Consider the following 72,089-nt stretch of genomic DNA (forward strand, 5'->3'; position numbering starts at 1 on the left):
TTGCCTTGCATGCTGAGGTCCTGGGTTTGATTCCTCAGCACCACATAAGCAAAAAGAAAAAAGCCGGAAGTGGCACTGTGGCTCAAGTGGTAGAGCTCTAGCCTTGAGCTGAAGAGCTGAGGGACAGCGCCCAGACCCAGAGTTCAGGCCCCATGACAGGACACCCCCCCCCCAAAAAAAAATGAAGTGTGTACAAACACAAAACAAGGGAATGATAAAGTTTTGAGACAGGAGTGATGGAATACGATGTGTAAAAAGAAGGAAGAAAATTACTACCTTCAAATTCTCCACACACATCCTGACAAAAAATCTCTACCAAAATGCATAGAGAACATCAGATTTACATTTTTAAAAATAGATAGAAGTTACTTGCTAGGGAGAATTCTTATTTATTTTCACTGAGAAAACATTCTTTTCTAAATATACTTTTATTGTTATTATTTAGGTATTGTACAGATGAGCTACCATTTCATAAGTTAGGTAATGGGTACATTACTGTTTTTTAGACAATGTCACCCCTTCCTTCACTTGCCTCCAGTAATTGCATACAAGGCTTTCAATTCAATGTGTCAGTTTATGAGTACACATTATCTTTTAGTGAGTGTGTGAAATACTGTATAGAGGTGTTACAATTACATGGGTAAGATAATAAGTACATTTCTTATCAAGCATTGTTGTCTCCTCCTTTGTTTCCCCTTCCCATCCTTTCCCATCTCCGCCCTCCGCCCCCTCACACACACACCCTCGCCAAAGTTATAAAGTTCATTTTTCAACATAACATCTTGTACATCTCATTGTTGCAATGGGTCCACCTGTATCCCTATTTAAACGATTAGTTTTTTCCCTTCCCCTCCACAAATTATACCGACATCAAATACAGTGAAAGCAGGGGTTATACCGTGGTGGAGGGACATAGAAAACAACAAAGAAATAATCTTATAAATGTGTTAGAAACAATCGCATGAAAGAAAAAACATTTCAATCCTTATCTTGGGGTTCATTCCCCTAACATCAACTTATCTGACCTTTTCTGCTTGTCTCATACATATACTGTTTATTGCAAATAAGAGAAACCATGAAACCTATGTTTCTTTGGGCCTGGCTTACTACACATCATCTTAATTAGCCTCACCCCTTTCAAAATTCTCCCTCATTTAAGGGAGAATTCTTTTGGAACATTACTGCAAAGGTTTGATGAACACTGAGTTGGAGAGCACTAACTACACTATTGCAGTAGAAGCAGGATATACAGCTGGATGATCCCTAGGACTTCTGCTAAGTTACAAGCCTTGGACAATTCACAGGTCCAGACACATTCCAATTGTTGTCCACTTTGTTTGTAAGGGCTTCACTGTTTTCTCTAGAAAGAATGTGTAAATCACTATATTGTGTATTAAATGCACACACCAAGTAATGTTTGTTTTTTTTTTGGGTCCAGTCGTGGGGCCTGAACTCTGGGTCTGGGTGCTGTCCCTCAGCTCTTCAGCTCAAGGCTAGCACTCTACCACTTGAGCCACAGAGCCACTTCCGGCTTTTTTTCTTTTTGCTTATGTGGTTCTGAGGAATCGAACCCAGGGCCTCATGCATGCAAGGCAAGCGCTCTACCACTGAGCCGCCTTCCCAGCCCCCCAAGTAATGTTTTTAAAAGTATATGTTGACAAGAAATGTACTAATTATCTTACTTATGTAACTGTAACTCCTCTGTATATCACCTTGACAATAAAAAGTGTATGTTCAAGCATAATTTTAAGTATTTAAAAAACATTCTCTATTTCCATTTATCAATTTATAATTCATGAAAAATGTACCATGTGCTTATCAGGTATTTATATTATATTATATTTTTAAGTTTTTTATTGTGAAAGTACTGTACAGAGAGGTTATAGTTACATGAGCAAGGTAATGAGTACATTTCTTATCAAGCATTGTTGCCTCCTCCTTTGTTTCTCCTCTACATCCCTTCCCTCCCACCTCCACAACTATACTCCCCCCCCACACTACCTAAATTGTAAAGTTGGTTTTTCAACATATATAATCATTCCTAATTTAAGGTCCAATTTGATTTTATGTACAATTTTCTTTCTTAATATGTGCACATAAACAATCATAAAGACTGGATGTACAAATAAATAATAATTCTATGCAAACTTTTCATATATGTTTCATATTGGAGAAACTTTTCACTCAGATCTAATGTTCACCATATTTGTATAATGTTAACACATAATTTAAAAGCAGGATTTTGAAAACAAAACTTTATTTTTGTGACATACAGCATTAATATAGTTGTTAAAGGAAATGAATAGGGAGCATTAGAGCAATGAGAACAGAAGCAGCAAAGAGACATTGGAAAAGAAGGGGTAATACACATGGCTGAATTAATTACTTTGGGCCTCAATTTTTTTCTCTCCATAGTAAGGATATTAGCAAATTATCTGAAAGATCTCTTTTAAATTCTAAACACATAATTTTCTAAAATTCCTCCTATATTCACCATCAAATGAAATGAGTTTCAAATGTTTTGGGAAGCCACAGGATGCCTTCTAATGAAAGGAAAGATGTAGTTATTATGGCTTTCAGAATATCTGTCAACTCTCAATTACCGAGCCTAAGCATTAGTCATTACATTTATCTCTGGCCTTTCTATTGCCCACTTTTCAGCCATTTCACTGCTCATTATGACCAGAGGGTTTGTGAGGAATAGACCATGTGGGAAATTGAAATCAGCAAATGCTGTTACTGTTTGATTCTTTTGAAATATGAATATGAGATAGATTAAATGAGACCTTTAAATTAACCATGCAGCTAAGGATTCTCTTTCTCATTTCTGCAGATAATTAAGACTTAGCAATTACAACTAGAGTAGCTCAGGGAGACTTTCTTTCTCGATACAAAATAATGTATATAAGAGTCCTGGAAATATAACAATTATAGTTATATTGACCCATTTAGTCATCAGAATCTTGCCTAACAATAACATTAGTACCATTGCCTAAAGAAGGCTATCTATTTGAAAACTGATGGAAATCGAATTCTTAAGGATAGAACGAAATAATTCATTTTAGAGAAAAAAATATCATCTGCATTCAGGTAGTACAAAGTAGAGACGTTACCTGAGTAAATAAGTACATAGTATGTATAATAATTCAATTATCTTAGACAATACAAATAAATGTATTTGAAAACCATAATAACACAAGACAACAGCATTTGCTAATCTTATTTATCAGCTTCAGTGTAAGAAAATATTCTTGCATTTCCCCATTATTGGGAAAAGCAATCTACCATAATGCATAAAACTGTCAAAATAAGGACTTATTTTGGAGTTTCATATCTGTATTCTCTCCTGCTTTTGCTGCAGATTCTAGATATTTTAACTGTATGTAATTCTAATTTTGGTCACCAAAATTCAGCTGAAAATCTTTGTTCTGCATAAATTCTGGGTCACTATAATATAGACAGGAAATTGTCTACAAATGGAAATCTGGTTGATCAATGGGATTATCTCTTAAATACTTCTCTAAAGGACAGGTCCTGCCTGGCAGCGGTGGCTCACGCCTGTAATCCTAGCTACTCAGAAGGCTGAGATCTGAGAATCGAGATTCAAAGCCAGCCTGAGCAGGAAAGTCCATGAGACTCTTATCTCGAATAAACCACCAGGAAACCGGAAGTGGCACTGTAGCCATGCTACAGTGAGCTTTGAGCTTTGAGCTGAGGGACTGCACCCAGGCCCAGAGTTCAAGCCTCATGACTGACAAAAAAAAAAAAAAAAAAAGACTTGTCCTGTTTTTTCTTACCTGCAAGCCATTGTCTTATATATTGCTGTCTCATTTTATAACACTTGTGTTTGGGGAAGCTGCTTAGCACAAATATTTTTAACCAGGAGCAGAAAAGGAAGGCTAATTATCTTGCTGTAATCCATCAGCTTCAGCTGGACTCTATTATAGGCTCCAATATGCTTATAGAGATATTGTACATGACATCATAGAGAATTCACGAATAGTGTTGAAGAAAAGGTTGTCAAAGAGATCCAAAACTGGGGAGCAGTTAAACTCGCAGACAAGTATTGTTCAGAAATAATTGTACTAGAAGAAAGGGACCTCAATATAGAATTAGGCCTATTTCTGATGCAAAAATGACACTTGGAGATTTATTTTAAATGAGAAAGATTGGGTTGTCAGTAGATGGAAATTTACTAAAAGAAGGTACAAAAATTCTTCACTTATTTTTTTTCTAGCCCAATGGATAAAGTCTTGTACTGACATAACAAGATTCTTGTTGAAGGCAAAATCCTGATTTGTATGTTTGTAATCTCAGTACATAGGTGCCTGGGATAAAAGCCTTATAATTTATCTCAGAAAAAAATCAATCAATTAAAACAATAAATAAATACATTTAGTGGATTTTTACTACAACTAGGCCATGCATATTCTGCAAAGACAAAGGAAAGTTGTTAATGTTTGTTCAAGGAGGCCTCTTTGTCAGGGTGCCTACTAAAAAACTATGTTACTGAACTCACCATTAGTCTTACTTTTATTTTGTAATCTATGGAATTTTGTTGATTTTATTGTTGCGTCTGCAATACACAGACAGATATTATAGATATGTAGATAGTATGATAAGATGCATATATACATATCTATTATACTCATGGTCTCATTGTATTATGTTTAATTACAGTATTGAAATCAAGTTTTTTGGCCCAGGACTGAAGCTTAGTACCTGATGGATTTCACTCATTAGCTTGCACTCTACTAAATGAGCCATGCCTCCAACCCCAAGATCAAGCTCTATAGAATTATTTGACAATGTGCAAAATATACCTTTACTTTCCAAATGTAATTAGTATTTATTGGTGCATTGTATATGAAAAAAAACAGAACATAATCTGAATGTCAAAATAGTAATATTCAGTAAGAACTTGATTAAACTTGATTAAATATCACAAACTACATTAACCAACTCCAGTAACTACATTTAAAGATAGCCCATTGTCTAGAAATATTTATGTGTCTGTATTTTTCTGAAGACTCTCTGCTAAGTGTACAGACCTGTCTGTTCCCTTTTGGGAAAGGAATTGGGAAAGGATGCTGGACCACTAGAATCTCTAATTTACCTACTACACTGGCAAGATGGATGCTTGCTAGGAATAAAAGAACATGTAAAAACATAAATCAATCCAAAGCAGTAAGGGCAAGTTTAGGAACTAGCAACTGAAAATAAAATTCTGAAGAAAAGTAAGATCTGGAAAAATCTCCTGAGACACTGTTACAAGGTATAGATTTGCAGTCTGAACCCTTTCTTGAATGCCAGTGGAAGAGCTTTTGGTCAGACAAAGTGCTCCAGGGCCCTGAGCAAGTCAGACAAGTTGAACATACACAGTATTCTTAGGGAAAGGGTGTAATAATTATAAGTACAGATATTGAGGAATGTTTCACTTGTCATTTAACAAGACATTTGAAAGAACAATGCATAGCTGTAAAGTTAAAGTATGGATCTAGTAAGAACTTAAAACAAAATGTTTCAAGGGAATGTGCTAAGTTTTAAGCAAACTTGTTAGAAAAAAAACTATTTAGAAAAAAATACTTGCTGATCATTAACCAGTGGGGTGGGGAAATGAAGAAGAAATCACTCTGGGGCATGATAGCAGAACAGAGAAATGGAACTCTGTTTCATAAAAGGAAAAAGAAACGATTGTGTGTAAGAGGGTTTACAATTTGTAATAATTTATTATATGATATGGGGTTAACAGAAAGGATGTTTGTTTGGTTTTAAATTTTCAAACATCACCTTGACAATAAAATTAAATTTTAAAAATTCAATTAAATAGCTTATCTCATATGTAACCTTTTTCTGTTTTTTTTTTTTAATTAAATAGTTAATGGGTAGGCTTTTCAATTTCCTTTCACTTCGTGGCTCATGTTAAGGTAGATTCTAACTTGACATGTATCTTAACGTCCGTAGCTACCTTCATGATAGTCACCCCGAACTTCTCTAGTTGGTCTTTATCCCAATTCACCACCATAAGCACTTGTCCTCAGCTCCTTCCCCTTATGGGATGATTGAACGTAACTTTCTTGGCCCATTCTTCTTCCTAAAAACCCAAGCCAGGTGCATTTTCATTTACTTGCTATACTTTACTTGGTTTGGTTTTCCCTAAACAGTTTTTGCTTTAGGCATGACTCCACAGACCAGACTGAATCAATGATGCACAGATTAATGTGAGAGAGAACAGGAAAAACAAAACACGAATGGAAAAACCAAACAAATTATCTTGGTCTTCATATGCACATTGCTCTCTCAGAGCACAATGTTTATTTATTCTCTACCCACATTGTTCTCAATACTTCTCTGAAGTACTGAAAAATTTCCTTTCTCAAATCAGAACCATGTAGATCCTTCTCTGGCTGCCAGATCCCCATCCTTTGTGGCTTTCTAAGACCTCCTTCACTAATATAAACACAGGTTTGATTACAAGGGGCAAAAATGCTCATTTCATGTTGTTACTTTGATCATGTAGGGCATCCTAAGGGATTGCAGGAGCTCTCTCAGGAACAGACATTTTATTTTTATATATATAATGTATATATATGTATATAATATTGTATAATATATTATGTATATAATATTTTATATTATATAAATGTATACATATATTAAGTATCCGTGTCATATATCAGTTTATAATATATAACTATTATACAATATATTAGTTTAATTTAGATGTTAACCTTATCAGTCTGTATATTACAAATCACATTGCAATTCAAAGCACAGATTTATTTAAAACAGGACACAGCTTTGACTTAAACTAGCAAAATTTTTCCTTAATACATATATCTGTTAATCCAAAAAAGTAGATCTCTCTTTACTTTTTATTTGACTTTTGGTATTTCTCTAAGAAATATCTGATCTATCTTTTTTTTTCTTCATTTGCATAGTACATAAATAAGATTATGGAGAATTAATCACATACTTCCTTTTATTTTGTCTATCAGTAATCTTAATTTCCTTCTCTTTTAGTTCTCAGGAAAATCCCTAAACTGGACTGGACTTCACTCCACTGACTCTTTTATCCCTCTTTTCTATTATTTATATCCTTAAGAGTTTTTTTATATTTAACAATAATAATTTTTATTAATAACTGTATCCTATCAAAACTGTTCTGTTGGTTCATTAGAATCTTGAACTTTGTCAAGATTATAAAAATATAAATCTATATAAAAATCTATCCCGTTCATTTATTCTCATTTCTTTACAAGGTTGACCTTTCTTCATTTACTTTATTTTATTTTTTGTGGATAGATTGGGATTCCTGACATGTTTATACTTCCCTTTCAGGAAAAATGGATGTTTGTTCATCATTGTAGTTAACATGGAACCTTTTTGTTTTATAGAAATAGTTTAAAACTTTAGTTTTAGGCAAAGAAGAGCAAGGATTATTTTGTCTTTTTTTTCATGTTAGTAATTGGAAAATGTGGTTTTCTGTGAAACACAGAGGCACTGAGGAAGATCCCTCAAAGAGGAGTGCGGGGTCTGAAAGAAGACTGCTGTGGGGGCTTAATGTGAGAAGACTTGCTTGGGGCAACACTCCTCTCTCTTAGCACTACATGTCTGATCTTGCAAAGCCTGTTCCAGAAGTACCTCTTCATCCACACAGCTCTGTGTCTCTGAGGAGATTCAGCAAGAACAGTCAGCAGCTTCCTTCTGGTGTAAAAATACACTCTCTTTCCATTTTCCCTTCTGAAATTTAGCACATACTTGAAATCTCCTGCCTAACTTTATGATAGCCACCCATTTGGTTCCACCAATGCTTGAGATTCCATCTTTGGGGTATTTTCCAATATCCTATTATACACACACACACACACACACACACACCACACACACACACACACACACACACACACACACACACACACACACTCCCTTGTAGTCAACACCCACTGCCTTCAAAACCTTCATTATAGTCTGCATCACCAACTTATAGGCATAGCATATCTAACACACATCAAAAATAAGAAATTGGAGTTATGACAGCACCCTTGAATTTCCTTATTACACTCTGTAGAACAATGGAAGGTCTGCATAGGACTGAGGAGGGGTGGGTAACTGAAGGAAGGGAGGTGGAGAAAATACTATATAAATGCAAAGAGCAACTATTCCTCAAGTTGAAATGTTCTTTTGCATAGCTTGCATAATGGTTTGCAGCTTTCAATAGATATCAGTATACTCAAAAACATAAGAAGAGAGGAAAAGGAAGTAACTTCTTAAAATTTAGCCTCTGATTTTAGTCTCTGGTTTCATGCTCAGGAACATAAAAATAGGGCATGTTGAATTATGCACAAGATAATATATTTGTATTGATCAAATTCAGTTCCATATGGTAGTATATTTAAATTTAATGTGTTGATTAATGTTCTTTCTTCACATTATAATTATCAATTAGAGTTAATTTAAAACTTCACAGTTTTGGCATACTAATTAAAGAGAAAATAGCTACATGCACGGTCTTAGAGACATGAATGTTTTACTTACGTCTGTGGTTGGGTTGAAGTTTCTGACTAATCACCTGTGTTTGATTGTCTCTAGTGGTAGAATTATCTTTTCCTCTTTTACAATAAGATCAGCAAGTGCTTTGTTGTTCAATTATTTTTAAATATCACTTATACCTTAAATGGTGCTTACACCTAGCTTAAAAAAAATCATCTCTTGTTCCTACCTTAGTTAATTTATATTTACTTATTGTCCTATAATACTTGATCTATTTTCTGTAAATGAGCATACCTATACGTAATTGTACAATAAAGAGAAAGTGTACTATAGAATACATAGCTGATACCTCTTTAAAAAAACAAATCTAATAGACAGATGTTAGGATTTATTTGTAATTATTTTTTACTTTAGATTGAGAATGCATATTCAATGGACTATGCTGTTAAGTTCTCTCCTACTCAATCCATCCCTTCCCACAAAATAGTCATTGCAGTCAATGTAAAATACATGGGAGGCATAGTATTTACTGTCAGAGGAAAGAGATACAAATGGGTAGGTACTAAATAAAGACTAGGAAAAACCCTGGCTTTAGACTGAAAGTATACACATGATTATGAATTTATAATTTTATAAAAATAAATGATATGAAACCTATGTCTTTGTGTTCCCAAGATCATTCTGATGAGCCATCTCCTCCAATTAAAATCCTGTAATAAACATAGAAATATTGGTTCTCCCATGAAGACCAAGTCTCAGATGACATAAAACAAGCTAATGCCTGGATCCAGACACTATTGTGTCTAAGCCTGACAGTTTGTTATATTTTGATATAATAGCTAACAGACTAGAGCAATCTTAAATTAGAAACCACAATAATTGTGAGAATGAAATGGATTCAAACAAGTAGACTCTTTCAAAGAGGATTTAAATTGAATTTTAGAGCAAGAAGTGGTTAGCACAGCTAAAGAGATGTACTTTACAAAATGACACATATTTTTGTACATAGTATAATTTGAAATAATTTGTTTAATATTGAGTTTCCAGTGCTTAGACTCATAGGAAAATGATTTAGATCTGTATGAAGACTTACACAACTTTGTCTTATCATTTTTTAATGCTCTACAAAGATAAACTCACAGATTTGCTTTTAATGAGGAAATAAGACATAGGAGAAGCTCTTAAATTTTGAAGATAATAAATGTTACAAGAAGAAACTATAATATCCGAACCTCAGATAACCTTTATTTTTAGTGATGTCTTGCAGGAAGTATAATGGACATACACACTTATCTAGAACAAGAAGAAACAATGAACTAATTGAATTGAACTAATATTCTTACTCTAAAGTAAATCATTTATTTTGTCAAGAAAGACACTTTTCACTACTGACATTGTATGCTATTATATCTCAATACAGTGAATAATATATTAGTCACAAAAGTCATAAAAGTAAAGGCAAAGAGAACTTTTTTACAATTATGAACAGTGTTCTATTGATTTAGATAATGAGGCCATTTAGTAATTCCATTCCATAGCTAAGCATTCAGAACTTCCCTGTTACCATGGTTCTGTGTGAATCAGTGTGTCCTTTATTTAATCGATTATATAAACACATAAAGAAGCTGAAAGTGCAAACTTGAGCAAGAACACAAAGTCACTTCTATCGAACCTGAGGATAGGTTTTACTTTAAAGATAGTTATATTCTTGTACATGAGAAAATACATGAAAATAAGGCACATAAGTAATAAGTACATGAGAAATAAAAAATGGAAGATTGAATTTATTTCCTGTTACTGCTGACACAAGTGAACACATACTTAATGGCTTAAAACAATGAAAATTGCTTTCTTGTTTGGAAATCAGATGACTGATTTTAACTAATGGAGTTATAATCAAGGTATCAGCAGAGCTTTGTTCCTTGTGAAGGCTCAAAGGAAGGATTTGTTTCCTTCCCCTTTTCCAGCTTCTAAGTTCCTCTTGAATTTTATGTAATTTGTTTACCTATACCTCAAATCCAGTTATCTATCTTTAAACCTTTTCCTCCCTACTTCTCTTTTTCTCACTTTATCATTTCTGCCTCCAAGACAATTTTCTAACTGATATTCTTGTGAACTATTGTAAGTTTTCTCATAAATATATAGGGCCAATTCAAATAATACTGAGGAATCTTTCATCATGAAATGTTTAATCCCAACCCATCTACAAAGCCATTTACCATGTACAGAGCAGAGTCATCATTTTCAGAAATGAGTAAGTAAACAACATAGTTTGGCCTTGTGTGTTTGGTACAGGACATTTTAGAAAATGTTTTATTTTACCTTAAACAATGTCAATGTCATATAACAATAACAACAACAAAAAGAATAGCAACTTATTGCAATTAAAGGAGACTGAAAACACACACAAGAAATGAAAGCAGTTCATGATCCTTGTCAAGAAAAAATACCATAAAATGTTAAGATAATTGAAACAAGTTGAATAATTAGGCTTGATTGTATGAATCCCTTGTTTTTTCATTTTTATTTTTTTTGTCACTCATAGGGTCTGAACTCTGAGCCTGGGCACTGTCCCTCAGCTTTTCAGCTGAAGGCTAGTGCTCTACCGCTTGAGACACAGTGCCACTTCAGGCCTTTTCTGCTTATGTGGTACTGAGGAATTGGACCCAAGGGCCTCATACATACAAGGCAAGCACTCGACCACTAAGCCACCTTCACAGCCCCGAATCTCGTTGTTCTGAGAAAAAGAAATTATGGAAATGTTTAGCAGTATATTATTCAGCTTTGTGTCATATAACAATGTGCTTAATGCAGACTACTTATGAAGTGAAGAGAAGTGTGTTTGCCTCATGGTTTTGGGGTTCAAAGTTCAAGATTGTGCTGTTCTATAGGTTTCACCACTAATGAGGGTCACATAACAAGGTAATACTCTGTGGAATAAAAGTTGGAGGACAGTAAGGGCAAACTTGAACTTTTGCATCAATCTATTCACAAAAACTAAAAGGATGTTTTACAAGAACTACTCTCAAGAGCACACCTCCAGTAACCTAAGGACTTCTCACTAAGCCAACCCACTAAAACATAAATCCCTCTACCTCCCAGGAGGGCTATCTGAAGACAAAACTTTTAACATATACAGTTCAGAAACACACAGATATTTTATAGAAACTCAAACTACAAGTCATATGAATCAAGATGCATTATATTCACAAATGGTAACTTCTTTGTACAAATACTTAAATATGTATATCCATATAAAGAGTTGAAAATAAAATTAAAAACTGGGCCAAAAAATACTCCAAAATGTCTAAAGAATAATACTAAATCCACATAAAGACAGAGAAGAGATTAGTCCAAATGCTGACAATTGTTTAATCTATTATCAGATTCTGACTACTTTGTTATACGTTTGAAATTATTTTAAAATACGACTACAGAAAATAACTTCCTAAGTGAGCTATTGTATTATAACCTTTATTATAAACAAATATATTAATAAGGTAACACAGAAATATTCTCTGTGGTAAGTCAACAGGATAATAGAAAACAAGTGGGTCAAGTAAGGAAGAACTAGAATCAAATATTCACCAAATAGATATCTAGAAAGTATGTTTCATTAGAATACAAGAAGTTCTAGCAAATAGGACTCTATAGTTAGTGGTGAATTTGAATTTCTTTCTGATCTACCAAATGTTTCAGAAGAAATTTTATAGTGAGATAACATGATTGAAGTAATAATTAAGCTACCAGAGTACAAGATAAGTTGGGGGGAATTCATTTTGGCAGTTAGGAGAACTTACATTTCAATTTTGCAATGGTAAGAATTAAAACTGGGATATTAGCAGATGGCTTGGAGAGGAAGAGATGTAAAACTGTCGCTAGGAAGTAATCCCTAGAACATGATAGCATGCAGGATATCTAAGGCAAAGAAAAGGCAAGACTAAGAGAAAAAAGATGATTTCATTTGACTTTTTTTCACTTTGTACAACTAAGCATGTAATGTAGCTAATGACAGGAAAATTAGTATGAAGAAGAATTCAAACTCAATAGTTGGCATAATAAGTCTGGATACTGACATAAACAAGAATTTCAGAAGTAGGACCATATATTATTACTACAAAAGGAAGTACAATTATAAATGTACTTATGCACCAGGTGCCAGTGAAGCAAACCTGTAATCCTAGCTAATCCGAAGGTTCAGATCTGAGGACTGGTTTCAAGCCAACCGCAGCAGGAAAGTCCAAGAGAGTCTTATTTCCAATTAACAACCAAAAAACTAGAAGTAGTGCTGTGGCACAAATTGGCAGAGCACTAGCCTTGAGTGAGTTCCCAGATGCTATGACCAACATTAAAAAAAAAAGATTATTTATGAGATATTGCCTTCAACTCTGGTATCCTACAGTAACATAGGACTAAATGATTTGATATAATGGAAACATGGGATATGTAATATGGTAAGTAGAAGAATTTATTTAAACTTACTTTATTTTCATACTTATATAGTACTATGCTGTCAGTTTATGTGATTTCAAATTTCCACTTCCTTTCAAGATAAAAAAGATTTTGTGTGTATGATCTGTTTCTAATTTTATCATAGAGTTTTATTTTAAGGCAATTTAACAGATATGTTTTAGTTAAGACATTGTAATTTTAGAATCTGTGTGAAAATTGCCTTCAAAATCTATAAAGTCATATTCAAAGTTGTCAACAATAATTTCTTCTGGTATTTCTCAGAAAAAAAAAACAGCAGTGGTTCCTATTTTCAAATCTGAAATATAGACTATTATGCCAATGGCTTCTGAAAAATTGATATTTTGTCACTCATTAAATAATCCACAGGATTTTACCTTCCGTGTTACATTCCTGTGCTCTGCGTAACCTCCAGTGGAAACATTTCTTCCTTTCCACATCTTTTCTAGCTATACTTCTCATTAAAGCCAAACTGCTAAATTTTATTGGTACTGTATTTTTGTGACATACTATAAATATAACCCTAGCCATACCAGCAGTATTAATGTGGCACATGCAATATATTAACTATCATATGTAGTCATAAACTGACATGCTAAATTGAAACCCTTTTGAGAAACTACTTATAGATAACTTTTAAAAAGACAAAAATATTACATGTAGTAGGCAGTCATTTAAGAAATATTAATATCCTCTTGTTTCTATAATTTACTAGCACTTTCAGAACACGAAATTTATACTTTAAGAACAAAAATCTAAAACCAAGATGTTGGGCTAGGGAGAGAGAGCACTTCTCTAATATGTTTGAGTCTGTGTTCAATCTTCAGAATGTCCGTAAGAGTAAATACATAAACAAATGAAAAGTGAAGATCAAGGATTAGCAGGCTATATCTTTCTTGGAGCTTACAGAGGGGAATTTTTCGCTTTATTCTTTTCAGTTTCTGGAGGCTCCTGGACAGTCCTCCATTTTGTAGGTTGATAACTTCAATTTTTTTTAAATAAGTTTTTTTATTGTGAAAAAACTGTACAGAGGGGTTACAATCACATGAGCAAGGAAATGAGTACATTTCTTATCAAACATTGTTGCCTCCTCCTTTGTTTTTCCCCTATCATCCCTTCCCTCCCATCTTCACAACTACATTCAACACTTTGACATATCATCTAGTAAATCTCATTGTTGCAATGGGTCAACCTGTATCCCTATTTAAACAAATTTTTCCCCTTTAGCTCCCCAAGTAAAACCAACATCAAATACAGTGAAAACAGGGGTTATACTGTGAGGGAGGGATATACAAAACAAAAAAAAAAATCACATAGTACCTTATAAATATATTAGAAACAATAGCAAGAAAGAAAAAATCACTTGTGTCCTTATCTTGGGGTTCATTTCACTTAACATCATCTTATCTGACCTTTTCTGCTTGTCTCAGTTATATACTAGTTATTGCAAATAAGGGAAACCATGGGACCTATGTTTATTTGGGCCTGGCTTACTTCATTTAATATATTTTTTTCCAAGTCTTTCCATTTCCTAATAAATGGGGCCATATCATTCTTTCTGATGGAGGCATAGAATTCCATTGTGCATATATACCACATTTTCTTGATCCATTCATCTATTGAGGGGCATCTGGGTTGGTTCCATATCTTAGCTATGATAAATAATGCTGCAAGAAACATAGTTGTGCTGGTAGCTTTAGTATGGTCTTGTTTGTGATCAAAAGTGGGATTGCTGGGTCATAGGGGAGCTCTATGTGGAGTCTTTTGAGGAACCTCCATACTACTTTCCAAAGTGGTTGAACAAGTAAACACTCCCACCAACAATGCAGTAAGGTTCCCTTCTATCCACATCCCCTCCAGCATCTGTTGTTATTAGAGTTCTTGATTCTAGCCATTCTATCTGGGTGAGGTGGTATCTCAATGTTGTTTTGATTTGCATTTTTTTTATGGCTAGGGAGGATGAACATTTCTTCATGTGTCTATTGGCCATTTCTCTTCAATTTTTTATTACCAACTCTCTTTTGTATCTAGCTTTCTAACTTTCCTCCCATCAGCATCATGGTATGTCAAAAGGCCCAAACGAACATTCCAGAGTAATGATCTTTCCCATCTTAATAACTTTAACTTAATCAACCACATCATCAAACTTCCTTTTGAGATCTTTGTTTCTGAAGTTCCTCAGATTCTCAGGATTAAAATTAGAACAACTTTGGGAGGGCATTATTCGCTCTACCAGAGAAATTAGAGAGGTCATTTTTTTTCTATTGCTACTCTATTAGGCAGCAGACACCAGAATAAACTCAGAATTTTGTGACTCCAAATGGCAGATGAATAAAACTACATTGCCTTTCCAGATAGCTCTATGACCTCTCCATCTGTTAAATTTCTTTTTTTTTTTTTTTTTTGGGTCTGGTCGTGGGGCCTGAACTCTGGGCCTGGCCGCTGTCCCTCAGCTCTTCATCTCAAGGCTAGCACTCTAACACTTGAGCCACAGCGCGACTTCCGGCTTTTTTTTCTTTTTGTTTATGTGGTGCTGAGGAATCAAACCCAGGGCCTCATGCATGCAAGGCAAGCGCTCTACCACTGAGCCATCTTCCCAGCCCTCTGTTAAATTTCTTGCTTGCATTAACTCCCAAGGTAAATGCCATACTTAACATAATGTGGGCTGTGGAAATACAATTAACATGTGAATGCCTTATTCCTTCATAATAATCTAGGCATATATAATAATTTTTAAATAAATCTTTGTAAGTTTAATTTTTAAATTTGTATTACTAGTAGTTGTACAAAGAGGTTAAATTCCATAAGTCAGGGTTATGCGTACAAAGTTTCTTGTTGAATGTCACTCTTTTCATCCTTCTCCCAATTATTCTCCCTCCCATTCCTACCCTCAAGATTCATAGTTCAATTATTACATAATTAACAAAGAAAAATATGCTGTTTACCCATCCTCCCTCCATTCTTGTGTGCCCCCAGCCCCTTGTTGGTATTCATTCTGAAAAACAAATCAGTAGTTTTTCAGAGAAGTTATACATTTAGATTCTTGACCTAAGTTCATTTAAATTTTTAATATACTAACCAAGTTTTTACCAATTTTTGTTTAAAATATTAATTGTATTTCATAACAAGATTCATTAAGACATTTCTACAGATACATACAATGTATGATGATGATAATGCATCCTTCGATGCTCTTTCTTATCCACCTCTTCCCTCATCTCCCCTTTTCCTTTCACATCTCTAGTCATCCTCTATTTGTTTTTTTAAGTCTTTATTTTTATTTTTGTTTCCCCTTAACTTCCACAAATGAAAGCACACATGGGATATAGCTGCTATCTTTGATTTGGTCTCTCAAAAACAAATGAAATGAAACTAAAGTTCTTCTTTCTCTCCTTTTTGTTCCTATCTATATATCCATCTAATGCCAGTGTACTGTGACTCCTATAGTCCATGTTTATGTGACAGAAAAATTCACAGCAATGAATATCCAATGTAAAGTCATGGCCCAAAGTAAATATAATGGACCATAGGACAAAATGGAGTATAACATATTGTCACAGACTTCTCCATCCTCTTGTTTATGCTCTTTTGGTGCCATGAATTTATCTATGTGTTTAGCAGTATTTCAGTTTTAAAATTCAAGAACAGCAATGCAACATAAAAAACAGTAGCGAAGTTGACTCTGAACAAGGGAGAAAGTCTCTAAATTCTTTTTAGAATATATTCCTCACTACATAATACTTTAAAACAATATTTATTGGCCATTCAAATCAAAAATTTATCTGACATTAATTTTACTCAGTAGTTTATAAAGCCCAGATGTATACTGCTCAGGCATACTAACAGTTTGATCTTTACTATATTTTGTATATTCTCAACCTGTAAAATATATTTTGTATTTTAAAAACAGCTCCTAGCATGGGTCTATATAGACACAGTGCACCTGGTAATTAAGGATTTGTAATCAATCACAATGTCATCACAAACCTCTGGCTTATTATAGTAAATTTCTTCAAATACCTTTCATTCTCAATATCAATAGTCAAAACATCCCTTTAATTGTTAATAGCAAATTATTCCAGAAATTTGTGAATGCTCATGTGTTCTCATACCTCATACACTATAGAAAGATAGATTCCTCAGCATGCTTTGTCAATCCAGATCTTTTTTTTTTCTTTTTTTTTTTTGGGGGGGCGGGGTTCCAGTCGTGGGCCTAAACTCTGGGCTTGGGTGCTGTCTCAGCTCTTCAGCTCAAGGCTAGCGCTCTACCACTTGAGCCATAGTGCCACTTTCAGCTTTTTTCTTTTTGCTTATGTGGTGCTGAGGAATCGAACACAGGGCCTCAAGCATGCAAGGCAAGCACGCTACCACTAAGCCACTTTCCCAGCCCCTCCAGATCTTTTTTTTTTTAAATTGTGAAAATACTGTACAGAGGGGTTACAATTACATGGGCAAAATAGTGAGTACATTTCTTATCAAGCATTGTAGCCTCCTCCTTTGTTTACCCTTGCCATCTCTTCCCAGCCTCCCCCCTCCCCCCTCACCCAATCCTTCCCCCCCCCCACCAAAGTTGTAAAGTTCGTTTTTCGACTTGATAACTTGTACTTCTCATTGTTGCAACGGGTCCACTTGTATCCTTATTTAAATGACTTGTTTTTTCCCCTTCCCCTCCACAAATTATACCGACATCAAATACAGTGAAAGCAGGGGTTATACTGTGGGGGAGGGACGTACAAAGCAACAAAGAAATAATCTTATAAATGTGTTAGAAACACATGCATGAAAGAAAAAAACATTAAAATACACATCTAAGGGTTCATTTTCCTGACATCACATTATCTGACCTTTTCCGCTTGACTCATACATATACTAGATATTGCAAATAAGGGAAACCATGGGAGCTATGTTTCTTTGGGCTTGGCTTTCTTCACTTAATATAATTTTTTCCAAGTCTTTCCATTTCCTAACAAATGGGGCAATGTCATTCTTTCTGAGGGAGGCATAGAATTCCATTGTGTATATATACCACATTTTCTTGATCCATTCATCTACTGAAGGGCATCTGGGTTGGTTCCATATCTTAGCTATAGTAAATAATGCTGCAATAAACACAGTTGTGCTGGTAGCTTTAGTGTGGTCTTGCTTGTAAACATTTGGGTAAATGCCCAAAAATGGGATTGCTGGATCATAGGGGAGTCTTTTGAGGAACCTCCATACTACTTTCCAAGTGGTTGAACAAGTTTACACTCCCACCAACAATGAAGTAAGGTTCCCTTCTGTCCACATCCCCTCCAGCATTTGTTGTTATTAGAGTTCTTGATGATAGTAATTCTAACTGGGGTGAGGTGGTATGTCAACATTGGTTTGATCTGCATTTCTTTTATGGCTAGGGAGGTTGAGCATTTCTTCATGTGTCTATTGGCTATCCTTCTTTCTTCTTCAGAGAAGTTTCTCTTTAAGTCTTTAGCCCACTTATTTATTGGGCAGTTGTTTCTTTGAGGATTTGTTGTTGGGGGGTTTAATTTTTTGCGTTCCAAGTATATTTTAGATATTAGACGCTTGTCTGTTGTATAGCTAGTGAAGATCTTCTCCCAATCCGTGGGCTTTCTATTGTCCAGATCTTTTTTTTAAGAATTTCACTTCTTCATTTTGTATCTCCTTCTCAAATTGCTTAGAACAACAAATGGTGAGTATTCTTCTATTTCTATTTGTAAAGATTTGTCATTTTAAGTAGACATATATTTATACACATATTATTTATAGTTTTTTATTAAAGTCTATAAATAAGAACATTCTTATAATAAATTTTGAATAAAATAATCATTTTCTTAGGAAAGAACAAAAATAGGTTAAAATATTTTATCGTGAGCTTGTCACATTTTCTTAACTTTTGGTACATTAGCTATGATCAACATGCAGCTTTCTGAATATAGGCAGAAAATAGATAACAACATGATTCTCTACTCATATTTTCTGGTGTTATTAGCTCTTAGACATAATGTTTTAGACATAGGGTCATTGTTATACTCAGCTTGATTCAGGATAAACAAAAAATAGCCATATATAGTGTGTATATATTCTACATAGTTTTGAATAAAATAACTACCATAAAAGCACAAGTTCAGATATAGTGCAGTTATTAATAAATCTATTTTATATTACACTTTCAAACATTACCTGCAACAGTTCTTGTAATAACTCTGAGTGAATCATTTGGATTAAGCAGTTTGTATAATATATAGATGCACTGTCAAAAAACACTCAAATTAAACTTTGTAACACAAATTTACTTAGAATACCATCTTTTATAGAAATTTATTGTCCATATCTAAATTATTTATACACTATCCAGTTGCTAAGTAATACAGAGCTGAGAAGTACCACATTCCGCTATTTGTAGGATGGAGACCAGAAAAATTCACTGATAGAATTAAATCTATGTCCCAAAAGCTGGAGACCAGGAAAAGTTATGTTATGAATCTGATCATGAGAGAAGGGGATTAGATAAGATGTTCCAGGCCACACTGTGCAGCAAAAACCAGAAGACAAATTTCACCTTCCTCTCCTTTCCATAACGGATAAGTTAATTCACAATCACATTGTGGAGGGTAACCCACTTTACTAAACCCATGGGTTATAATGCCAGTCTCATTCATTAACAGTCTTTTGGTTATAAGAAACAAGGAATAAGGTGGGTATTCCTAGACCCCTGAAGTTGACATGTAGAAAAGTACCCCTCACCAGGTACTGGTAGCTCACACCTGTAATCTTAGCTACTCAGGAGGCTGAGATCTTCCCCACGAGGGAAGTCCATGAGACTCTTACCTCCAGTCAACCACCAGAAAACTGGAAGTGGAGCTGTGGCTAAGAGTGGTACAGTGCTAAAAAGCTTGAACAATGTAGCTTAGGGACAGTGCCCTGGCCCTGAGCTCAAGTCCTGTAACCGACAGAAAACAAAACAAAACAAATTTGGACTTAATTCAGAGATCACTTTTAAATTATTTGAAGAAATGGTAGGTCCACTCAAATTCTAAAATTACTTTTTTTTTCCGGTTGGGAGGCTTGAACTCTGGGCCTGGCCACTCTTCTTGAGCTCTTCAGCTCAAGGCGAGTTCTCTGCCACTTGAACCACAGTGCCACTTTTGGTTTTCTGAGTGGTTATTGGAGATAAGAGCCTCATGGACTTTCCTGCCTGGGCTGGATTTAAACCACTATTCTGAGATCTCAGCCTCTTGAGTAGCTAAGATTATAGGCATGAGCCACTGCCCAGCTAAAACTAGTTTTCAAAATGTGGCTGATGATGACACTGATCAAGATGCATTGTACACATAAATTGCTTTTAAAGACAAAAATATTAAATGCATAACCTAAAATTAAGTAATGAAAGGAGGCAGGTCAGTTTCTTCAAGACAAAAAGGCAATCGTTGAAATTGGAAGAATCATAACCCAATGCTCTAGCATGGTACAAAGACAATATTACTCTCCTTACACATACATAGTAAATTCCCTGGTTTGGGCTTTATTGGCAGAACAAGACACTATTAAACTAAGAATCTCATGGCACAAAAGTAAAAGGAAGATTGTCTGGTCCATTCTGAAATATTACAGAAAATCAGCTGATTAAAAAAAAAACCCTGTCTATATATAGGAATGCATACTCAAATACAATCAGAAAACAAGCAATAAGTTAATTCTCCCACAAGTAGAAAGTATGTTCAATTAATAGAGATAAAAACAGAATCAACTGACTTATGGAAAGAAATGTGAGAAATATTTAAAATAAAGAATTATCTTAAAGATCATAAAGTACCCAAGGGAAAGTAGACATAAAAGTAAATTTAATAAGACGTGCCAAAGAAAAGCAACCAAAACTATTATACAAAAATATGAAAAAAAATAGCAATAACCCTTTATCCCCACAAAGCTTGCCAAGTAAAAGTGTTGCTCAAGTGATATACTACCATGACCAAAAAAAAAAAAAAAAGGAAGAAGAATGTAAGGCCCTGAGTTCAAATTCCAGTAGCAGTACGTTAGATAGATAGATAGATAGAAAGATAGATAGATAGTTTTTTTGTCACTACATTGAAGATGATAAGGAAAATTTAATGTCTTAAGTTTAGGGTTTTTTCCCAAAATAATTTATAGTTTCATAAATAGTTCTCTCAGGCTGTTGAATCAATGATATCAGTGATTAGTTCTTTTTTCTTTAAATAGCATCAGATAATAATTGTTACAAGTGATATACTGAACTAGATGAATAAATGAATGATTAAATGATCAATTTACAATGTAGTCAAATGCCAGTGTTTTATGTATATAACTCTAGCTACTCAGGAGGCAGAGAGAAAGGGGACTGCCATTTGAAACCAGCCAAGGCAAAAAGTACAGGAGACCTCATCTCTGCTTGGTGTGTTTATGTCTATCATCTTTGTAGTCAGGAAAATGAATTTGAAAGAATTGTGCTTTTGGGTAAATCCAGGGGAAAAAAAGGTGATCATAAGATCCACTCTCAATGTAAAAAATTAGGTGTAATGGTATGCCTGTCTGCATCCACTTTTAGAAACCTGAATAGGAGAATCATGACACTGGCAAGCTCAGTGGAAAACTACACCCTATTGCATTTTATGTGTTAATAAACAGAGAGTGAATGACTAGCGGGGTAGCTCAACTAGCAGAGTTCCTGTGTAGAAAGTGAAAAAGAAAAGTTAAGACTTCAAACTCCAATACTAGCAGAAAATGCAAATGTTATCTGATCGTCATATTAGCTTTGGTTTTCTACTTAGTGAGTGTCTGCCTTCAGGAAAAACAAGCAAACAAGCAAAATTGTGCTTGTCACAGGTGGGGAGAGTGACTTCTGTATTTATCTAAAGTCTACTTGGATGCTTCTGGCATCTACAAAAGTACTGCTTTGTCTACTGCTAAACACTAATAGTCCTCAGTGCAGCTCTCCCAAATAAAAAATTATCCAAGCCCAAAGGTAGAAATGGTCAAAATGGAGCATCTGTAAATTAGACCTAATGTTGTCCAATAGATAAAAATACATTAATAAGGATTAGAATTTTTCAAAGTTGTATATGAAAAATCAAGTTGGTCTTAGAATTAATGTGAACAGATGCAAGTGTTATGCAAAAATAACTATACAAAAATCTAAAAGTGTAATAATTACACTGGTCCTAAACACTCTGTGAAAACAATTTATTTTCTGCTGTTTCCCTTTTGTGGGGAAAATAACCTGACTTCATGTCAGGTTTGCACAACATCTAATCAAAGAACTGTATATAATGGTTGAATTTAAAAAAAAAAAAAAACCTCATCAAACAATGTAATTACTTTCTTCTTTGTTTTGTACAAAAATTAGCCACAGCTTCCCACAGACGACAAGAATGCAGATGTTACTTTTACACAAAGCCATATGAATTCATTAACACCAAATGCCAAACCCAAATGTATTGTTAAATTTCTTCTCTTCCTTACTGTTGCTGCATTTTAAGTTTTAGATTATCAACTTTACAAAAAAATACAGGCTATGAAATGAGCTTGGAATCTTATGTTAAAATCTATTTGAGGATAGCATTGAAACTTTTTATGAAGAGTAGTCATGTCTCTTAGAATTTATGTTTTACATAATTATGCAATTAAGTATTTCTGAAGTGAAATTTCTTTAAGATCAAAGACATTATTGCATTAGCATGTTGCCACATTTAAAATCCCTTCTCATACCAAGAAGGCTCAGCTCCTTTCCTAACAAATAAGTAACTCTTTTCTGCCACTTAGCCATGTTAATCTGACATGGGAATTTAGTGAATCATGTGATCTATTTTATAGTTCTGTTATATGCTCCATAATTACATGCCATCAAGAATATGCCATATTATTAAATATTATATGTCATCTAAGTAATATAATAGCACATTATTGCTACAATTCATTTGAAAGGATGAAATGGTATCTGAGATTTCTGGAATTATCAAGTAGCTCAGTTACAAATATACTGGTTTGAGAAACATTTAGTTACAAATGGCATGTGACTGGTATTCAAGTGGTTTACTATAAATATAATCCTGTGAGATAATTCCATATCTTTCTTAAAAGAAAATTATACACACATATACACACACTTATATATACATATATGCTACATGTATGCAGCTTTCATGTGCATATATATGAAAGCAGCTTTCATATATATACATATGAATTTATGTATATTTATATTGCTATAGGAAAGTAATCTACAGAGGGGTTACAGTTACACAATTCAGATAATGAGTTCATTTCTTTTTGAACAATATCACACCTTCCCTGGCTTTCTCAGTTTTTCCCTCACAGCCCCCCAATTTTATAGTTCATTTTCAAAGTAGTGTCTAATGAGTATCACTGCTGAATTTGTTTACCCTTTGTCCCACTACTTCTGTGTTCCCCCTTACCCTCCTAAAGGCAGATAAATTAAGAAACAAGAGAAGATGAAAAGAATACAAAAAATAGCCACAAAGGAAAAATAAATCCTTTTGTTTCTATTTTTAGCTAAGTTCTAGAAATATTTTTATATGATCATATGCACATAGCTATTGAGCTTTGTGATCCTCTTCTAAGAACAAGGGAAAGTTTTTGAATAATAAAATTCTTAAAAACCTTTCCTAAATGGACTCATTACCTTGCTCCTGTAACTGTAACCCCTCTGTATAGTATCTTCACAATAAAAATATATATTAAAACATCCTTTTCTAAATTTCTGAATTCAGCATATTTAAGCTAAGGTTATGTTTTACAGCATTTTAACTACAAGGATTAAGAAGTATCCTGGAAAGGTTTACTAAATAGAATTAATAATCATTAAAATAATTGACTGATCACCTGTATCACATTGTGCTCAGAACCTTATAGATTGACCTATTCCCTTATTGATATCCCAATAGTTGCATAAAGTTTGAATAGCCCCATTTTACTGCATGGGGAAATGGAGTAGAATTTTCTTAAATTTACACAGCATATAAAAGTCAGCTGTAAAAAAGGAAATAGGGCTGTCAAATTTTGAATTAGCATTGCTGCCAACACACTAGAATTCCATTTTGATTTGGCCTTTAAACCATATACCAAGGCCCGAAGGCAAGAACTGAATTATACTTTTCAGCATTTCAAAAGGGACCAATTCTGGGGATATATGGTTTTATTCCATAGTTGGCCCTTATCCAAAATGTAATCACTCTTTTCTGAAAGACACTATGTAAAAGGATGATCCAAATGAGATCAGATGGTTTGAATGATAGCTGTTAGGTTCAAATCCCTGTTCTGCTACTTCCTGTCTTTGTGATGTTGGGAAATTGCTCAACTTTTTTATTCTCCAAATGTCTCATCCCCACATTGTGCATTAGAAATGAGCTAATGTTCTTAAAGTATTTTAGATGTAAATGTAGCATTTAATAGTGGCCTCTATTTTTGCTAATGTGATGCTACTAATATATATGTTGATGCTCCTGGAAAACAGAGTTCAAACATCTTCATTTAATGTCATTTTATTACACTACTAAATATGAGACTAGAGAAGATCTATTAAGGGAATCCATCTCTTTGGTTCTCACATCTTGTCATTCTCAGGAAATCTCATTTTAATTTTCTGCTATACTTCTTAAGATGTCAATTCTAATGCTCGTAGAATGATCATACGTTTAGAGAAATTGTTCCATATCGGTTAGCTTCTTGGGCAAGAAAAAAATGTTGCAAAATATCATCACTGTACATTGCCGATTAGAGACGAATGGAATCAGTTGTTCTATCCATTTGTCTAATCGTCTATCCCCAAGAATCTTCTATTAGTAAAACAGTTGTTATAGCAGTTTTTGGAAAATCAACTATAATCAGATTTAAGAGTAAATATCTTGTTTCCAATGCATAAAATTAAATCACAACACTATGATAAAGTTTTCAAAATGACTGTATTCACATGAATTCATCATTTACTTCCGTATATCATGAACTATATCTTTTATACACCATTTAATTCCTTAGTTTTTTGAAAGCAAAGAATACTATTTTTATCCAGATACAATATCTTTTATACTTTTGAAAAATTTTTCTTTCAGTTTTGAACAACATATTTCTGTTTTACAACCTTCTAGTACCATTTGTTGAAGAGGCTGTCTTTCTTCCAGGCTATGTTTTTGGCTTTCTTATCAAGCATTACATGGCTGTAGCTCTGTGGGTTTATTTGAGGTCTTCTATTCTGACCCTTTGGTCCAGGGGCCTGGTTTCATGCCAGTGCCAATGTGTTTTCATTACTATAACTCTATAGCAATGCTTGATCAAATGTTGGGAAATTGTTATACCTCCAGCACTACATTTTTCGACCTAGGATTGTTTTTGTGATTTGGAGACTTTTCTGGTTCCATATGAATTTTGGATTGTTTTCTATATCTCAGTGAAGAATGATGTTGGGATTTGAGGGTATTGCATTGAACTTGTAAATTGCTTTTGGTAGAATTGTCATTTTTACAATATTAATTCTGCCAATTAAGGAACACAAAATGTCTTTCAAATTCCTTATGTCTTTTTTTCTATTTCCTGTTCAAAATTTCCACTACTTTTCAAAAGTTTTTAACAAATTATAGGAGCTTGGAATTGGAGTCTCTGGGGTCTTTTTAATTTATTTAATCTATAAATAGTGATTATTTTACTTCTTTCTTCCCCATTTGATTCTCCTTTATATCAAGCCTTATTGTTCTTGCTAAAATGTCCACTACTATACTAAAGAGGGGTGGGAAAAAATGTTCTTTATTTTGTTGCTGACTTTAAAGGAAATGGTTTAGATTTTCATTGTATAATGTTAATAGCCTTTTAACATACAAGGATATTAGATCTTGTCAAAGGCTTTTTCTGCATCTTTGAGATGATCATATGATTTGGGGCTGAGAAACTGGATAACCACATGAAGAAAACTATAAGTGGATCCCTATCTGTCACTTTGCTAAAGTATCAATTCAAAATGTATCAAAGACCTGAATGTAAGACATTAAATCATGAAACTATTGCATGAAGGAGTAGGAGAAACATTATGACTCTGTGGCATATGGAGAAATTTTCTGGATAAAGACTTGGAAGCAGGGGGGACCAAGATGGCGATGGGGCAGTAAGGAAATGCCACAGCTCTCCCCAATCAAAAAGAGAGTTCGAGTTCCAATGCTTAATCTCCCCAAGAGACTGACAAAAACAAAAAGAACACCCAGAGAAAAACAGGAGAGGGAAAAAAATTGAAAAAGAAAGAGAGAAAAAGAAGAATCTCAGAACAGAGAAGCACATAGACCCCTCCCCCGATCTTTACAGGCCAAGCAGCAGTGTGCCAAGCCACGATAAGCCCAACCCGGTGGGGGCTGCCAGAGTCCCAGAGAAACCTCTGAGCCAGGAGCTTGCACAAAGATCCCATCCCCACCCCTCACTCTCCATTCGAGCAGAGAGGCTCCATCCCTTCAAAGCCACTCAGCCCCATGGTGGGAACCCCAGAACTACCCAGATTGCCCACAGAACACCAGAGCAGAAGACTTGCAAGGAACTGGTGCAGATCCAGAAAGCGCAAACAGAGACAAACCCCAGCACTCAGAACCTGCATGGAGGCCCCTCCCCCACCCCTCGGGCAGAGGCCAGAGGCCCATCCGACAACACGACCCCAACAGCATCAACCGAGACAGAGGAGAAACACACAGAGCCACCACCACCCAGCCCAGCCCACAACCACCTGAACTGAACTTTGATTGCAACAGCAACCAACCATCTACATCACACAGAAACAACAACTAGCTCCAGGGTGAGTACCCCGCAGGGGGCAGTGTATCCCCCAAGGGAGACCAGAGCTGGAGGGAATCCCCAGACCCTGACCCAGACCCTTACCCCAACACCTGGACCACAGGACCCACTAAAACTGGGAACTGTTCGAGAGCTCCTCCAGCCCATGGACCACACCCAGCTGGCCAGGCTAGAGCAAAAGTGCCCCTGGAAGGGAGCTTAAATGCCCAAGCCAGGAACAGTACCCCTGGGTCAAAACAGCCAACAGTAGAAGAAATTTGAACTGTGTACTCCATGCTGCATAACCTAGACAGGATACACAGCAACACAGGTCCAACTGGTGTGCCCCAGGCTGGGGCTGGGACCAGGCCTGGGGATCTGGTGCCTGAGCAACACAACCAATTCCTCTCAACTGAAGTCAGAAGCTGAGCATATGAGCATATGAGCTCAGCAGAGGGGAGGTGGGGGAAACAAGGAACTGCACCCCGTGGGAATGACACCTGTGACAGCAAAATACCCAAGGGTTCAGGACAAGAGAAGCCCAAACCCCACCAGAACCCGACCCACATATCCTAGCCTGGGAATTGAACAACACTAGCCACCAGCCCCTGATAATAGTCAGGATCTCAGGCTGGTAAGGTGGCTCAGAAGTAGAGTGCTTGTCTTGGGTGCATGAGGCCCTGGATCTGATTCCTCAGCACCACATAAGCAGAAAGGGCCAGAAGTGGTGCTGTGGCTCAAATGGTAGGGTGCCAGCCTTGACCTGAAGAGCTGAGGGACAGCGCTCAAACCCAGAGTTCAAGCCCATAACCGGCCCCCCCAAAGAAAACAAAAACAAAAAACAGAACAAAACAAACAAAAAAACATCAGGAGCCCATAGCAGACTCCAGCATCTAGGAGAGTGCATCTAGCACATCCGATCTTGCCAAGAGCACCTGTAAGAGCAAACAAGAGCAGTCTAGGCTGCTCAACTCTTCTAAAGGCGGGAACTGCCAGTGGATCTACAGCAGAGAGCCGAGAAGCCTATGTGGGTCAGACCAGAAGCTGGAGGTCGGCCTCCAACAGAACTGAGATCAGGTACAGACCCTCTCTACCAGCACAGAAACAGCAACCAAGCAAAGACAGACACCTATTGACCAAAACAAAACTTCAGATTAGTCTCCAATAATCCCTAAATCCCCATGCGAAAATCACAGAGAAAAATTACAAGATTTATCAACACCCAGGATAGCAAGATACCCCCAAAAGCCAGCAGCCACCAGTGGGAGCAAAGCAGGAATGGAAGACAAAAGCTATATCCAAGAGATACTGGAGGCAATGACTCAAGAATTAAAGTGAGACCAGAAATTGAAAGAACACAGGGTCAAAATATCGAAAGAGATGCAGGATATCAAACAGGAAATGCACGCAAAAATAGAGGCAGTACACCCCTCACTAAGAGGTGAGATTAGTACAAAAATAGAGGCAGCACACACTGCACGAAGAGGTGAGATTAGTACAAAAATAGAGGCAGCACACACCTCATTAAGAAGTGAGATGAGTACTTTGAGAACCAACATCAAATCCATAAATGAGTCCATTACCTCCATGCAAACCACAATGGAAGCCATAGTTAACAGAGTGAATGAAATGGAATGTAGAGTGTCAGATACAGAAGACAGAATACACCACGTGGACCAAAAAGTGACAGATATGGAAAAATCACTTAAATTATGCCAAAGGGAAACCCAAGAGCAAGCGGATAGTGCCAAGAAATTTAACCTTCATATAACTGGAGTGGATGAAGGTGAGGAGTATCAAAGCAAGGGAATGCAACACTTATTCAACAAGATAATTGGTGTAAATTTTCCCCATCTGACAAAAGAACATCTTACCTACATAACAGAAGCATATAGAACACCTAACAAGCAAGATCCCAGGAAAAACACTTCTAGATACATTATAGTAAAAATGATAGATCTGATATAATAAGGAAACAATCTTGCATGCAGCAAAAATGAAGAAGGAGCTATACTACAATGGCAAAAAAAATTAGAATGACTGCAGATCTCTCCACACAAACACTGAATGCAAGAAAGGCCTGAGAAAGTACCATACGAGCCCTGAGAGCCAATAACTGCCAACCCAGACTGATATACCCGCCAAAACAAGCATTCACATTAAATGGAGAACTGAAAATTTTTAATAGCAAAGAAAAACTAAATGAATATATAAGCATTAAGCCAGCATTACAAAGAATACTAAGAGCAGGAACACAACCTGAAGAAAGCAACCAGGAACAGGGACCTGCACACAGACAGGCATGAATAGAAGTCTAACTGAGCAAGCACAGGAGGAAAGGAAAGAAGAAAAACTTAGGAAAACAGAATGACAGGGACCACAATGCATCTGTTTATACTATCTCTTAATATTAACGATCTTAATTCACCAATCAAAAGAAAAAGAACTACAGATTGGATCAGAAAACATGATCCATCCTTTTATTGCCTTCAAGAGACCCACCTCTCAGCCAAACATACAAACAAACTCAGAGTGAAGGATTGTAAAAGGATCTACCAATCAAATACCCCCAGTAAAAAAGCAGGTGTAGCAATCCTGATATCTGACAAAAATAAACTTTTCATTAAAATCAATACAACAAGACAAGGAACGACACTACATATTAATACAGGGAACAATCCAAGAGGAGGATATTGGCATCATCAACTTATATTCCCCAAACATTGGAACACCCAAATATGTTAAGCAAATATGCTCAAACTTACAGAATAAAATAAATCCCAATACGATAATACTAGGAGACTTTAATATCCCACTCTCACCAAAGGACAGGTCTATCAACCAGAAGATTGGCAAAGAAGCTACCGAATTAAGTGAGGCCATACTTCAAGGGCAACTAACTGACATCTACTGAGTATTTCACCCTAAAACAACACAGTACACATTCTTCTCAGCAGCTCATAGAACTTTCTCCAAAATAGACCATATCATAGTTCATGCAAGGAACTTAAGCAAATACAAGGAGATTGACATTATCCCCTGTATCCTATCAGACCACAGTGGAATCAAGCTAGTTCTCAATAACAAAGCATACCGCAGAAATTACTCAAAAACATGGAAAATAAACAGCACACATCTAAGCAACACCTGGGTAATGGAAGAGATTAAAGAAGAAATTAAAAAATTCCTACAACTCAATGAAAATGAAAACACATCACAAAGAAGCTTGTGGGACAGAGCAAAAGCAGTCCTGAGCAGCAAATTTATTGCCCTCTATGCCCACATCAAGAAAATAGAGACAGACCAAGTAAATAAGACAACATGGGAGGGATCTCGATGCCAGACTTCAAACTGTACTATAGAGCCATAATAACAAAGACAGCATGGTACTGGCACAAAAACAGACCCGAAGACCAAAGGAATAGAATAGAAGATCCAGAAATAAAACCACATGCCTACAGTCAGCTGATATTTGACAAAGGAGCCAAAGGCATACAGTGGAAGAAACACAGCCTCTTCAGCTACTGGGGCTGGGAAAACTGGGAGGCCACATGCAGAAAACTAAAAGTGGACCCCAGCCTATCACCATGCACTCAAAATGTATTAAAGACCTTAACATCAAACCTGAATCTCTGAAACTACTGCAGGACAGAGTAGGGAGACACTTGAACTTATATGCACAGGAAGGAACTTCCTGAACAGAGTCCCAGGGTCACAACAAATTGGAGAAAGACTCAACAAATGGGACTACCTTAAAGTAAAAAGCTTCTGCACAGCTAAATCTATCGCAACCAAGCTAGAAAGACAACCAACTAATTGGGAAAAAATATTTACCAGCAATATATCAGACAGGGGGTTAATATCCAGTATATATAAGGAACTCAAGAAACTAATCCCTCCCAAACCTAACAAACCAATTACTAAATGGGCAAGGGAACTAAAGAGAGACTTCTCAGAAGAAGAGATAAAAATGGCAAAGAAACACATAAGGAAATGTTCACCATCCCTGGTTGTGAAGGAAATGCAAATAAAGACCACCCTGAGATACCACCTTACCTCAGTCAGAATGTCCCACATCCTCAAGTCAGCCAACGACAAGTGCTGGAAGGGATGAGGAGAGAGAGGAACCCTATTACACTGCTGGTGGGAATGTACACTTATACAACCACTTTGGAAAGCAGTCTGGAGGTTCCTCAGAAAGCTAAATATTGACCTCCCTTATGACCCAGTCATACCACTTCTAAGCATCTATCCTGAACATCAGGAACCAGTATACAAGGACACATGCACCTCCATGTTTATTGCAGTACTGTTCACAATAGCCAGGATATGGAAACAACCCAGATGTCCCACCACAGATGAATAGATCCAAAAATTGTGGTATCTATGCATAATGGAATATTATGCAGCCATAGAAATGACAAAACAATGGCATTTGCAGGGAAATAGATGAAGCTAAAAGAAATCATGTTGAACGAGTTAAGCCAAGAGCAAAGAGACAAACAGCACATGGTCTCCCTGATAAGTGGATGTTAAATCCAAAATGTTAGGTGATACAACAAAATTAACAGGACTTAAGAAAGAAAGAACTTCCACTCATCTGGTCGAATCACTACTAAATAACCCCATGCTGCTGATCACATGTATGGTATATATGTGCACACCAGAGGGGAACCAGAAAGATGACACAGAACTAGAGGGAATCAGGGAAAAACATACAACAGCGGGACCCATCAGCTGCACTGGACATTGACCAAAATGAAGTAATCAACTCAATGGCAGCAATGGGAGGGAGGGAACAAGTGGGAAAGAGGGAACAGCTGATGCTATACAAAACAAATGTACATATCACCCAATGTGGAAGAAATAACTGTATTGCAAAGCTCATAGAACTCATGAATGTTATAGACCGTGATAGACAAAAAAAAAAAAAAGAGTTGGAAGCACAGCAAATCTAAAAAACTAAACCCTCACAATAACCAACAAACCAATTAATAAATGGGAAAATAAGTTTGGTTGAGACTTCTCAGAAGTAAAAATGGTCAGCAGAAATATCTGGCCATGAGGAAAAACAACACTGAGATTTTATATCACCCCAGTTAGAATGGCCATCATCAAGCAATACAAAAATAATGAACAGTAAAATTTGGTAGCTCAGATGCAGGTAAAAAGTAACCCTTGTACATTGTTTGTGAGAGTGTAGACTTGTCTAACCACTTTAGAAAATAGGATGGAGTTATTTCAAAAAAGTACACACATAATGTTCATAAAGTCAAGTATATGTTCCAATGATTTTACTATTGGATATTTTACAATTTTACTCTTGAGCATTTATCTAAAATTTAAAAAAAAACTGTGATTCAGTAAAGCCACCTGTACAATCATGTTCATTACAGCACTAGTCACCACAGCCACGGTACAGAATCAGTCCTGTAGCCCACCCATCAATGGATGAATGGATCAATAAAATGTAATATGTATAAACAATAAAATTTACTCGAGCAGTATAAAGAATATTGCATCATTTGCAAGGAAATAATAAGTGAAATAAGTTAGGCCCAGAGAGAAAATAATGCATGTTTTCTCTTATACATGGAATATAGAATTATTTTATAAATATATAATTAAACACTTTGGGCATCCAAGTGTGTGTATGTACCAGAATATAGTAAATCCAGGGGAGAACTCAAATAATATGATTCCTTAGAACTTTACAACTTTGGTGGGGGGAGGGGAGGAGGATTGGGTAGGGGGTGGGGGTGGGGGTGAGGGGGAGGATGGGAAGGGATGGGAGGGGAAACAAAGGAGGAGGCTACAATGCTTCATAAGAAATGTACTCATTATCTTGCCCATGTAATTGTAACCCCTCTGTACAGTATTTTCACAATAAAAAATAAATTAAAAAAATAATTTGTCTGACATAGGTAATACATTTCCAGACCAGCTACTACATAAAAAGTGCAAATGGCAAACATATATTAATGCTGAGAAAACTTGAAATAAGCAATTTAGTTTAAATTATTTTAAATGTTAGACATAACTAATACTGAGAAACATGGCAAATAAGCAATTTAAACTAATTTAAATAGTCTGAAAAGTACTTTCAACAAATATGAGTATATAATATTCGCTAACACACAAAATATTTTTAAAGTTTATGTTTGTAAATTTAATAATTTAGATGAAAGAGAAAAATTCTTCCATAACACTAATTACAACTCTAAAAGAAATAGATAAAAACAAGTCGTTTAAATAAGGATACAGGTGGACCTGTTGCAACAATAAGAAGTACAAGTTGTCATGTCGAAACGAACTTTACAACTTTGGTGTGGGGGGAGGGGAGGATCAAGTGGGGGGGCGGAGGGAGGCTGGGAAGGGATGGGAAGGGGAAACAAAGGAGGAGGCTACAATGCTTGATAAGAAATGTACTCATTATTTTGCCCATGTAATTGTAACCCCTCTGTACAGTATTTTCATAATAAAATATAAAAATAATAACAGAATAATAATAAAAAAATCTAATGTAATTTTAAAGTGACTGCATTTGTAATCATTGAAATCTTTAACCTTTGCCCTTTAGTTGCTTAATTTACCATTTACCACTTACCATTTACCATTTACCATTAGTGATGGCTGATTCATGAAGCATATCTGAGATACACCCTACACGGCCATCATACTTGGGTCATCATGTTTTTGAATATTTTTGTTAGCATCTATTAAGTAATCGTTCATCTACTAAAAAAATTAGTTTTCCTGTGTGAATTTGTTTAGCCTAGAACACCTGAGAAAAATTATTCTTTCTTTTGTTTTTATTAAGATTATGAGCAGATTTGGTGTTAATTCCTCTTAAAATCTCTGGTAGCCTTCACCAGAAGAGCTATTTGGGCAATTTGGTCACAATGTTTTTAGTATAAGTTTGAGTTTTTCTTATTTTTCCTTGCTTACAATTCTCAGGTTTATAAGTTCATGAACTTTTCAAAGTCAGAAAGTTTGCAGCTCTTATTTCCTCATAATATATTCTGTTTCTTCTCAATCTCATTTCCTTCTGGAAGTTAATACAATTGTATTTGATCTCACCTATGAGCTCTATTAATTTTTCTTCATTTATTTCTTTTTCTCCATTATTCATGTTATAGAATTGCAAGTTTCCCCTCTTGAGGCTCACTGAGTCTTTCTTTTCCTTTTTTAATATTTTTATTGTAAAGATATTTACTGTACAGAGGGGTTACAGTTTCATGAGTAAGGTAATGAGTACATTTCCTACCATGCATTGTTACCCCCTCCTTTGTATTTCTGCTACTATTCCTCCCCTCTCCCCCCCACCCCCCCGCCAAATTGTAAAGTTCATTTTCAACATAGAGTCTTCTATGTCTCATTGTTACAATGGATCAACCTGTATGCTTATTTCAGCATTTTGTTATTTCCCTTCCCCTCCCCAAATTAGACAAATGTATATACAAGATGCAGGGCACTGGAATCAAATACAATGAGATCAGGGGTTATACCATAAGGGAAAGAACATACAAAGGAAACAAACTAAAAACAAAAAATACAGTACATTAAAAACAACAGCAACAAAAACAAACCAACCTTGTGTCCTTATCTTGGGGTTCATTTCATTTAGCATCATCTTATTTGGTTATTTGATCTTTTCTGCTTGTCTGGTAAGTTTATCCTAAACGTATACTAGTTATTGCAAATAAGGGAAACCTTGGGACCTATGTTTCTTTGGGTCTGGCTTACTTCACTTAATATAATTTTTTCCAAATCTTTCAATTTCCTAACAAATGGGGCAGTGTCACTCTTTCTGATGGAGACATAGAATTCCATTGTGTGTGTGTGTGTGTGTGTGTGTGTGTGTATACACACATATATACATACCTATACCACATTTTTTATGCGTTCATCTACTGAGGTACATCTGGGTTGGTTGCATATCTTAGCTATGGTGAATAATGTTATGATAAACATAGTTGTGCTGGTCTTTCTTTACGCTGGAATCTTCTGCTTTCTCTCTGGAAAACATGCTATGTTTTATATCTAAGTAAAAAAAATTCAGACCTATGTATACTTTATGATTCCTTTAAGTTGAAACTTAAAATTTAGCAGTCAAATAATGTGGTTTCCACTCGATACTAAAACACAACTGTGAGAAAATAAATTTTGTTGTTTAAGACAAAGAAAGGAAAAAATAATAAGGTGCACAGAAAAGGTGGAACAAAGAGTGAACGAATGCAAGAGTGGTACTCACTAGACACTATGTGGAAAATGAATGTCTTGTGGCTGAGAACAGGAAGAAAAACCAGGAAAGAGTGAGCGAAGTTGAGACGTGGTTCAAAAAGAATTATACTCATTACTGACTCATATAACTATAACCCCTCTTGCCTCTACAATAACAATAAAATCATTAAAATTAATAAAAATAAATGGGAGATCTTTAAAAATCAGAAAAAGACGTTAATGCTCATGAGAAAAAGAGAGGTTTCCAATTAAAAGCTAAATGAATAAGAGGCACAGGGGTGTGGTTTTACGAGCTCCTCACATTCTGTTCTGTAGTCGAGGTGATGATCAGATGAGTATTGCTACATATTAAGAAATAAAATTGGGCATTTCTATCTGATATACCTTTTAACATATGTGATAAACTTTAAAAGTCAAAATTTAAGCTTGATAACTATAGAGTTTGAGTGATTTGTCTCAGTAAAATATTTGATAGCCAAGTTTACTAGATCAAATGAGAAAGTTGGGAAATATTAGCATTAATATGAAAATAAAATTAAATAATGTATTTTTCTTTTCTCAGAAATTATCAAACTAACATATTTAGCTTAAGAAGTCACTGTTCTTTGGTGTCACTGAGCTGAATTTTAAAGAAATGACCCTTGAGTAGCTGTCCCATTTTGTTTCATTTCCATTACATCAGTTAATAGACGACCATATCAAATACTGATGTTCATTTTCCACTTATTGTAACATCTCTCTGGTTTCTCTTTGTAAAAGGTTATTATTCATGAACTGTGGTTTCTTCCAAAGCTGATTCTCATCAAACATGACCTTTCATATTTTTCTGTTGTAATGAACATACTTTGAGAAGATTAGTGTTCATGTCAATCACTAATCTCCTCACCATATCTATTTTATTCAGCCATCAACCAGGACACTTGAGTATTTCTCTCTTTTTTTTTTTTTCAGTCATGGGTCTTGAACTCTGGGCTTGGGTGCTGTCCCTGTGCTCTTCAGCCCAAGGTGAGTTTGAGCCACAGCGCTTGAGCCACAGCGCTACTTCCTGGTTTCTAGTGATTTTTATTGGAGATAAGAGTTTCACGGACTTTCCTGCCCCGGCTGGCTTTGAACCGCGATGCTCAGCCTCCCCGGCTGGCTTTGAACCGCGATGCTCAGCCTCCTGAGTAGCTAGGATTACAGGCATGAGCAACCGGCGCCCGGCTTCATTTTAAATATAAAATACTTTGTCATGTCTATTCAAGGAAAAAAAAAAATCAGACTCCATCTTTGTTGTACTGACTGTCAGTTTTCCCTCCCTCCCTCCCTCCCTCCCTCCCTCTCTCCTTCCCTTCCTTCCTTCCTTCCTTCCTTCCTTCCTTCCTTCCTTCCTTCCTTCCTTCCTTCCTTCCTTCCTTCCTTCCTTCCTTCCTTCCTCCCTTCCTTCCTTCCTTCCTTCTCTTTCTACCTTTCTACCTTTCTCTATTTTTTTCTCTTTCTCTTTTCTGTAGTGCTTGGTTTTGAATTCAGGTCTTCGTTCTCACAGAGCTTGCTTGCTTAAGTACCACTCTATTTTTATACGTTTTTTATTGTAAAAATACTGTATAGAGGGGTTGCAGTTATATGAGCAAGTTAATGAGTACATTTCCAATCAAGCATTTTTACCTCCTCCTTTGTTTTTCCCCTACCATCCCTCCTTCCCACCCCCACAACTACCTGCCGCCCCCACCTCGCCCCCTTAAATTGTAAAGTTCGTTTTTCAACATAGTGTCATGAGCCACGAGACACATGTCCAGCCCTGCCTTGGATGTCTATTTTGGAGGCAATCTTATGGAGTTTCCTGCCCAGACTTACCTTGAACCATGAGCCTCAGATCTCAGCCTCCTGGGTAGCTAGAATTATGTGCATAAACCATTTGCACCCAGCTTCATTTTTCAGTTTCCTTAAGACTACCTTGGTGACTGTTTACTGTTCTGGGTCTATGCTGATTTTTGAGCCAGTTATACAAGAAGCAAAAATTAAGGAGTTCAAAGTCAAGTGGGTGTGGGTTAATTTCCTCACATACAGTATCTTCCTAGCAGCAGAAATAATATAGATAAACAGACAAGCTATGAGTTTCAACCCTTTCTGGGAATAGATTATTCTAAGTTTCATATTCCCACCACTCTTAACTCATCTATACAGTATTATAATCCACACAATCTATTCACACTCAGCAACTCGTTACTGACTCATATCCCCTGAGTAAGGCCATGAAGTCTACCTAGTTATTTCCGATATCACCATCCTTTAGGAAGACTGAGGTGTGTCTTCCCAAGTCACAACAACCACACTGAAAGTCTTGATCTTCATATTTTTGTGAAGAATCCTTTCACTCACCATCCAAAGTTCATTGACTGCTCAAGTGCCCTGACATTCTGTCCCGTACTGAGCAGCATAATTGCCAGAATCATGAGACTTGTCTCATCCTGTGCAGTTCTCTCCTTGGGATATTAACTGAAACCCACGTAGTTTCCCCCATTTCTCTTTTAGACTTGCTGAAAAGGATATCTAAAACCTTTATTGTTCCAACTGAATGAGGCTCCAATACATTAGGCACTCTAAACATACAAATAATTATAGCAAGTGTTAGAAGATTATGGAAGATAATTTAAAAATGGGCATGAGAAAACTTGCTAAGACAACTGTAAATTCAACTATATGGGTCCATGAAGCCAAATATGTAAATTGAATTGATTTGCATTTATAACTTCTCTGTGAAATCCCATATGGCCAAGTTGGCATATCATTCTATATAAACCAATAATGAATATGGTTCTTCCATGTATGTGTCACAGAAATTTTGGAAATATTATATAGATATATGTTTTACTTCTGTCTTATAATACAGACTTTTCTCAAATTTCCCTAATATGTGTTTTCTCATATTAAATTTTTAATACTAAAGCAAGGCTAAAAAGTATATAAATCTAAAATGTTACTCAAACATGAAGTAATATTATACATTTATAACAATTACCCTGAGCCTGAAGAAGTCTACTGGATGAATTTATATAATACTTATACAGTAATATTAACAGAAATGTATAACTGTATTTTATCTATTAACAACAGTTGGTGTCTACCATTTGGACATCAAAGCAAATTAAAATAAATAGTATTAGGAGCCATCAAGTAAAGAAGACAGGCAAGCTACTAGAGTTAAGGATATAGTTCAGTGATTACAGTGTTTACGCTACATAAAAGATATGAATTAAGGGCTGTAAACATTCTAAAACCACTACCCATTTTGTGGACTGTTTCTTATAACCTTGATTTATCAAGCAGTGACTATCTGTAGCAGCATGTGTCAATCTTGCATAAATAAGTAAATCTATTTGCATACAACCAAGGGTCCAGGAGAAGGGGATAAAGGAACAAAGGGAAGAAGGGGAAAACACAGTCAAGAATTCAATGTATATCCTACAAAACTATGAAGACTGTGGGAAAGGGTTGTTAGGGGAAGGATGAATAAGAATGTTGAAAGGGATGTTGAAAGCTTTACTTCTTTGTATAACTAACTACTTAAATATTAAAAAAGAAACAAGTAAATGCATAAATAAACATTCTACTAATATATGGAGGTTTCCATAAAGGATCTTTTTATTACAAAAACTGCAACCAAAAAGAAATAAAATTTTCCTTATTTTCATCATCATCATCATGATTTTAGTTTGAGACTTTGACCTCTTCTCAGCCTTCAAACTCTGCTGTGGATTGCTTTTCCAAGTATATTGACATTTCTAGCGAATTTCCTCAGTTGTATTTTCTTAGTAGACTTTCATTCAATACGCATGGGATATTTTTGGTTTAAAGTGCTTCTATATATTGTTTGCTTCATTGAAACTCTGTCATTGAAGGCAATATTGATTTTTATATTCCTTTTGTAACTTTCATATGATTTTTTTTCTGACTCCTGAATAAAAGTTATTTATTGTATACAGCATTCAAGTCCTTTCTCTCTTAGGATACTAAGAGTTAGCTATAGAGCTTTAAATTTTGTTTACATTGTAGACTTTGAGATATTTATTGAATATTTTATGAAGTATTCATTGAAGTATTTTGCGAAGCATTTATTGTTCATTATTCTCTTTTGTTACCATGTACAATTCTGTTTATCAGCACCTTGTCAGAAGCTCCGTCCTTTACAAATACTTCACTTTAGGTCTAAGGACAGACTAGGGATTCTATGATGTTAATCAATAGACTACAGACTCAGGGACTGACAAACTTGGTAGAATAACTCACAGAATTCAACGAAGTATTACCCTTTGTCTTGTATGCACATATGTCTCATTTGGGGATGGGAAAGAAGGAAAAAGGATGACCCACAAGATACTCACAAGACACTATGTTGGAAATGAACTTTACGATTTGGGGGGGGGGGGGAGGAGTGGGGAAAGGAAGGGATAGTGGGAGAACAACAAAAGAGTGGGTAACAATGTTCAACAAGAAATGTTCTCATTACTTTACTCATGTAATTGTTACTCCTCTGCACAACATCTTTACGATAAAAATAAATAAAAAGCTACTTTTTTTGTCGGCTGTCCCTCAGCTCTTCGGTGCCGGTTTTCTAGTGGTTTACTGGAAATAGAAGTCTCATGGACTTTCCTACCCAAGCTCGCTTTGAACTGCGATCCTCAGATCTCAGCCTCCAGAGTAGCTAGGATTACAGGCATGAGCCACCGATCCAAGCTCAAAGCTACCATTTTAAACCATCTGTTCAAGACCAGACACACAAGATCTACAAGGCGTATGAAAGGCAGGACTTCGCACTCTCCCCCAGTGGAATGAAGTGGCAACCACCTCTGAGCGTTGATGTGCTGAGAGGCCAATGCTCCTAAGGTACCGTGCCTAGAGATTTCACTAGAGATTCATTACATTAACAAGATCATTGAAACATGAGCTAGATTATTAAAGTTAATTTCAAGCCCTGCTCCATCAACAAAGGCCAGGCTGGCTCAGATTCTCAACCTTTTAATCTTTTCTTTTTCAATTGAAAGATGCTATCGTATAGCTTTTTATTTTTTTAAATTTTTCTTTTTACATACAGCTCTTTCGTTTTCTGGTTTTTTTAATTGTTACTGTAAAGGTGAGTTAAAAAGGGATAGCAGTTATATAAGTCAGGTAATGAGTACATTTCTTTTTGGACACTGTCGCTTCTTCCTGTGCTCTCTCCCAGTTTTTCCCTCCCTTGCCCACCCACAAGCTGAATAGTTCATTTTCCATGTAGTGTCTAGTAAGTGCCACTGCTCCTTTTGTTCACTCTGTCCCTCCATTTTTTTAAACCATGTGTCAACCTGTATCCTTATTTCAGCATTTTGTTATTTCCCTTCCCCTCCCCAAATTAGAAAAATGTGTATATAAGATGCCAGTCACCAATATCAAATACAGTGAAAACAGGGTATATACCATGGGGGAAGAACAGACAAAAGAAACAAAAAAATTACATAGTACATTATAAGTACATTAAGAATAACAGCAAGAAATATAAAACCTCTTTTGTCCCTATCTTGGGGTTCATTTCACTTAGCGTTATCTTATAGGGTCATAGGTACATAACTTTTGACCTTTTCTGCTTGTCCTAGAGATATACTAGTTATTGAAAATAAGGGAAACCATGGGACCTATGTTTCTTTGGGCCTGGCTTACTTCACTTAATATAATTTTTCCCAAGTCTTTCCATTTCCTAACAAATGTGGTAATATCATTCTTTCTGATGGAGGCATAGAATTCCATAGATAGATAGATAGATAGATAGATAGATAGATAGATAGATAGATAGATAGATAGAGATATATATCTCACATTTTCTTGATCCATTCATCAACTGAGGGGCATCTGGGTTGGTTCCATATCTTAGCTATGGTGAATAATGTTGCATAAACATAGCTGTTCTGGTAGCTTTAGTATTGTCCCTCCATTTCTATACAATCTAATAGAAATATCCTATAAATACACAATAATATACATTGTTCTAATTTAAAAGTCAAAATAAAAGTTTTGACTAGCATCAATGCCCATCTGTTTTGTTTTGTTTTTTCCTTCAGTTCATAGGGTTTGTTGTTTCTGTTATCATTGTTTTGAGACATATCCTCATATATTGTGTGTGGTTTAGAACTTGCTATGGAGTCTAAGCTGATCTCAAAATCACCATCATCAGCTCAAACTCGCAATCACCATGTCTCAATCTCCTGTGTGTTGGGATTACAGGCATGAAACACGATATTGAGTAGTCCTTAGCTTCTTGGTGAATTTGTCTTGATATGTACTTTATCCCTAAAAGAACATTCTAGAAATTCACAAACTTAGAATAACTAATTCTTTGGGATAGTTTTAACCGCTATCTTTCCAACATTCTTCCATTCTGTAGCTTCTGCTACAGTTACATTATTCACAATTGAATATTTGAATAGTTTCCCATCCTGCAGTAGTTCACTTAGTGTACAAATTCTTATCTCAGTTCTCTTTCAGCATCTATACATGTGCTTTTAGAAATCCTTTGAGTTCTATACTTTCTAGGCTATGAATACAGCATGAATAAAATAGTGGGGTATCAGTAAAGATAAATTTCAGTGGGTACAGTATTGTTATTTTGCTTTAAACTGACAGCAAATAGGAGGAAAATGAATGTAAAATAATGCAATTAGAGTTTTTTCAAAAGCTTTATTTTTGAATAATATAATACTAAATATAATTCACATACATACTATTAGCTACTTTATGTAGATCTTGTAATGGTCAATTTTATACATCAGCTTTACTGAATTGAGAAGATGGCTAGTGGGGAAATCTTATTTTGATTATGTTGATGAATATATTTCTGAAAGAGATAAATACTTTACTAAGTAGGCTGGATAAAAGTTTCTCTTCACTTATTCTTAGAGATTGACTGTCTCAATCCATTATGCCCTTCCATTATGTCCTTCCTACCTTGAAGAGAAACACAGCAAAAGTGACTTTTTTCCTTTGCTGAGCTGGGTGGGATATCAGCCTTCTTTTTATTAATATTCTAGCTGTCTGGTCATTAGTCCCCATTAGCTACTCAAGTAGATTATAACTCTGGATTTCCCGATTCCACGTATCATGGGAATTCTTAGCCTCCATAATCATGCAAAGCAGTTTACCGAGTGTGTGTGTGTGTGTGTGTGTGTGTGTGTGTGTGTTATTTCTCTGGAAAATTCTAACACCATACTTAAAGAGTAGAAATGCTGTTATTTCTCATTTCACAAGAGATTGTGGCACATAAATGTTAGATAAATTATCTTGTTAACACTATGTAAGTTTTAATGCTAGAATTTGAAATTTGGCATTCTGGGTCTGAAGTTAATGTTCTTAGGCATATTTCCAACAAATAAATATCCTTTAGTCTGAATGTTGGAAGAATGGCAGAGAGATAAATATTTGTTATATAACAACTAATAAGGACTTCATCGTTGTTAATTAGCCCACATCACATATGACGTACTTAGAGAACTTATGCTCAGGAAACAAAAGTAGAAAAGGCATGATTAACTAGATTTCAAAGGTCTTATCATTGGGATGTATGTGTGTGTGTGTGTGTGTGTGTGTGTGTGTGTGTGAGTATGCACACATGCACATGTGTGCTTGTGCACATCTGTGTGTGAAAGAGAAGAAACAGTGATATAGAAAGAAAGAGACAGACAAAAAAGAGAGACACATACACAGACAAGATAGAGAGAGGGAAGAAGAAAAAATGAATGGAAAAAATGAGAAGACAATGAAAAATGAAGAGAGAGGAAAAGAAATCTTCATGATTATGTACTGATGGTAGTGCATGCAGACAATTGATGCCATTGCAGCCATATAGTGTCCACTTAGAGACAAGGGTGACACACAGAGACAGAGTGGAAAAATTAGGAAGGACTTGGATTTATCCACAGACCAGTTATTTCTAGACTTCTTGTAGCAAAAGTAAAAAAAAAAAAAATCTAGGCTATTTACAGAGCCATAGTTGAGTATTCTAATATAATCAGGAGTAGCTCTTTTCCTGCATTTTACTCTCTGATGCTGTGTTGAAGGAGTAGTTAGGAAAATATTTCAGTGAATTAGATTGAATTTAAAAGGTTGCTGCATTTCTTAATCTTCAATTTATATACTTTAGCCTTTTCAACCACAAAAAAATAAAGACTATACAGTGAATATGATTATATCTTCAAATTATTGTCTTGAAGTTGGCTGTGATTACTATATTTTGTGTAATAAATTTCAAATACTTCTATTTGTTATGCTTGAACAGCATATTCATTTCTATTTTTACAGTACACAGTAGATTGTAGTTATATTGTTTTAAAACTGTCTATATCCAAGTTAAACATCAGATTACGGATGTTTGTGTAAGACACATGCATAAAAAATTGCAAAAAAAATTCCTTACTAAAGTGATTAGTAGCTTGATTAGGATGTAATGAGATCCTGAAATCTAGCTGTAAAGCCAACAGTCAAAGCTGTACTGAATAAAGGTCACTTTCCCTAGACAGCAAGAATAGATACATGCTAATTGAAACTGCATAGAATTATAAGGAGATAATTCAAGAATCTGGAATGCCTTAATGTTTTTATGTCTTGTAACAATAAATTCTGAGCTCTTACTAATTAGTGGTAAAACTGGTGTATATGAAATATATCATGCAGGATTTTCAGTAGATTGTTTTCTTCTGAACATAAATTTAAATGCCTAAAAGATGCTATTTTCTTCTTCAAAGAACAAAGATCTTGACTTTTCACTTCAGTTTTCTACACATTGACTTCAGTTCCGAAGAGTTTATGATTTAGTTTTTCTCCTTTTTATGCTATCAAAACAGTTGGCAGAAGTGGCATGCAGATGGCTCACTCCCTCGCTCCTGTAGTCCTAGCTCTTCAGGAGACTGAGATTTGAGGGTCACAGTTTGAAGCCAGCCCAGGCAGTAAATTCCATGAGACTTTTTTATATTTTTTTTATTGTAAAAATACTGTACATTATAAATGCATTAGAAACAATAGCAAGAAAGAAAAACACTTGTGTCCTTATCTTGGGGTTCATTTCGATTAACATCATCTTATCTGACCTTTTCTGCAAGGTACCATGTGATATTTTTTGTTGCTTTGTATGTCCCTCCTCCACGGTATAACCCCTGTTTTCACTGTACTTGTTGGTATAACTAGGGGAGGGGAAGGGAAAAATCAAATTGTCTAAATAGGGGTACAGGTTGACCCATTGCAACAATGGGATGTACAAGACACTATGTTGAAAAAAGAACTTTACAATTTAGGCCTTGGGGGGGGGGGGAAGGTGAGTATAGTTGTGGAGATGGGAGGGAAGGGATGGTAGGGAAAAAATAAAGGAGGAGGCAACAATGTACTCGTTACCTTGCTCATGTAATTGTAATCCCTCTATACAGTATTTTCACAACAAAAAAAACTTATTTAAAAAATACTGTACAGAGGGGTTACAGTTACATAAATACGGTATTGAGTACATTTCCTATGGAGCATTGTTACTTCCTCCTTTGTTTTTCACCTATCATCCCTTCCCTCCCCACCTCCCCAACTCCTCCCCCCAAAACAAGTTGTAAAGTTCATTTTCAACAGTGTCTTATAAATCTCATTGTTAGAATGGATCAACCTGTATCCTTATTTCAGCATTTTGTTATTTCTTTTCTCCTCCCCAAATCAGAAAAATGTATATACAAAATATAGGGCACTGACATCAAATACAGTGAAAACAGGTGTTATACTATGGGGGAAGAACAGACAAGAGAAACAAAAAAAAATCACATACTACATTTTAAATACCTTAAAAGCAATAGCAAAAAAGAAAATCCACTTGTGTCCCTATCTTTGGGTTCATTTCACTTAACATCAACTTATATAGTCATAAAATACATAGCTTTTGACTTTTCTACTTGTCCTAGACTTATAGTATTGCAAATAAGGGAAACCATGGGACCTATGTTTCTATGGGCCTGGCTTACTACACTTAATATAATTTCCATTTCCTAACAAATAGGGCAATGTCATTCTTTCTGATGGAAGCATAGAATTCCATTGTAGACTTAAAGAGAAACTTCTATGAAGAGAAAATAAGAATGGCCAATAGACACATGAAGAAATGTTCAACTTCTCTAGCCATAAAAGAAATGCAAATCAAAACAACATGGTTAGAAAACAAGTTAGAATGGCTATATTAAAAAAAAAAATCTAGGGCTGGGCCATATGGCCCAGTGGTAGAGCGCTTGCCTTGCATGCCTGAGGCCCTGGGTTCGATTCCTCAGCACCACATAAGCAAAAAGAAAAAAGCCTGAAGTAGCGCTGTGGCTCAAGTGGTAGAGCGCTAGCCTTGAGCTAAAGAGCTGAGGGACATCGCCCAGGCCCAGAGTTCAGGCCCCACAACGGGACCCAAAAAACAAAAATCTAATAGCAACATATGCTGGAGGGGATGTGGCCAAAAAGAAACCCTGCTACATTGTTGGTGGGAGTGTAAATTTGTTCAACCACTTTGTGGAAAGCAGTATGGAGATTCCTCAAAACACTCCACATAGAGCTCCCTTATGACCCAGCAATCCCACTTTCGGGCATTTACCCAAATGATTACAAATAAGGCTATACTAAAGCTACCAGCACAACTATGTTTATTACAGCATTATTTACCATAGCTAAGATATGGAACAAACCCAGACGCCCCTCAGTACATGAATGGATCCATGAGACTTTGATCTCCAATTAACCATCTGAAAACCAGAAATGGAGCTGTGGCTCCAAGTGGTTGATGGTTAGCCTTGAGCAAAAAATGCTCACGGACAACCCCCAGGGCCTGAATTTAAGATGCATGACCACCGCAAAAACGTGGCAAAACAATTATTTTACCTTCCAATTTTTGTTAATAACTTTCCCCTTTCACCCTAACAATGCCATGATCCTTTTGATCTGTATCCCTTGATTTATGATTCTACTCCAACAGCAGCTACCTGATCTACTTTTGTTCTGAGCCCCAAACTCTCTACAACAGGTTTTCCTTCCTTACTGTCATTCTCTTCCCTTGAAATGCTATATAACACTCAAAGACAATATTGATTTATCAAAATTCTAGGATCCTTCAAATGCTAAATAAATACAGCTTTCTCCATTCTGACAGTTTTCAACCTGAAGCAATCTTTTCTTCCTCAGAAGATGTGTGGTATTTAGTATAGCAGTGATCTCTCTACACAGTGCCTTCATGATTAGTTGTGAACCTTTTAGGATGGCTGACACAGATGTCAGCTTGTGATTTTTATATATAACCTCAATTCTCTCCTTGATACTAGGTATAAATAAGAGATTGAGTGCTCAGAGTCCTTAGGATGAATTAAAAACATTTATGAATGATACACATCATTAACCTCTAGGAAAATTTCACGAAATGAATTAACAGAGCATTCGTATTATAACAGAGTAATACTATTAACTTTGTACAAATAAACTATATACTTAGCTAGTAAATTGTAAATGGACATAAAGTAATACTCTATTTTTAAGTGAAAATTTCAACTTTCTTCATGACAAGTTTCTAGTCCACATAACTCAGATAAGGGAAAATCCTTACAGAGAGACTCCTCCTGCCTGAGCTGGCTTCAAACTGTGATCCTCACATCTCAGCCTCCTGAGTAGGTAATATTACAGGTATGAGACATTAGTGCCCTGTATGATATTGAAAGTTTTAAAGTTATTTATATAACATTTTTCATATATGTAAAGTTGTTTATATAAATGTAAACATTCACAGCAATAGTTACCACATTCTCTGTAATCAAAAAATAGCTAGTTTACTCAAATTGTAAAATAGTAAGTTTGATAGATTAATAGAATAAAAGCTCTAAAATAAAACCATAAATTGCAATATGAAGATAGAGGTAATGGCAGACTATAAAAATTAAGTTACCAAATGGTCATATTGATTTTTTTTGGGGGGGAGGGTCCAGTCGTGGGGCCTGAACTCTGGGCCTGGGCACTGTCCCTCAGCTCTTCAGCTCAAGGCTAGCACTCTACCACTTGAGCCACAGCACCACTTCTGGCTTTTTTTTTGCTTATGTGGTGCTGAAGAATTGAACCCAGGGCCTCATGCATGCAAGGCAAGCGCTCTACCACTAAGCCACCTTCCCAGCCCCCATATTATTTTTTAGAAAATCTTTACTATCCTTTCTCTCTTGAATTGGGGATGAAGTAGAAATCTCCCTACATTAAGGCTGAACTTGGCCATGAAAATTTCCAGGCTAATGGAAGGCAATAGTGTTGATATAAACAGAGATGTGACTTGCATTTCATGATTTGATGATTTGCTATGAAAGGAATATATCCCATACATCTTTGTTCCTGATATTAGACACATAAAAAAGACTGTTTACCCTATAAGTACTGGCCCAAGGATGGTGAAAAAGAGAACAAACTTGATTCCATATCAGGAGTCTATAGACTAGAACCAAACTATGCAGTCTCAAATCCAGTCTAACCCAAATGACTTGGATCCAACCATCATAATCTGAGCATGAGAAAAACGATCTATTCTTCAAATTCCAGAAAGAAAACATAAGGAAGGAAAAAATTCTCTCTGAATAGAGAAAATAAAATATTGACATTTCATGCACAAGATTATTTTTGTTCAATTTCTAATATTTTCTTTTTGCTAGACATGAATATTCTTCAGTTCATAGGTGAAGTTTTTGTCTGAATATGGTTGGTCATTAATGCTGAAGTTTGAGAAATCTTCATTTTGCGTGACAATGGAGATAATGACTAAAGGATGCTAAGGAATATGAATACCATTCAACTGTTCTTCACAATGAGATTTTAGGTCTTAAAAACTTGTAGCAATATTGTAAATATATTTGTATTTTGGGACTTCATACTAGTATTTATGAGTAACTCAGTTAAGATAACACTTTATGTATGAGTGATGAAAATGAGTGATTTAGACACTAGCAACTGGCTAATAAAATAACTTTGGCTTATGGATTTATATCAATTTTGCTTCTTCAGGTTTAGATATGTCATTTAAGAGTATTAAATATCTTGGCCAATGAGTTGCCTTGATACCCACTTTGTCAAACAGCAACTCAGTTTCTTTCTAAATTGGGGAAGCATTGCACGTGGAAGTGTGACATGTCTATCTTCTAATCAAATCAAGAGATTTCCTTGTCTTCCACATTCATTGCTTGTATTTTGAGTCACATCCTATAATTAAATCCATAGGGAATGTGTTGTAATTCTCCCTGATAGCCCATCTTTCAATGTTTTCACATATATTTTGGGAATGTGTTGGTTTAATAAAGTTAATTGGTCTCTGTGGGAAATACAAAAGTACATTTTGAAGGGGTTAACTTTCATTGTAGTATGAGTTTTGTTTAGTATATTATTAATATTTAGAATACACTATGCTGAACATATGTAAAATCATTCTTAATACAAATATAACAGATTGTGTTAGTAAGACATTTTAAGTCTATTTTTTTAAACAATTATTGGGCTGTTTCAGAAAAATAATGATATCCCTACAGATTAGGATTCCATACAAGACTAGGAAATAACTAAACTCCTACAATAATTTAAATCATTATGGAAAAAAAGGCAGGGTACATCAAACAAATAAGAGAAAATCAACTCTAATTTAACTGTCTTGAGCTTATGCATTAACATTATCATCATGGAAAGAAAATAATTCAGAATTTCCCATTCATTTTGAGGTTTAATTGCCCGTGTTCTAATCTTAGTAGAATAAGGAGGAGTCTATTTTGACTGGAGGCAGACAACATGAACAAGCTATTCTCCTGCCAAACCTTAATCTTGGAGGAAATGGAGATTTCACAGTGTGAGGGGCTTGTGTTAGAGAATAGCAATGGGATTTGTTAGAATAGTTCTGTTCTGTGGCGGGAGCTGTTGAGAAGATAAGGGGCTAATAACGGAGTGAAGTATAATACACTGTACAATTTATATAATAATATATTTTTGCATTTTGTTCAGGAAGATAGACGTAGGACTGTGGAAAAGGATAGATAGGGTACACACTATATTGGCAGAACAAGATACTGACAACAAATGGCTGTATACAGTGTTTTCAAAATGAGACTTAAGAGTAAATTTGAGCAAAGAAGAAAATTGTTGAGATTCGTGGAATAAGAATCTATAAGAGTAAAACATAGGTCCCATGGTTTCCCTTATTTGCAATATCTAGTATATGTCTGAGTCAAGCAGAAAAGGTCAGATAAGGTGATGTTAGGGAAATGAACCCTAAGATATGTATTCAAATGTTTTTTTTCTTTCATGCGATTGTTTCTAACACATTTATAAGATTATTTCTTTGTTGCTCCTCCCCCACAGTATAACCCCTGCTTTCACTGTATTTGATGTGGGTATAATTTGTGGAGGGGAAGGAGAAAAACAAATCGTTTAAATAGGGATACAGGTGGATCCATTGCAACAATGAGATGTACAAGTCGTTATGTCCAAAACGAACTTTACAATTTTGGTGGGGGGGGGGGGCGGGGAGGAATGGGTGAGGGTGACCGGGGGAGAATGGGAAGGGATGGGAAGGAGAAACAAAGGAGGAGGCTACAATGCTTGATAAGAAGTGTACTCCTTATCTTGCCCATGTAATTGTAACCCTTCTGTACAGTATTTTCACAATAAAAAAAAGAAGCTATAAGAGTCTATAAGACTATGTGAGTCCACAAAGGTGACAAATCTCTATAGCAATAAATGCTGAAGGAACACCTACTGAAACATCTTGTTTATATTCTGGCTGAGGAAAACAGAATTAATCTTGCTTTTTGCACAGGTGACCTTGCAGATCATTTATTATTGACAAATATAGGTGGTTCTTCAATAAATGCCAACACATTTTTTCCACAAGAAAATATTTTAAAACTATTCAGCTAAGTGAATTGAGAAGTATTATTTTAATGTTTAATGTGGTAGTCAAATCTGGTAGTGTTGCAACTTAAATCCATCATCAATAAACATTACATAAAATTAATTCATATTTTCAAATGAGATTCAGAGATTAAGCAATAAGCTTGCATTCAACCCAGTATTCAACCCATATTTATTGAGTCTGTAGTATTATTCACAATTGACAAACTTAAGTTGTCAATTTTGGGGGGGGGGAGGGAAGCAAACAACTCACCATACTGCTCTTTTTTTGGGGGGAGGGAGTTTGGCTTTTCTTGAGATATTAGAAGGACCTTGTTTAGAACTGCATCAGTTTGCATCTCAAGATTGAAGGTTGGGTAGAAAAAAATTTTAAGCTAAAGCATTGCTGTGAGAAAAATATGCAGACTCCTGAAATGATACCAAGAGCCAGGAAAAATTGAATTAAATTATCATTTCCAAGTTGCCAAATAAGGGACATGGTAAAACCACCCAGGTTTGAAATATAAGCATCGCTGGAGCAGGACTTTTGGAATCTGTATTTTTTACTCTTGCATGTGGAAAAATTGCACAGGACAGGTTCTCTACAAAGTATAGTTGGATGACTTAACTCCTGAAAGACAATGGAAAATTCAAGAGCAGAAATGCAATGTGAGTGAGAGCCATGAAAGTATAATGTTCTTCTAAACTGTAATTAAGTGGTTTCCTGTAATAGCCTTCATTGAAGGTTGTCTTTGTGTTACTTTTTTAGCTCATTTTGACTCAAAGTTAGAGTACTCTTTGGGGCAGCAGTACTTCCCAGTGCAAGTCAGAGTTCTGGTGTTTTCTGATAAGGATTGAGAGAGAGAGAGACTGATTCTTATTTGCCTTAGCTCTCAAAACCACTATACCACTCTACTGCAAATTTAAATGCAAATCTGCATAACCCTGGGGAAAACTCACTCATTCAAGAATAAATTTAATTATTATGGATTATCATTTAAATGGCACTATCTCTATCAAGTATTTAAAGAATAGTACTTTAGACACCATTTCACTGTATTTAAATTCAGCTAATTGTATTATAATGAGGCACTCAGATTCAATTTTTAATGCCCTTTGAGATGATACCTAAATTCATCCAAAGTTGTCTGAAATACAGTTGTTATTTCAATGGAAGAGAATAAAGTAAATACATGGAAATGTGGGGCATTCGTTTCTTAGGGAGAACAAGAATACACTATACCATACTGGTGACTTAAACAGAAATAGACTTTTTCACAGCTGAAGTTTGAGATCAATATGATAGAAGAGCCTTGCTCACCCTTCACTAAAGGGAATACTGCTTTCTTCTTTACAGTTCTTTTGGATGCTGTCATCTTTGTGATTTTTTCATATAGCTATTTTTGTATTACATAAGAAAAAATCAGTTATATTGGAAACCTTCAATACCCACGAATAATTACATTTTAATATATCTGTAAGGAGCCTATTTCTAAATAGGGCAAAATTCTGAGGTAGTGAGTATTAAGACTTCAACATATATTTTTCAGGAAAATAAGTGTCTACCTATAACTCCCTATTCTTTCACTATGTTGCTTAATTATAAATTAATGACAATACTCCACACACAAATAATTTCATAGTTTACCAGATAATTAAACTATAGATCTTCTATATTTCCTGAAGACAAAATTCTCATTTAATCATTATCAGAGGATTTTTGTTGTTTTTTTATGTTTTGGTTTTATCAGTCTTGCTACATTAGCCCTGACCTGGCTTTCTTCCTACCTCAGTCTTCAAGTGCTGAGACATAGACATATGCTATTCCCTAATCCACCTTCTTGGCACTTTCACACTTGTAAATTCTCTTGGTATTTTGTTCATTGATATTTCACAGTTAAGGTCTTTATACAATGGTATTTCATTGTCATAACTTGGTGAACAAACCTCTGAACTAAACCAGGAATTGTGAAATCTAAGCATATACACATATGTATTTCAGAAAACATATATCTAAGATATTAAAAATAAGTAACTACTCAAGAGGCTGAGATCTGAGAATCATGGTTCAAAGCCAGACCAGGCAGGAAAGTTCATGAGACACTTATATCCAATAAACTACTAATAAAAAGTAGTGCTGTGGCTCAAGTGATAGCTCACTAGTCTTCAACACAAAGAGGCTCAGGGACAGTGCCCAGGCCTTGCATTCATGCCCCAGGACAGTGACTCTATGGACAGCTCAAAGAATTCAAATAGTATAATTTTTCAGAAGGACTAAGTCAAAGCCCCCAAAATAAATACCAGGAAATGAGGGCTCTCATGAAGGGTCAAAGGAAGAAGTCTAGACAAATGAAGGGGGAGAATGTAGTCAAGAATTCATTATATATACCACAAAATTAAGGAAAAAAAGGAAGGACTGGATTAAAGAGGGTTGAAAATGTTGAAAAGAGGACACAGATCAATATGCACTTTGTTAAGTGGAAAAAAAATATTCAATGCATATTCTAAAAAGTTAAGAAAAGTGAAGGAAGGAGTAAGTGGAGAGGTATGTGTGAGAATGTTGAAAGTCATGACATTGACCAAGACACACTGACTTGGTAAACTGCTTTGTTGAATGGCAACTCCTATTAAAAATAATAAAAAAATCAAAAATAGACAAAAATTTCAGAGATAATATGTAGGGAGAAATGACTGATAGAGTTTTAAACTTCTGCTTAATCAAATAATCAACTGAGGGTAATAAAAGTTCCGTAAGATAGTCTTTCAAAATCATATTAGCTATATAAGAATTTTAAATATAAAAATATTGATTATTCAAAATGATTGTAATAGCCTTAGGTTACTAAACAATTTGTGTTCATACATTATGATGTAACTTGCCTAGAGAACAATTTGTCATTCTCCAATAAATCTGAAGATATTCAAAATGCGTAGAAATTCTACTCTCGAGAACATACCCTAGAGAAGTCCTTGCCATTTATAAGTGCTAAGAGACTAATTAAAGAATATTGATGTCTGCATATTAGCAGATACCTGGGAAGAATATTACTATCCATTAAAAACATAAAGATGCATCTAAATTAACAGGCCAAAATATGGCACAGCATTGAAAATGAACACATGACAGCTACAAAACTCAATATGAATACGTCTTAAAGATATAAATATACAGGAAGTATGATCTCATTACAAAAGTACCAAATTGAATATTATACCGTTTAGAAGCAAAGTTATATAAAGGTGTGATAAAAGAGAAAGAAATAATGAAGTGAATATTTTTCATCAAACTAGAAAGGGAAGGACCAGACAAAAAATAGTCTACAAAATGTTATAATGGTTTATTTCTTACCATGGATTGTATTTATTAATAATTACTGTGTATAAAATAATCATTTACAAATATTAATGATATAATGATCACTGCTGTACACTGCTTATAATTTATACTCTTCTGCATGTGCACATAATTTAGTATCAATAACACTCTAAGACTTTCATCTGCCATCTCAAGGTTTTCCAATGCCCCTACTTTGAGGACCCCGGCTTCAGAGGAGTAGAAGATGTTCACCTACCTCCACTACAAAATTCCAGATTACTCCCTTGAGGCTGATCTTAAAATTGGTGGTAGAGTTTTATAGTGCTATATTTCTCTACTGTGTGGTATAATTAATTCACCCTGATTAATTCCCTTCAAGGATTTTTTTTCTTTTCTGTCTCTTTAGATCTCCTAAGGACACAAGCTGACAAGATAAACAAAATTGTTCTCTTGAGCCCAATTCATTACTCTTATTTCTTTCTTCATATTTCAGTTTCATATATATATATATATATATATATATGTATATATATATATGCTTACACTTACATAATTTGCTTAAAATTACCTCCCCTTTAAAAACTGTTCATTATAAACAATAGAGCATTCTAATAAAGGACAGTCTATAACAAATAGTGCAAGAGCAACTGAAGAGCCTTAACTCGTCTCAAATCTGATATGAAATTTGTTCTAACTGGAAAAATAGCTTAAATTTACAACATCAAACTTCCATGAAAAAGAATTAGTCTTTCAGATCTGCAACTAGAATAAGAGATATTTGGTATTAGGCTTTATGCCTGGAGCACAATCAATAAAAGAAAAATTGATAACCTGAGTTTCATCAACACTGAAAACTTTTGCATATGACCCTGTTACTACAACTTTAAAAAGTTAATCTACAGAGTGACAGAATATGTTTACATATTACATATTGAAAAAGTGACTGCTGCATAAACTATAGGATTGTGCAGAGTCTGAACATTTAACAACACATCATTCAGTTTGAGCATAGACAAAAAAGTAACATATTTCATAAAAGAAGACAAGACAATGGCAAAATCCATCTGCAAAAGTTAAGAAGCAACATGAAGTACTTACTACCTGTAATCTCAGTTTTTCAAGAAGTGTAAACAGGAGGATCTGGAGTTTGATGCCAGCCCAATCAAAGTTAAGCCTAATCTCAAAAAGACAAAAACAAAAACAAAAAGGTATGGGACTGTGACTCAAGTTGTGGAGTGCTTGCTCAGCATTCTGATGGCTTTATGTTAAATCTCCAGCATTGGTAAGAACTAGATATTATTATTATTAAAATATATATAATATCTATACATGTATCTTGGATGAAGTTCCAGAGAACTATATTGAATGAATAAATGCCATTTTCAAAAGGTGTGATTCCATTTAGCTCTGTGTGTGGGGGAGGCGGTGGAGGGTATTTCTAGGGTTTGAATTCAGAGCTTTGCACTCACTTAGCTTGCTTGCTTGGCTCTGCCATTTAAGCCAGACCTCTACCTCTCATTTTTATTCGTTATTTTGGAGATGAAGTCTGGTGGGTTTCTCTGCCCCAGCCAGCTTTGAAGTATGATTCTTCAGCTCTCAGCCTCCAGAGTAGCTAGAATTATAGGCTTGAACCACAAATACACAGCTCCAGTTATGTAACTGTCTTTAAGTGAAACACTTATTAAATGGAAAACAAAAGAAAAAGGAACGAAAGAAAAAGGGACTGAAGAAAAAGCAGCGAACAGGAAGTGGTTGTAGCTACTAAATCATAGCAAGAGAATCCTTGTGGCTATTTGAATGTTCCTTGTCATTACTATGTCCGTGGTGATATCCTGGATGTGATGCGGTACTATACTTTGTGCAAAGCTGCTATTGGGGAAAACAAGGTAACAGTACGTAGTATTTTTCTCCATTGTTTCTTGTAGCTACAGGTGAACTTACAATTATCTACATAAGTAGATACAATTAAACACTAAAAGCATATGCTTATACATAGTGATTCAATTAGTCCTCACAAAAAGGACACATGTGATATTATAACATCTAATTATCTCTATGCCTCTGGAGTGTTGTCTTGTAACTCAATTCGTAAATTAGATACTATGATCATATTCATTTTATTTCAGTTACTCAACACCATTCATTGTCATTATTATTCCTTTCCTTATTTGCTTACAATTCACCTTTTTTAAGATGCAAGAAACTTTTATTTATTTATTTTTTTGCAATTTTTTATTATGATTAAGTGATTACATAAATTTCACAGTATTGTGGGATAGTGATACTTAGTTAAAGTCACAAACACATTCTAACCTTCATGGGGCAAATTGTCTTTATCGTGGTCTATAAAATTTATGAGTTCTCTGAGCTTTGACAATCTATTATTATAATACAATTCACCTTTTAACTTAATTTCCATAGTGACAATTATCAGTAATATATTCTAATCCCACATTTCTAGTGGGAAATCTAAAGCAAAACATCTAAAACTTTAGTGAGCATAAGACTTAATTTGGCAGATGTGTTAATTCACATATAGTAGGTTCCACGCATGGAAGGTCTGATTCAGAAGTTCTGAGCTCTACCTGAGAATTTGTATCCTTAATACTGTTTCCAGGCATTGCTGGAGTTACTGATGTCTACATCACTACAGTCATCAGGACACCAGTGTCAGTAGTATAAGCATTGAGTCATGACCTTTTGGGGGGACTAGAAAAATTCAAGGTTTTCCTAATGGCTACACAATTCAGAGGAGCTGAGCTTGTTCCCCTCCTCTCTTCCAGAATGTTGCTCTTGATCTTTTATTGTTGCTTGTTAATTATTATAGCATAAAAGTTTAATTTCCATTGTGTGGAATAATATAAATTAGAAATCCTGTTGTATAGCACATATCTCTATATGAGTTGCACAATTTTAAAAAAAAATATAGAAGCTGGATAGACAATTTTAATGTTAGTTTGAAAGCATAAAAGCATATGAAGTCTTGTATAAAAAGTATAAAGTTATCAAATGATGACTTTCAAACCCAGCATGCACAGCCCACACAGGAAGAGTCTTACCCACAATTACTCTTAACTAAAAGGAAGTATCCTTTGTAAATCTTAGTTTGGAAGCATGAGAATGAAAAACTATTCTTTTCTTGGTACTACAAAGAAGTAGAACCAAAACTCCAAATGTGTATGATAGCATTGCCATCTAATGGACGACTCACAAACAAAATGAAGTTATAATCCAGTGTGCTGCCGTTGTCCAAATCTGCCAAAAAGGAAAAAAGAAAAGAAAAGAAAAAAGATCATAATATGAAATATGAGGTCACCCTTTGTGATATGAGAAACTGACATAGTAAAGACAAACTAAGTAGTATGCCTACACCTTCACCTTTCAATGTTGCTGTTTCCCTAATTCTCTGAAAACAGAGGGATCACTATTCTATATTACTGCTTATGCTAAAAAAAAATGTTGATTCTCAGAGAAAACACTTACTGTTAATTATACTTTAAGATAAATAAAGTGCATGCAACACTGTAGAAATAAATTAAAGAAAGCACTAGAAACAGGCAAAACTTTACACAGTCTGCTTTAGAATAGAAATTTCATTAAAATAAAAGATTTTCTAGATAAACATCTAAGGTCAACCTGTATCCTTACTTAAGCACTCTTTTTTTCTCCCTTCCCCTCCCTGAATTAGAGAAGTGTGTGTATATATATATATAATATATATATATATTATATATATATATAATGTATATATATATATATATTATATATATATATATTATATATATATATATACAAGATGCGGGGCACCAGAATCAAATACAGTGAAAACAGGGGTTATACTGTGAGGGAAAACATGCAATGAAAGAAACAAAAAAAACCCCATGATACATTATAAATGCATTAGAAACAATAGCAAGCAAGAAAAAAAGATATTTGTGTCCCTATCTTGACCCATTGTGACAATGAGATGTACAGAATACTATGTTGGAAACTTCGGCAGAGTTGGTGTGGGGATAGTTGTGGAGGTAGGAGGGAAGAGATGGTAGTGGGAAACCAAAGGAGGAGGCAACAATGCTCAATAGGAAATGTACTCATTACCTTGCTCATGTACCTGTAACCCGTCTGTACAGCATTTTTACCATAAAAAACAACAACAGAAGAAAACCATCTAGGACTAGGCAGTAATTATGGCCTGACTTAAACAAATAGATCATAGTGTTATCATTTGCCATGTAAAAAATTGGGATCAAATGTTATTTTTAAGGTACACACTTAATTTAAAATTTCAAATGTAATGCTTTGCTCTGATTTGCAGATCTATTTCTTTCTGAGGATAAAAGATGGTTCTGTCTGGAGAATTGGGTTCATGCAAAATTGACTCCAATTCAAAACTTCTCAGACACTTCCTCACTCTTTTCCAGAGTACTGGGTTGAAATAATCTTTCCTTATTTTTCACAAGCACAAGTTCCATGTAATTGATTTTCATGAAAATTTATTGTCGTTCAGTATCTCCCCCAGAAAGATGCACAAAAGCCTCAGGAAATAATCTTCCAAAGTATTCATCTCACTTAGTATATTCTTTAACAGTATATACAAAGACAAACATACAGTGACTAAAATTTGATTGCATTGAAACTTGCCTAGGGTAATGTATCAATTTTCATGCACTTTTAAAAGTTTGGGGGTTTTCATCGTAGTACCTGAGACAACCCCCAAAGAAAATCTGCAAATGGATAATTCTATCACCTGTGGATATATACAGTTCTCTTACCTTTTAGGCTTGAGATGGACCTCATTCTCCAAAGCAATGGCCCAATGCTGCACTTCTATGACTGTATTAACCCCCTAGCAAGATACACATCTCACAGGAGCCATGGTTTGGACTTCCTACATGGTAAGCCTTCAGGAGCCTATCAGATCTATTTCTAAAGGTGCCAGAACTAATCAGAGAGGAGATAACTCTTTTATCCTTTTACCCATAACTCTTTCATCCTCCAGGTTTATGATTATATCCATCATTCTACTCTTCCCACCTCTTGTGGTAAGATCTTACTTTAATATTTTGATCTCAGGAAATATTCAGAGTTTGTTCTTGGTCTTCTCTATCAGATATCATCAATCTAATCCCATAAGCAGGGGAGCCTAATAATTTCCATGATCATGTTGACATTATTTAACTCCCCATTTGATGCCATAGACACTATTTAACAGAACTTTCTGAAGCCTAAGACGTCAATTACTTCCCACTTTCCCTGGCTCTTACAAAGAATCATAGGAAGAGAGCTGAGGACAGAGCAAAGCTATTCCAGAATTCTCTTTCAGCAGCTCAACTATTCCTAAGAGAAAAGTGAAAGCCAAATAGCTAAGTCGGTTTTCTTTTCATTATTTTTATTTTTAACCACAAACCCATAGTTGGCCATTGGAGTCTATCCACTAATCTGTCCTTGGACAGTTCATCATGAGCCCATTACCATATACTATCTAAATAAATGTTCCATTTTGTCCATTGTAAGGACATGTTGAAATATGCCTAAATGTGTATCAATAGCCAATTCTTAATTTGAGGAGTTCAAGCACTACATTTTAGGCAGATGGCTTAAACTGAGGTTCCTCGGGAAATGTGAGGTCATAATCTCTTTAGCAAGACAAGAGCTTAAGTTATTACGTCTGGAAATCTGGCAGAGAGAGAGAAAGAGAGAGAGAGAGAGAGAGATCTGAAATTATTCTCAGAATCATTCTTCTTTTCCTAATTGAGTGACCTAAGTTAAATGAGACACACCTGAGTATAGGATAGGAATCAGAAAACTTTGTGACAAAATAGATGATATTTTAGGGTTCTCAAGCCATGTGAGTTTCTGTCACAACTGCTTAACTGTAGAATTTAAGGACCCATAAAAACCATGCTAATGAATGGTAATGGGTGTGTCCCATGAATCCTTGAAAAAACAGGTTGTGGGATAGATTTGACCTATGGGTTTGAAGCTTCTGACCTTGGCTTACAATTCTTGCCAAGACTGTGAATTCTAGTGTATGTGCAGGAGGACACATGATTAAATCTTAGATTTATTTTTAATTTTTAATTTTATTGTTCAGTTGTTGTACAGAGGGGTCACAGTTACAAAAGTAAGGTAATGGGTACATTTCTTGTCAAACATTGTTACCTCCTCACGTTTTTTCTCCCACTTTCCCTTCCCTGCCCTCAAGTTGTAAAGTTCATTTCCAACACAATGTCTTGCAAGTATCACTGTTGCATTTGATCCACCCTTTGTCCTTTGTCTCCTCATTTTGTTATTGCCCTTCCCTTCCCCAAATCAGAAAAGTGTGTGTGTATATATATAGCGAGAGAGAGAGAGATCTATATATCTACCTATAGCTAGCTAGCTAGATAGATAGATAGACACATCTTTCTGATTTAGGCAAATATATATGTATTTATATATACACATAACTATATATGTATTTATATATACACATATATATGAACACATATATATTTGTTGCTGTTGTTTTTAATGTACAGTGTGCAGATATTTCTTTTCTCTTTCATTTTTTTTTTCTTTTTGCTTTTCCTTTTGCTTATCCCCTGATGTCACTGTTTTTGATTTTGGTGCCCTGTGTCTTGTATAAATCTTAGATTTTACTACCAGTGCAAGGTACCTCATAGCTACAGGAGCTGGGTTCTCTTCAGCATGTGTCGTCTGTGTTCAGAGATGATTATGGGGTGAGATTTGTTCTTGATCCATTAGGTCACAGGGTGACCTTATCTGCCCTTGACCCTGGTGTAGCTACTTATGTGTGGAAGAACGTAGAGGCTTACCTGTAAGCATGAGACCAGCTCATGGACCCCCAGGCCCAGCTCACATTAAGAAGCCAGACCCTGCATCCCTCCCGTGTGCTCTTCTCTTTTCAAATATACAAATATGGTGATATAGATCAAAAACAGCCTTTTCAAAGCCCATTTTTACACCATGAAATTGCATATAAATGATGAAATCAGTTAGATGCAAATGAATGTGAATGATAAATTTAAGGTCTGTGGGTGACAGTTGATAGTCAAAATGATTGAGTTTGCATTCCTAGATAATTTAGTGTATGGTTATAATTATTTTTCCTTCTTGAGACATTTTATCTCTACACAAGTATAAAATTATTATATTTAACACATTCTTTAATTGTATGTTTATGATAGCAACAACATATTTCTTGAGATAGGTCATTTTATAAACCTTCTATTTAGTACTACCTATATATGTAACTTATTTGTTTGCCATAAATGTTGCTAAATTTCAGGACATAAAGTTATTCACTGAGAAATTTTAAGGATTTAGCCATTCTGGGTAATTATGTCTTTAATTGAAAAAGGCTACAGTGTATACTCCAGAAAATACTCCTGTTTTAGATTTGAAATACTTTAATTAACAAATAAACATTGTATTTATTTTATGTGTAGCATGATTTAAAATATATAAATACAACTGTAGAATAGCTCATTGAACTCACTGGTATATACATTACTTGGAATGGTAAGAATAATTAATATCTACTCTATTAGCAATTTTCAAAAGACAACAGGTCATCATGTTATCTGATAGATCTCCTAAACTAATTTTAGCAACACCTACACTTTATCAGCTCGAGAAACCCACATTACCCTTGGGAATTCTATGGGTTCAACTATTTTAAATTTCTTCACATTTTGGGGTCATGCAATATTTATAATTCTGTGTTTAGCTTATTTCATTTAATATAATATCTTCTGGGTCCATGCAAATGACAGAATTTCCTCCTTTTTGATTTGAATTCAAGTTGTGCTTAAATATCACAATTTTTATGATTCATTCAGACGCCAAATGGTACACATTGACTCAATATATTGTGAATAAAACTTCAGTGAACCTTGGTATACAGATGTAACTTCAACCCACTTATTCATATCCTTTAACTCTATCTCTAGTAGGACTTCTGTCATATCATTTTCCTACTTCAATATCTTGAGAAACTTCCATATTATTTTCTGTAATAAATGCTCTAAGTTACATTCACAACATGCAAGTGTTCCCCTTTCTTAATATGTGCACCAGTATATATCATTCATCCATTTTGAAAAAGACAATCTATTGGAAAAAAGTAGATTTGTAGTTTTAATTTCATTGTAGTACTTAACAATTGATGCATCAATAGTTAAATTCCAATTAAGAAGCCAAAAATATTGCTGTACTGATTCCCCTATTCTTGTATGATTTCCATATATATATACATATATAAATATAGAACATATATACATACACATATATACACATATAGATGTACTTATTCATACACACATATAGAGACATTTAAGTTGAACTTACCAAGAAGAAAATCAGAATCTGTCTAAGCTTTCTAAAGGCAAATGGTTTTATTTTCCAATGTTTATAAACCTAAAACAACTATACTCCGAAATATGCTTGTGGTTAAATGTGAGAATAAGTCATAGATGTGGAAGCAACAGGAACATTTTATTGTATGAGAAACAGTTGTTTTAGAGATATTTTGATAATAAGGTAGAGGTTGGTTGTTTTTTTTTCCCCCAAAGTTGTGTGTCAGTTGGTGAAGACTTTACACTAGAGCTTGAATACAAACATTGATTAACCTAGTTGCATTATTTATAGTTAAATTATGATGTAGCCTTGTTTATTAATACATGTTCCATGGTTTTTTCAAGTATTGTTTCTTTTAAGGAAAAATATTTAAGTCTACAGTTCTATGTTAGAAGTAAATATCAACACCCACTTTCACTTTAGAATGTTCAAGGCAACAGAAAAAAATGACTAAAATGTAAAATAGTGACTATTCTTGCAAAATTAAGGAAACTCTTATTCCTCAGCTCCCCAAAGAGTGAATCTTAAAATTAAGACTCAAAAATGAATTCTTTTTTTTCTTTCTTTTTTTTTTTTATTGTGAAAATACTGTACAGAGGGGTTACAATAACATGGGCAAGATAATGAGTACATTTCTTATCAAGCATTGTAGATTCCTCCTTTGTTTCCCCTTCCCAACCCTTCCCATCCTCCCCCACCCCCCACCAAAGTTGTAAAGTTCTTTTTTCCACATAACGACTTGTACATCTCATTGTTGCAATGGGTCCATCTGTATCCCTGTTTTAACGATTTGTTTTTTCCCCTTCCCCTCCACAAATTATACCAACATCAAATACAGTGAAAGCAGGGGTTAAAAATGAATTCTTGTTGCAACAATGAGAAGTACAAGTTGTCACGTCGAAAACGAACTTTACAACTTTGGTGGGGGGGGGGGGAGAGGATTGGGTGGGGGACGGAGGTTGGGGGAAAGGCTGGGAAGGGATGGGAAGGGTAAACAAAGGAGGAGGCTGCAATGCTTGATAAGAAATGTACTCATTATCTTGCCCATGTAATTGTAACCCCTCTGTACAGTATGTTCACAAAAAAATAAAATAAAATAAAGAATTCTTTTCACCAGTTGTAGACACTTGAGTAACTGCATGATCTAGGTTAGAGCTCCCTCCAGTGGCCTTATTTAGAAATACATGAGAAATCTATGTAGAAATATTGTTAAATTTATGACTGACAACTTGATTATATAAAGTACAAAGACTTTCATCAACACTTTAAGACATATAGAAGTGTGTCAGTTGAGTTTCTTTGTCATGCCTGTAGATTACTAAAAAAGGCTAGTTAGAATAATATGGGCCTCTTCAAATTAACAAGTTGGTCATAATCACAAAGTTTCCGTGTAAGAAATGTAAAAACAAAGTCCAAAGACAGAGATTGAAGTACGATTCATTTTGGAGGCAGTGTGTGACCTAAGTGTGGAAATATGAGTAGTAGTATGAGGACAGATGAGGCGGATGCAGGACAAGGGTGAGAATAAGCTGCAGGCTCTGCTATGAGGTGCACCAGAATGCACTGTACAGAGTGAATGCTCTCTCTTCACCAGTAATCTTCTCATAGGCTTCTTGACCACCTGGTGCCTGCATCCACTTGAACAAGTGATTAGAGAGAGACAGAAAACTCAGCACAGACAGGGAGGAACAGATTTACACACAGTATTGTGTGTTCACAATGCTATATCAGCATTGTTGTCTACATTATGCTGGTATTGCGTATCATGTGTATTTTGGAATAGCTCACACAAAACAAGAGCAATTTTATATCAATTAGTGAAATAAAAGAAAATGAATATACATTGTTTTGAATTACGCTTACATCTCAGAAACCCAAACACTATTTCTTATGAGAACAGGCAAGAAAAAGAGTACACTACTGTATTTCTACCCACTCAAAGGAGCAGAAGGTTTTTCAGTTAATTTGTGAGTATATGCTAAGTTCGATTTTAAATTCAACACACAGATATTATTCCTCTTAATGCTTTTTAAGTCTTAAAAAATCAACTATTTATTTATGGTTTTGAACTCAGGCTCGTGTGTTTCCCAGGTGCTCTACAATTTGTGCCAAACTCCTACCTTGTTAAGTTCCATTACAATTTTGAATAGGATCTCACATTAAGGCCTGGCCACCCTGGACCATGATCCTCCTGTTTACACTTACGGCATAGCGGGCATCCCTAGGAGGACATACATACAGCACCACTCTCAGAAATTGTTATTGAACGAGATAGCATCTTGTAAATTTTTGCCTAGGCTGGCTTAGAACTGTGAACGTCCCAATCTCTGTCTCCTGTAGTGATGATCATGGAATTAAATCGCTTTACTCTCTGTTTAATTTTACTTTTTATTTGTTGTATTCAACAGCATCTGATTGTAGAGTATACTTAACTAATTTCATTCAATAAAATTCAGTTAAATCTAAATTCTCTGTGTTTTTGTCTGTCTGTCTGTCTGTGTGCGCGCACACGTGCACATACCAATCCTGGGGCTTAAACCCAAGTCCTAAGTGCTGTCCTTGTCCTTATTTATTTGCTCAAGGCTAGCACTTTATCACTTGAGCCTCAGCTACACTTCTGGCTTTTTTAGTATTTAACTGGAGTTAGGAGTCTCACATTATTTTCTGTCTGAGAAGCTTCAAACTGCACAACCTGTTTCTTTGGGTCTGGCTTTCTTTGCTTACTGTAATTTTTTTTCCAAGCCTTTCACCTTTCCTTACAAATGGTATAATATCATTATTTCTGATGGATGAGTAGCATTCCATTGTATATGTGTGTATTACACACACACACACACACACACACACACACATATGCATATATTACGTTTTCTTGATCCATTCATCTGCAAAGGGGCATCTGGGTTGATTCCATATCTTGGCTATGCTAAATAATGCAGCAATAAACATGATTGTGCTGGTAGCTGTGATGTGGCCTTGTTTGTATTCCATTGAATAAATGTCCAGGAATGGAATTGCTGGATCATCGAGAAGCTCTATGTTTAGTCTTTGAAGAACCTCCATACTGCTTTACAAAGAGGTTGAACAAGTTTACATTCCCATCAACAATACAGTTCCCTTTTGCCCACATACCCTCCAGCATTCCTTATTGCTAGTTTTCTTGATAATGCCCATTGTAACTAGGGTACTGTGGAATCTCAATATTGCTTTAATTTGCACTTATTTTGTGGCCAGAGATATTGAAGATTTCTTATGTGTCTTTGGCCATTCTTACTTTGTCTTCTGAGCACCTTCTCTGTCTTTACCCCATTTATTAATTGGATTGTTCCTTCTTTGAAGCTTTATTTTGGGAGGGGCTTAATTATTTGACCTCTAAGTATATTTTAGATATGAGATCCTTGTCTGATACATAGCTAGTAAAACCCTTCTCCCATTCTGTGGGCTATGAATCTTGCTAGCTATGTCCTTTCCATGCAGAAATTCTTCAGTTTTATGCAATCCCAATTATCCAGTCTTGATTTGTTGTGATTCTAAATCTTTACTGAGGAAGATTTAACCCATGCCTAGCGTTGCCCCTACCCTTTCTTGTAGTATTTTCATGATATCCAACCTTACATCAGTTCCTTTTGGAATTGATTTTGGTTTAGAGTGATATGTAAACTTCAAATTTCTGCATACAGCCAATTTTGCCAACACCATTTGCTGAAAATTGTCCTTCTTCCAGCCTGTGCTTTTGGATCCTTTATCAAATATTAGGGGGCTATTGGTTTGTGGGTTTGTTTTTGGGTCCTCTATTCTGTTCCATTGGTGTTCATGCTAATGCTTCTTGTGGTACCAGCCTGTTTTTTATTACTATGGCTTTGTAATAGTGCTTGAAGTTTGGTATTGCTATTCCTCTAACAATGTTCTTACTGCCAAGGATTGTTTTTGCAATCCAAGGTCATTTATCATTCCATATGCATCTTATTGCTTTCTCTGTATCATTGAAGATTGTTGGGATTTTGATGGGTATTGCATTGAATCTGTAGACAGCTTTAGACAGTAATGCCACTTTCAGACGTTAACCCTGTCAATCCAGGAGCATGGAGGGTTTTCCCATTTCCTTAAAGCTACTCTAACTTCTTTTGTCAGATGCTTAATATTTTCCTATTAGAGGTCTTTCACATCTTGTTAATTTCTAGGTATTTTATATATTTGCAGCTATTGCATGTAGAATTGTTTTCCTCATTTCAGTCTCGATCTTCTCATTGTTGGCATACCAAAAATGCATTAATTTTTGTGGGTTAATTTTATACTCTGATACTTTGCCAAAATTTAGGATCAGCTCAAGTAATTTGGGATAGGAAACTACAAGGTTCTTTAAACAAGATCATGTAATCTGCAAAGAGGGATAGTTTTACTTCTTTCTCTACTTGGATCCTCTTTATGTTTTTTCTTGCCTTATTGCTGTGTCTAGGAATTCTCAGTGGAATGGAAAGAGTGGATATCCTTGTCTCATTCCTGATTTTAGAGAAAATAGTTTTAAATTTTCATCATTAAGTATAATTCTGGCTATAGGTTTGTCATATACAGCCTTTATTATAGGAAGCAATGTTCCATGGATTCCCAACTTCTCCAGAACTTTTATCATAAAAGGGGTGCTGAATTTTGTCAAATATTTTCCTTCCCCTCTTGAGATGATCATGTGTTTCTTGTCCTTGCTTCTGTTGGTGTGTTGAATTAAATTAATTGACATGCATATTGAACTAGCTTTGGATCCCTTTAATGAATATTGTTTGATCATAGTGTATGATTTTTTTTGGTTAGTTGTTGAATTCGGTTGGCTTGGCTTGTTTTATATAATATTAAGTATGAAAAACTCATGGTGTGCTGTGACTTTTTGTATTTTTATTGTCAAGGTGATGTACAAAGGGGTTACAGTTATATAAATAAGGTAGCAAGCACATTTCTTTTCAAACTTGCTACCCCCCCTCATTTTTCTCCCACTTACCCTTTCCTCATTCCCCTCCCAATTTGTGTGGATCATTCCAACATATTGTCATGTGAGTATCATGTTGCATTTGGTTCCTCCCTTGTCCCTTGTCTCACCATGTTTTGCTCCTCTTCCCTTCCCTAATTTAGCTGAACATACCAAAATCAAATACAGAGACAGCAAGGGACAAACCATAGTGGGAAGAACATACAGAAGAAACAAGATGTCACATAGTATATTAAAAACATCAAAGAAAAGCCTCATGTTTCCATATCTTGGAGTTCATTTTGCTTAGCATCATCTTATATGGCCATATGTATGCAGCTAGTGAGCTATTCTTCTCATCTGCTAAGTTTACCCTAGACATATACTAGTTATTGCAAATAAGGGAAACCATGGGACCTAAGTTTCTTTGGGCCTGGCTTACTTCACTTAATATGATTTTTCAAGTCTTTCCATTTCCTTACAAATGGGGCAGTGACATTCTTTCTGATGAAGCATAGAATTCACACAGACACACACACACACACACACACACACACACACACACACACACACACACACACACCATATTTTTTACTCACATTTCTGGTTCCACTGATAGTTGGTATTCTTTTGTGAAGTAACCACAAGGTATTTACCCATTCTAATACTTTTAGTCTTCTGGAGCTAAGACTAATAATAAAATACATGTTTCTTACCATTGGATGTAGGTATAGGGAAATGGTCCTTTATAGAAATGGTATCGGTGATAAAGTATAACTTTATTTGGTAATACCAAATTACTTCCTAAATTTATCAACTTATACTCTTACTACCTCATACCAGAGCTGCCTTTGTACTTCTCATTTACACCTTGATAAGTACTTTTGTCATTTTGTTTAATTTCTGCCATATTGGCATGTGACCACTTGACTATCATTATGATTTTGTTTGTACTCCAAATGATTCATAATACGCCAGGACACTTTTTATGATTATTAGCTATAGGAATTCCTCCCTATGAGAAGTGGCTGTTCCCAATAATACTGTTCTCAGAAAGAAAACCCATAAGAAATTGGTTTTGTTTGAAGTTGTGAGAAAGATAGCTTCTCTTTGAAAGATCATACTTTGGCTAAGCTTGATGGCACATGTCTGGAATCCTAGCACAGAAAATAGGGCATGAGAATGGAGAGTTACAGGCCATAGTTGGTTTTACACACACACACACACACACACACACACACACACACACACACACACACACACATTGAAGGAAGGAAAAAGGAAGGGAAGGAGAAAGTGAGAGAATGAGGGAGGCAAAGAGAGAGGGGGGAACTAGAGGACAGTCCCATTTTGAGTTCCCAATAGAACCTACAGGGGAAAATATCTATAGAGTACTGGAAAGGCCTTCAGAACTTGGGAGATTAGGAAGAAATGACTTTTAAATCTATCTTTGCCAAAATGGGAAGGAAAGAGTAAATAACATCAGGGAACAGAAGTTAGAGCAGAAACATTATTTTTTCATAAAGATAGAAAAAAAGGAAAGTACCAGAGGCAGATTTTTGTGATAGGAAAGTTATTGATGGAGTTAACGTTAAATGACCTTTGTCTTCTGAGTGATGATATTGGTGTGGACTCAGCCAGTACTGAACCGATTTCAGCATTCTGAAAACCTGTGCAAACAAATTCCTTTTTCTATTGCTATATCTGTCAAAGGAAACTTAATTTCTTCCAGATTTCTTTCTTTCAAATTTCATAGTTCTGAGTCTCTTTCAGTTTCTATAAAGTTAATCCTTCCTGTAGCACAGTGTCTCCTTGTAGATGCTTTTTATTTACCCCTTCCTAGATACATCCAGGCCTCTATGACCTCTGAGAACCTGGAAGGGCCAAACTTCTCTAGACTGTGAAATAATTTCATCCAGTGAGATAATCCTTTCCAATACCGATTTATGCACTCCTGCTCTACAAGCATTTTCTTCACAGATTCAATAGAGCCACACTCTTGCAAAACCTCCCATGCTTTAAACACTGTATCCTACCAAAAACTTTGTAAAATTAATGGTCTTAAATTTATGATTATCACAATTTTAGCAATATCACCTTAATCTGTCCATCAAATATAAGATAACAGATGGAAGAAGAGACACTAGGGAAAATATCACAGAATATTGTTTTCTCCAAGTTAGAAACTATGCAAAAAAAAACTATTTCTCTGACATAGATGGAGAGAGTTCTATATCTATATTTATTTTTCTCTTTAAACATTGTTATAATATTAAATGTAAAAAGTGAGTAGATTTTTTAAATAGGCTAAAAAAGGGAAAATATATGGGCTGTAATACCACTTATGAGGAAAAGGAAGAGGATCTCAGTTGAAATATAGCCCCAGGAGAAATAACACTGAACCTACCTGGTAAATAAAGAAAAAAGAACCAGAGGCATAAATTAATTGGTGCAATACTTACCTAACAAGAGTCAGGTCCACAGTTCAAACCCAAATGCCACTAAAGAAACAAACAAATAAATAAATAGAGGACAAATATTCACTTCTAAAATAGTTTTAAGGAATGTGGAAGTCAATCCAAAAAAAATTTATGCAAACTAAAACCATAAACAGCTTAGATTACTAGAGTATTTTGAACATCATTTGAGCAGTAATTTATGTTCTCTTTATTTGTCATTTTCCATACAACTCTTGACAGATTAATACAAAACCTTTAAAATCAGTCTTTTATAAGTATGCTCCTACTATTTCATTATCCTTTTATTAACTTACTAAGGCCTTTATGGAAGACTCTAACAGCTTATTGCACTCTTAACCCCACCTCCCCCTGCAGTATAATTAAGAAAGAAAAACTAAGGAAAATAAAAGAGAAAATCAGAATGTCATCTTCCAAGAGTGAAGTAACGCTTTATTTCTATCACATGATACTTAATCCTGTAATGACCCTGCCATAGTGGATCTCAATGGAGTGCCTTGAAATGATGAGTTCTCATTTACCTCTTCTAAAAGTATTGAATGTATTTTGTAGATGTCCTCTGATATATTTCTGATTCATCTCAATTGTAGAACAGATAACAAGCTGCAACAAATCTCAAAGTCACAAACTGGGGAGCTCTGTTCAGCTATACATTTATTTACACAACTAGGTAAAATCACTTCAAGCGAGAGACACAGAAGCACTGGATATGGTATGTGCATCTCACTCCAGAGCCTTAGTCTAAATTTACTGTGTTTACTGTCCAAGTTCTTCAATAATGGGGAGGAATAATATCATACTTTTAAATACTTTTATTGAAAAAAATATAAATATTCTAAAGTGGTTAAACCTGAAATTAATAAATATAAACTAACCAATCTAGGTATTAACTTCAACGCTGTGATTGTGTTGTATGTACCATGAAAATTTCCTTCTCAGTAGTGACACAGTAATTTCTTCTGCTGTCAGTACTGTTGACTTCCCATAACTCATGGTTAAGTACTTCTATAGAAAAAAGTCGGCCAAAAGTAGCCGACTTTTTGCCAAGTCACATTTCCCTTAGTGACAGAACTTACCCAATTACAGTTTGATGAGTGAGTACAAATGCCAAACACCATGGCCTTGAATAAAACCAACTTTGAAAGCAATCTGAGTGTTGTAATTCACTATTGAGTTAGCCGAGGTTCCTGCTTCTGTTGTTTCAGTCCAGTTTCTTTTTCTAACTCTAATTTGCTTATCTTTATAGATTTCTTTTGTTAGCAAGAGCAGTTCCTAATAATGTACGTGAATGCAAATTTCTCTCTTAAAATCTGTTTCCCAAAGAGTCTTCTCTAATAGAATTCATAGAAGAATTGATCTGGCAAGCATAATTTTAAATCTGAGTTTGGAACTGGAGTATTTGTAAGCCTCCTGGCAAAGAGGAACCTAATTACTTGTAAAAAGTAGAATGATAGTCTAGTGCATACTGTGGAAGCCCAATAGTTAAAATATACTGTGATGGAGAATTGGGCTGGAATGCTAAAAATCAATTCATAAGAGAATTTCCTGCAGAAGGCTTGAGCTAACAAAACTCCCGTTTCCATGTGGGAGTGAGAGCATCAATCATCATTACGTTGAAACTCTAATCTATAGTGACTATCCTTAAAGTAAGCCTTATAAAGACATCACTAAATCAAAAGGAGACTTACAGGATGATTTCTAATTCAATATATCCTTACACAAAGGAAAAATAAATATGGAGAAGTCATGAACATATTCAATGAAAAGACCACATAAAAAGAAGATGTCCATCTGTAAGTCAAAAAGAAAGGTCTGGTCTCAGACATATTGGCATTTTACTTTGGGCTCTCTTGCCTTAAAAAAAAGAAATTTCTGTTGCTTATGCCACCTAATTGTTATTATTTCATTAAGGCAGAGCTAACTAACTATCAATCTAACTAATATAATCTTAAAAGGGGAATTGGGCAGGAAGTCCGTAAAATTCACTACTGCTAGTCCTTTGTTCAGCATTTAACCATTTATTGTGAGTTAAAAAGTTATCCTAACTGCAAACATCTTTTCTGGCACTAGTTGGTGGGTTCTCTCCCTTCCCCCTCCCCCTCTTCCTCATCCCTTGCTCATGCGCTAAGAAAACATAAAAGAGACAGACCAATGCCAAGAACTTATCCAAAAGCCTTAGGTTTCATTGTCTTGCCATTCTGTAACTATTTTATATTTCTCTCAAACTTCTCCAGGATCTCTCCTGGTCTCTCCTGGTCTATAAGAAGATTTGAGCCATAGGTCATCATGCCTGCTATTTGTGCTGCAGTAATGTGCACATGTACCATCAAAATGATACAGAGAGTATCGAGGGGTAATCCTGAACTGCATGAGTATTAAATACATCATTCTTTGTTCTTGTTATTACAGTAGTCATTTCCAACAGTTTTCCCAGCCCTGCATGTTGCTATTTGTTATATGTGTTTCTGTAGCTGTGTTCTTTGAACACAAGAAACCCATGAAGACAGAACAATCAGAATTTAAATTCAATGAGAATTTAAAAGTGTCTCCATAAATTCTGATAGAAAGGATCTCTCACTGAAGAGTAAGATTTATAGAGCATGGAAATGTAGAAACAGGAAATACAAGTTTTTTTAAGGCACTCCCTGCAAAAGCTAAGTGGGTTTAGTCCTATTTCAATCTATTCTTCCTATATCTGATATATTCAGTTTCCTGGGCTACCATGCAATAAAATGATTCCTTAGTAAATATGTTTGTTCATGATGATTGCATACCTTGTAAGCCAACAGCAATTCTCAGCAATTATTTTCTTAGCTACGTCATCAAAGGCTCTTCCAACAATCTTTCTGGCAGCTTCATGAATGAGTCTCTAGAATAGTATAATCTAAGTTTATATATACATAATTAAACCCTTCAACTTAAAGTATCATCCTTTATGGGCTTTATTGGAATTAACATCATGCACAATCTCCTGCTGATGTATCACTATGTAGTAGATTAGGGAGTAGGATGTGCAGAAATCAAATGTATACCTTTGGTCATATGATTTTTTTATTGTGTTTTTGTATAAAGATGTTGATGCATTGTCCAAACGATTGCG

Source organism: Dipodomys spectabilis, unplaced genomic scaffold (genome assembly GCF_019054845.1).
Source record: "Dipodomys spectabilis isolate Male_0828 unplaced genomic scaffold, ASM1905484v1 ptg000081l, whole genome shotgun sequence".
Classification (NCBI taxonomy): Eukaryota; Metazoa; Chordata; class Mammalia; order Rodentia; family Heteromyidae; genus Dipodomys; species Dipodomys spectabilis.